The 72,089-nt window shown below is 44.8% G+C and overlaps 1 protein-coding gene across 2 annotated transcripts; it reads right to left on the bottom strand.

Moving 5' to 3' along the window:
* Positions 1–25,919: 25,919 nt before the first annotated feature.
* On the bottom strand, positions 25,920–67,772 carry LOC126544544 (uncharacterized). 2 transcript variants are annotated; one of them, XM_050191889.3, is made up of 14 exons: positions 67,542–67,772; positions 64,316–64,398; positions 62,561–62,787; positions 61,416–61,721; positions 56,037–56,348; positions 55,250–55,543; positions 53,391–53,708; positions 50,374–51,303; positions 47,221–48,165; positions 43,555–44,508; positions 41,979–42,914; positions 37,800–38,732; positions 29,829–30,836; positions 25,920–28,422 (listed from the first exon to the last, which is right to left on the bottom strand). In XM_050191889.3, the coding sequence occupies exons 1-14, from the start codon at positions 67,626–67,628 to the stop codon at positions 28,079–28,081; spliced, it is 7,677 nt and encodes a 2,558-aa protein (XP_050047846.1). In that variant the 5' UTR covers positions 67,629–67,772; the 3' UTR covers positions 25,920–28,078. The 2 variants fall into 2 exon arrangements, with proteins under 2 accessions (XP_050047846.1, XP_050047847.1); XM_050191890.3 differs by lacking the exons at positions 25,920–28,422; positions 29,829–30,836 and adding an exon at positions 35,502–36,657.
* Between the last annotated feature and the right edge of the window lie 4,317 nt (positions 67,773–72,089).

Below are 72,089 nucleotides of genomic sequence, written 5' to 3'. Positions count from 1 at the left end.
TGAAATCAAGAAAAAGAAATGGGCATGGGCAGGACATGTAATGAGGAAGGAAGATAACTGATGGTCATTAAGGGTTACGGACTAGATTCCAAGGGAAGGGAAGCATAGCAGGGGGCGCCTGAAAGTTAGGTGGGCGGATGAGATTAACAAGTTTTCACAGACAACATGGCCACAATGAGAGCATGATTGGGATTGTTGGAGAAGTATGGGAGAGGCCTTTGCCCTGCAGTGGGTGTAACCACTCTAATGATGATGACTATTTGAGCTACTACATGAAGTAGCAGGCGTTTCGCCGGAGTGACACAGTTCCTTTACTTGCTAGTATATCTTATCTCTAGTTTTGTTTAGGCTCTGAAAAGGGGAGAGAACTCTTCTGTAGTAAGAAGAGCAAGAAAGAGCAACAAGACTGCTGAGTATGGCGAAGAGGCGATGAGCTGAATCATATAACGGGCAGGTCGATTCATTGACTAGAGTCCAAGCCCGTACTTTTTTTTAATAAATTCATTCGGGGCCATGATAGCACAAGAAGCAGGCTCAAGGTGACGCCAATCACAACATTTACATTCCTCTGACAAATGTCAGCTCTCGAGTCAGCCATGACGATCAGCCAACCTCTGCCGATATCCGATTTTTATTGAGGGCAAAAAAATAAAACATTATGGGATTTAATGAGCAATAACCACTATCTGATTATGAGGCATGCCGCAATGTGAGACTCCGGAATAATCTAGACTACCTGAGGTTCTTTAATGTTCACCTAAATCTAAGTACATGGACGTTTTCAAATTTCGCTCACATCTAAATGCGCCCTCCGCGGCCGGAATTCGAGTCCGCGACCACCTACATAGCAGCCTCAGACCATTGCCACTAAGCATCCACGGAGGGTTGCATTGTCGACAGTTTTATATACTATGCTGTATAGAACCATGCGAATGGCACAGCTTACTCTCCGGATACTCAGTGCATCGCAATGCGCCCACCTAGCGACTAGCACTTCGACGTTGTACATCTGGTGGTACCCTAAATGTAATTTTAGGGTGCATTCGCTCGGGGCATCAGTGGCAATTTTGCTGAAAGTACTAGTGCTTTTCTGTCGCTTTTAGTACAAGGCTTGTTTGAAGACGGCTCAGTTGTGTCCGCCAAAATCAAATTGTAAGCAGCGACTGTAAGTCGTCGCGACCATTCCTCGAATTTGCATTGGCGCGTTCATTGCCTCGTAAGCCACTACTCCAAGGAGCCCTTGCCGATGACATGGATGAGTGACTTTTCGTTTGCAGATGTAGTTTCGCAATAAAGCGAATGCATTTCGCGTGCTATTTAGTGCATAGCAATCTTCGTTCTCGCTATTCAATGCTACGCATATATATAGTAAACATTGTCATTTTTCAGAATAGTGGCTAGCCGGGCTTGGTACGAACACATTTAGCAAACAGCGCAAATAATGGGACACAGGCAAGAGGCACACGCCACAGCGACGCCTGTGTGGTGTGCTTCTCTTCTGTGTCCCGTTATTCGCACTGTTTACTAAAGAATGGCCATTTTGTTGTAGCCTTGTACACATGCCAGCATGACGTAAGCTTATTTTTTATTGTAGCGGTTGTGCGGAATGATATGTGAAATTAAAAAATGCAATATAGCAGATTGTTACGTATTCGGTGCTGTGCTTAAATGCATGTGATATCTGTGAAGAAATTTCAGTAAAAGAAAGCTAGTCTCCAGCTTTGCCAATCAATTACCGTTCAGTAATGTGTATGCACCAATCGCTAATTTTTATAGGGTGAATCATATTTTACATTGACAGTAATTACGCTGTAAAGCCCTGTCACTACACTTCAGAGTGTTCAACTACACTGAATCGATAAAGCCATAAAAATTACGATCCATGCTCGTTCGTACTCTGCCAGCATTTTTGGATCCTTCAAAAATAGCATCTGTTGCTTCAGCGCATAGGAAAACAGCTCCAAGCATGGCGAGTGTTACGAGGTTCATGGCTATGAGACTTAGGCCCGCACCGCTTGAAAGTGTGTTCTCGAAAAGATATAACGATGTTAATATAAGCGGGTTGCTCTTCCACCGCCCCAAGTTGATGCGTAGAGAATGGACTTTTGCAAACTACATGGCCGCTCTCATGAGAACACGGCGCGATCTTTACACAGCATCGCCAAGGAAGCTCGCGTGCACAAGTAAACAAAAAAAAAAAAAACACGGAGTAGGTTCAATTTTAAAATGTCAGAGCAAAGTTCAGTTCGCATTGAAATCGTATTCCTGGGCAAGTTGGTTGACGAGAAATTTTTCTAAAGGAGCCCGAAATGAAACGTCAGCACAGGAAAGACCCATTTTGATTAAGTTTTTACTTTACTCTGCATAATAAGAGAGGAAGGATTAAGCAGCGTTTGGGGGAACGTGAGTATGAAAGAAATGTAAGGCCCTAATAATTTTTTATCTGCGCAACCAGTATTTAGTTCTAATACCTGTCTAATTGTGCGGTACTTCGTAGAGAATAGTCAGTGTCAACGAAACACTTATTTCTAGTACTTAAAGATTATGAGCTGAATATGTGAGCAAAATATGATTTGCTTCACTTTTCTTAAAGCTTCGGTATTGGTGGTATTTTTTTCTCTTTAGGGTGGGCACATTCTGAAGAAATATTTAAAGGAGCCTAATGAAAGATATCGCGTAGAGAAACAGTGAACTTCTATATAATACTAAGTAAAAAATGCAGGATGCCCTGATTTCCGCGCTCCCACGGATGTTCCCCGAGTTCGTGCAACGGTAGTCACTGAACAAAGAACGCTTAACTCACGAAAGCAGCAGAATATAAAATTTCCAGATAAAGAAAACAACGTATGTCAACAGGGGCACAGCCTATGCTCATTACTTTTTCATTTCGAACACAGCAGACTACGCAATACAAGACGCCAGCACCACCAAGTGTTATCATCACAATAATCTGATATCATTAATGTCCGACTGTTCTTATACGCATTCGCCGGAAGGCGCTTGCCAAGCGTATCACGCGTACGTGAAGCACATTTACGCATATTCACATTCTAATGCGGCGACTACAGATGCGGTGCAACCCTGATCAAAACGGTGCGCTTCTTTCGAATACGTTAAAGACTGACATATTTTTCAGGGCATTGATTGAATTAGATACGTGTTTTTTTTTAGTTTGATTACACTTAAGTTTTGTTGGAAATAGGAGTCTTAGAAAATTGCCAACATTTGACGTTTCCTGCCTCTAGTGTTGACACTAAGCTGACAACTCGCAGGCGGCCAGAGTTGTGTCGACTATAGTGACATTTCCTGTCCGAACACGACGGGGGACACGCACCTAATATAGTACTGCGTAGATGTAACAGAAAGGACATAATCACTCTAAAACTAAGTGTAGACACCTTCTTCCAGGAAGCGCGAAAACGCGTGTTATTTTTTTCGTGCCTTGGGCTGTGAAATTTCCCTACCCACAGTAGGTATGGCCGTGGTTGCGGAACACCAGTCCATCAACCTCCGGGATGGTGACGTCTAGGTCTTAGTATCTCGACGCGAAGCCTTTACGGTTATCACATGGCTCCCAAAAGCGGGCGTCGAGCACCTCAAATGAGGCAATAGACACTACTGTGTAGTGACCCCTTCCGACAGCTTGAGATCGCGAAAATAGAGTAGCGCGTATTTAATTGCAGGAAGAAAATTTCGTAGTTGACAAACCTCTCTTTAAGCGGGCATTGAACCAGAGACCAAGGGCTTTTATTGCGATAGCAAATATACGGACACCACAGGCGTATTTCTGCAGTCGGTGTCGCTGTCGCCGTGAGGTTCCGTATAAAGTACAAGGGCGATAAGATCGCCGCTCGCCGAATGCTTTACGTGCGAATGAAAGCGTGCGAGGCTGAGCCGGCGATCCCTGCACCATCTCGCGCACGCAAGGGAGCCAAGCGGTCAGGAAGCGTGCCTTCTTCCGTCACGCACAAGGCTTCGAGAGAAGGGTAAGTGGGGAGAGCGTTATATTCCGGCCGACCCGGGCTGCCTCGCGCCCCCACCCAGGTCAAAGCCTTGAGAGGCAGAGCGAAGGTAAATTCGCTCGCTGCTTCTGCAGCGCTTCCTCACTACAGCGTTTTCACAGCGCGTTTTCGCGATTATTGAGTGAGAGGCTCTTGTGTGGAACCCCGTTTTCTACTGCTCTCATTTTGCGAGTATTTTTGCGTGTTTTCGGGAGGCGCCGCTTCCGAGACCTTCGGCGATGGAAGCGGAGTCAGCTAGACGTCCGGAGGAGACAGACGTCACAGCGTCGAGCGCTCCGAGGAAGCGCAATCACCTGATGAGCGACACAGGCAGCGAGGACACCTTGCTGTACTACTCTGCTTCAGAAGAAGATCTGTCGGATGACGGTGACTACTTGACAGTTGTGAGGCAGAAAGGAAAGAGGAGAATCGTCACTGCATCCTCGTCTTCAACAAGGACGACGACGGCAGCAAAGGCCCATGACACGGCTCATACCACCCTCTTCTTGCCCGAGACGCCGACCGACAACCTGAATCGGTTAAACAGGCAAGCCATATCTGTAACGCTAGAGGCTCTGGTTCCAAATGAGATCACGGATATGAGAATTAACACCCGTAAGAACATTCTCGCGGTTGATGTCAAGAACAGAGCAACATTGGATATCTTGAGTACAGTGAAAATGCTGGGCAAGATAAATGTTCGCACCATAATACCACAGGATAGCAATACTATATCAGGTGTGATTTATGATGTCGATGAGTCAATCGACGACAACGATCTGCCTATTTTGGTCAAACCCGCCACTGCAGCTGTAACTATTATTGAAATCCGTCGCCTAGGAGATTCACGCAGCGTGAGGATAACTTTCAAGGGAGGTAGCTTGCCGTCCCACGTGAAAGTTGGATTTTTTCGTCATCCAGTGCGACCGTTCGTTCCAAGACCACTTCAGTGCCGCAATTGTTTGAAGATCGGGCATGTCAGCGGCATATGCACAAATTCGACCGTGTGCGCAAGATGTTCTGAGCAGCACAGCGCTGATGCCTGCCGTGCGACTCATTTCAAGTGCGCCAATTGCTCCGGTCCCCATGAAGCATCGTCGAGAGACTGCCCGAGACACAAGACAGAGTGTAAAGTCCTCAAACAAATGGTGAGGGACAACTCAACTCACAGAGAGGCCGCCGCCAAAGTGCGACGGCGTAGTGTCCGCCGTCACCGTAGACGATCGTCATTTACTAGAAATACTGATACCGTCGCAAGACAGACGATACTTCCTGAGGCTGGTGCTCCCAAGGCGCTCACCCACACTAACAACACGGTGTCTGATGACGCAGTGAATACCTCTACTGCAAACGACTGGCCTGCACTTCCGACATTAAGTCCTCCAGCCCAACAAAGGTCGACGGTGGACTACCGACGAACCAATGAGGGCACAGATCACGTGCGAGGTCAAGACAAGCAGGTGATCGCCATAATAAGATCTCTAATGAAAGTCATTCGCGTATTGATAAATGACATGCAGACGCCATCTGCTCGAGGTGCACTACAAGTGCTGGACGGCCTCGATCCGGTTCTTGCGAGCCTCGAGTAGCAAGCGCAATGGCTCTACCGCGTCAGCCGTTCTTCAGACAAGTCAAGGAAGCATCTCTTATGCAATGGAATGCCCGTGGCCTGAAATCCCGCAGTGATTTTCGCCATTACGTTTTCACCAATCGATTCCCCATTGTTGTCGTCTGTGAACCGAAGCTACAGAAACCCGTCCGGATCTCAGGCTATGAACCTCATGTGTCATCGACTTGTACTGACATTAGCAAAGTGATCATCTACATACGGTGTGAACTGACTTACGTTGTTCATCCAGTGCCGCCACATGACACTAATCAGTACGTGTGTTTGACCGTGAAAAAACAAAAACTCGCGTTTACTTTAGTGGGCGCTTACCTTTCTCCATCAAGTCGTTTCGATAGGCAGAGACTGAGTGACATTATAGATGCGACACCTGGTCCATGGATTGTTGTTGGGGACTTCAACGCGCATCATTCACTTTGGGGAAGCAACAAGATAAATTCCAAAGGAAGAAACCTCGTGTCCTTTGCTTGCGATCATGAACTTTCTTGCCTAAATGATGGTAGTCCCACGTTTCTGCGCGGCCGGACGTACAGTAGTTGTTTAGATTTAGCATTTGTTTCGCGATGCCTCACTCGCTGCGTCCATTGGTTCGCAGATATAGAAACCCACGGAAGCGACCACATTCCTACCTACCTGAAGATAAAAGGCCTCACCAAATCCGTTCCATCAAATTTTAAACAAACAATAGATTGGCCCGTGTTTAAATCACTTATGGAAGACGCATGCCACGAAGGCATTTCGTCCACACTAAAATTTGAGATCGCCAAGGCTATGCAGGATGCTATGCGCTCATTTCGGCCATTAGAGAAATACACAGATTTTGATTCAGAAATACAGAGCCTCCGTGCAATCCGCCGGCGAGCAGAGCGACGGTACAGAAGGACTAAATCATTCTACGACCTTAGAGAGGCCAGACGCATTCAAAAGAAAATTCAGCGTCGCCTTACTGTACTGCAAAATCAACGCTGGAAATCGTTTAGTGAGTCTCTCGACCCGCGTAAACCTCTGTCGGTTGTCTGGAGAACAATCCGTGGACTTCGAACAGCTCCTCAACAGCGTCGTCCATTTAAGTCTCTAGCCCTACAGCAAGGACGCCGAGAAGTCGAGGTAGCCGAAGATTACTGCGCAAGGATCGCGGGCCCGGCGCTCACCTATTCACCTTGCACACCTACTCCCATTGTGCCCCCTTGCTCCCGAGATCCTCGTATGGACGCTGTTTTCTCCATCGAAGAACTGGAGGCCGCTCTTGCTGGATGCAGGCGATCTTCGTCACCAGGACACGATGGCATCACGTACTCTGCGCTTGCAAACCTTGGTCAAGAGGCCAGAGATGCCCTTCTTGGCCTATACAACGCATCATGGCGTGACGGCCTGGTCCCTACAACGTGGAAATCCAGTCGGCTTGTTCCACTCCTCAAAGCTGGCAAATCTCCGTTGGAATTGTCATCTTACCGTCCAATAGCACTGGCCAGCTGTGTCGGCAAGGCAATGGAGCGAATGATCCTTACACGGTTAGAATGGTACTTGGAATATTACAACGTCTATCCAGAGGTAATGGCTGGTTTTCGACGTGGCCGCTCGTCAATAGATAGCGTTATCGACCTGGTAACATACGTACAACACCAGAAACATCTGAAACGAATCACTGCGGCCCTATTCCTTGATGTTAAAGGTGCCTACGACAATGTAGATCATCATGCAATTCTGGACGCCTTAGAAGCTGTAGGGATTGGTGGACGCACCTTTCGCTGGATATGCAACTATTTGAATGGAAGATCTTTCTTTATTTTGACTGAAGATGGACCAACGACACCTAGGTATACCAGTCGTGGTGTACCGCAAGGCGGAGTTCTCAGCCCTACCCTTTTCAACCTGGTGCTCGTTGGTCTCGCTGATTCGTTGCCGCAAACCGTTCAGCTCTCCGTATATGCAGACGACATTTGCATATGGGCTTCAGGCGTGACACGTGTACAAGTCCGCGCACGACTTCAGAAAGCCTCAACGGCTGTGGCAAGATACCTAAGAAGACAAGGCCTGGAGCTTTCCGCTGAGAAATGTGCAGTCGTTGCTTTTACTCGCAAATCGATGGTCCCGTATTCTTTGCGGATAAATGACCAAATTACACGATATAGACGAACGCACCGATTTCTTGGCGTCATCATTGATAGAGACTTGTCTTGGAGCCCTCACATCTCGTACATGACGAAGCGTTTGGCCGCCATTGTGGACCTTCTTGCGTTTCTCGGCGGGAAGTCCTGGGGCGCAACAGTACCGTCAATGTTGCAACTATATAAAGCACTGTTTTTGGGCTTCCTGCGGTACAGCTTACCTCTACTAGGAAATACTTGCACTACGAATATTCGCAAACTCGAGAGCGTGCAAGCCCAAGCACTCAGGACTTGTCTCGGTCTTCCTAAAACTACGTCATTGATTGCGACAGTAGCCATAGCCAGAGACGCTCCTTTGACTGTCTACATTGATACAGATGTCCTGAGAGCGCACATCCGACACCTGACTCGGATTCCCTCACACCATCTTGCTTGCTTGCCAGAAAAAAGGCCACTTTCAACTTTTGCCAAAACTATTCTAAGACATCAGTCGTACTTGCCATCTGAATTTACGCCCGCTACACGATTGTCAGATCCATTGTGGTGTCTGCACCGGCCTCAAGTGCAACTGACAATTCCAGGAATCAGAAAGAAAGCTGGAGCGCCATTGCAAGCTTTAAAACAAGCAACTTTGGAGCACATTCACCACGTGCACAGATTCCGGCAACATGTATACACAGATGGTTCAGTAAAACTCAACAGCTCTGCTGCTGCAGTCATCATCCCGGCACAATCTGAGGAAATCAAATTAAGAACTTCACGTGTGACCACATCGACGGGTGCAGAACTCACGGCGCTCCGTGCTGCACTTGATTTCATTAAGCAGCAGCCACCGCAACAATGGACAGTCTTTAGTGACTCCAAGGCAGCCCTTCAGTGCATACGAAGCCCAATGCGCCATGGACCCAATGAACAACTGGCCTCAGAAATTCGACACATATATCATCAAAGCTATGACAAGGGACATAACATAATCTTTCAGTGGCTTCCAGGACATTGTAACATCAGCGGGAATGACCACGCCGACGAAGCCGCCCGATCTGCACATCAAAGTGGTCAACGAGTATTCATTCCGCTTTCGCGAACAGACGCTGCGGCTGAGCTGCGATTGATGTCCCATGAGTGTACTTTGCCCTTGTGGGACTCAAATGTTTTCACCATGTGTCGGTTGCGTTCGTTGTCTCCGGACATACGGATGCACCTCCAACCTGGATTACCACGACGTGAACAAACCATGCTCTACCGTCTGTGGCTAGGCGTTGCCTTTAAAAACTCATATGCTTTCCTCATAGGAATGGCCAACAGCCCCACGTGCGACACATGTAACATCGACGAGACGCTCGCACACATTATATGTGTCTGCCCGCGATACAGTGCTGAGAGACAAGTGATGTGCAGAGTACTGGACCAGTTGGACAATCGCCCACTTTCAGAACTAGAAGCTTTAGGCCAATGCTCCCAAAGAACATCCGCGTTGAAGGCCTTACTCGCGCTATTAAGGTTCTTGCGGTCTACGGGGCTTCACGTCAGACTAAGAATGCCGCCCCCTACCGCTCTGTAGTGTACGCGCTTTGTTCGTGCTTGTCTCCCTTTCTTTCTATCTCCCCCTTCCACTCTGTTTCTCTTTTTATCCCCCTTAACCCTTCCCCCTGCGCAGGGTAGCCAACCGGAACTACCTCTGGTTAACCTCCCTGCCTTTCTCTGCATTATTCTCTCTCTCTCTCTCTTGAGTGAGATGTGTTCATGTTTGCTTGTGTGCGCATGACGCCATTTTTCTTGATGTAGTTAGTATGCCCATGTTTACAAGTTTGTACGCCCGATTATACTACTATCCTTACTTCGTATAGCTGTCCAATAATTTGCTATCCCAATCAATGCTTCGCCTTTCGGGCGAAACCACAAATATTTTGGGGGGCGATCACTATGCCGGCTGATGTTAGGAGGCTCCAGAATGAAAGCGAAAAAATGAGCAACTCGAAACACAAGGGTGCTGAATGCGGCAAATCGGTTCTGCACAAGGCCCGTGCGGGTTCCCGTGCAGATTATTTCGAAAGAAAACTTTAAGATATTTAGTAAAACTTTAGAGTTAAAAAATAAATTTCGTCCCATTTTGTGGAGTTCTAGGTTGTGCAGCCGATCACTATCCGTCGTGTTGCAACCTTCTGGCGTCCTGATTAACTCAAATAATATCTTGAAGACCTCGGTAACGCTTAGGTATGGGGTTTGGTCCCAAGACCCCGACCAATTTTTCGAAGCTCTTTCTGAAAACCTCGAATGGGTTTCCTTTGTAGCTTCGTGCTATAGAAGGAATAATGAGAATTGCTTTCTTTCATGGACCTTCCTTCATATTTCTGGCTTTCGAAGAACCCATTCATTAGGTATACAGAGATAATATCTTACTTTATGGAGCCCTGTAAAAGAACGTGTTCAAGCAAAGGCACATTTCTTTTAACTTTAAAACGGGATGAAGCAAAGTATAATTATCCTAACGAGACTTGATCAGTAATGCTTAACCCATTATTCAGCATGTCCTATATTGGCTCCGTGTTATGACTACCGCAACCTAACGGCGTAAGATTTATCATGGACCGGCACATACTCCTCCCCTGCTACAAAGCATAAGAAATGCCAGAAAAGCACTAAGACAAGTAATTAGTAAGCCTGTACATTACTATGTCAAAGACAACAGCCTACTGTCAGTGTTAATGAAATTAGGGAGCACCTGCCATTCTGTTACTCATCCTTTTGTTGGAACTGTGTGTAGCATGATCTGACGCGAAAGGCGCGAACACGATGACGAACAAAGAGACAAAAACAAACACATGCAGGGCTCCACTTCCACAATGTTTAATGAGCAAAAAACACTATTTCATACAAGGAGCGCTATCTCAGTTCATCTGCGCGCCGTCGTGTTCTGGCAAGGCAACTCTTGGTTGTAATGAGATTGATGCAACACTCGCGCATCTATCACCTTTCTCAATGAACCTTTTGGCCTAACTTAATCTTGTCCATTTATCAGGGATCCTGTTACCACTGCGCAGGCGTCAAAATTTGGTTTCCATTTTCAATGAAGGCAATGAATGGCCAGGTGGCCCTTTCTCCCATTCATATCATGGTTTTTATTGTTTTCAAGTTCTTTCAGTCAATATTTCAGGCATCTCTCGGTTTTGCACAAGAACTTGCTACCAAACGACGAAGAAACTCCATAACCGACTCCTGCTTGTCAATCGAAATGTTTATTTTCGGGATTTGTGACACAGGCCGGTGCCTTCAGGAAGAAAATGGTTGGTTATTCTGCAGCGCCTAGGGAGATGGCACGGGGAAGAAAACACCAGCCTTACGATAGCTCGCTTAGCGATCTCGCACATTATGCTGTATGAAGTATGTTCATGGCATGGTAGCTACCTTTTTCGCTAGGTGGCTCCAGGCCAGTTGGTGGGTGCGTGACTTAACGATTTTTTCTGCATTTTGGGCTCATGAGGGTTTCAGCGGGGAACTTAGGGCGCAGGCTCTTCGGGTTGGTGGGTGCAGTCACGGAGCGCCCAACTGGCTGCGGGAGGGCGTGGGTTCAATTCCCAACGCCGCCGGACACCCACTGGTTCAACTTGGCACAAGTGTGCCCCGACCTGGCGTTCGGCTTCCTTCAGGGGTGATACGCTCGGGAAAGAAGCCTGCGCCCTAAATTCTTCTTCGAAACCCTCGTGAGAAAAAAAAGGGCACCGTAATGCAGTCACTTAATCACGGCTGTGTCTGCTGGTATATCTCCCAGGTAAACTCGAATTGCGTAACGAGCGCAAATTTCTCTCCTTGTGTTTTCTAGGCCATCCTCCGGGATGAAAAAAAAAAAAAAAAACCGACGAAAAACTCAAGCATACGGCCACGGCAAAGGTTTCGTCGACTCACGAGGTGGGAAACGCCACTTCGCTAGTATTCTGCTATGCGAACTACGAACACTCGTCTTTCTCTTCAGGCGCCAACGGAAACCAACACCACTTGCATTTGTTTTTTCAGATTGTTTTCCTCTTTCAGATCATGTTTTCAACACCCTTCGGCTTCCAATTTTCTTGTACTCGCAGAATTTGTCCAACGCATCTGTGTGAAAGCAATTTTTTTTTTCTGTTCAAGGTGCACGAGCGAGCACGCCATAGCGCGGGGCTTATTTCAAGCAAAACATAAGTAGGCAGAAAAATGTTAATTCAGTGTTTTTATAGGCAACCTATTGTACAAGAAGTTATTCAATACACAGCACGACAATGTAGAGCTGAGTATCTCATTATTCAGCACAAATGGGACCATTCTGCACTACGCCCATATATAGATAAAACAACTTCCCAGAATTTGTCATACTCCTAAAAGTGCTACGGAGGCCACGTTTGTTTGCTGTGCACAATACAACCATACCAGAGCAAGCTTTATCGCAACGGCAATTTGTGAATAATAAAAAGATTATCAAGAGCAACACATCTGAATTTTCCGCATATCAGTAAAGAACAACCTCCTTTTTTATTCCACAGAATGGGTATAGCTGCTAATCCAAAAAGCACGCTATACCTAGTAAAGTTTCTTCATAGGTCTCCTTGCGCTAATGTGTCAATACATAGAAAATTATCTTCAAATTGTCTATTTTTTCATATTCGGTTTTGTTTCTCGATGCGACGTGTAAGACCACTAGAGCATCATTCAGACCTGTAAAATTGCGAACAAGGTATCATTACGAAATTCCTCACGAGAATATTGCGGATATTTTAATTTTCAATGCATTTCGTTTGTTGTGTCATCATCTAGCCATAAATCACACAACTGCAAGACAAGTACGAATATATAGCACTGATTGTTTTTGTCGATAAACAGTAAATGCAGGAGAAGAATCTGTCAGTCGGCGGTTGGTCGTCAGTTAAGGTTCGGCAACTACAGATCGATGGACAAATAAATTATTCAGCACGTAGCCTCGAGGCACGGAGAAATATTTTTAAAGGTAACCCTAATGTGCAGCATTAAGTACATCAGGGCAACCGTCTCACAACAATTCTCTTTTAAGTGGTTTTCAACACCTTCCTTTAATATGCTTAGCGTACATAATGCACTTTTAACCGAACTCATAGGCTAAGTTTCGTGTGACCTGTTTCAAGCATAGCACAGGTGCCAATGCTCTCTTAAGGGTTTAGGCAATGGCTTGAGGTTGTCGGTCATCAGAATTTCGGTGTCGACACATTAAGGAGACGAAAGCAGTTCCACTTTACTAAAACACTTGTTTCTGGCACAGCAAGCTTCCTTTGCTTATGAAGATTATTCGCGGCTCTGCCGAAAGGAGTGCTGCTTCCCTCTGCCCACTTTTGCCATATTGATGAAACCACTGAAGTCACTGAGCACGTGCTGGTGGGCGAGTTGGTTATACGTGATTACAACGGAGGCGCCAAATAAAATAACGGACGGAGGAAGGTGACACAGGTTAACCACGTATGCACAGCAACTACTGAGCATTTTATTTCTTGACACAGGAATAAACAGCTGCTGCCAGGGAACAAAACGACAACAACGTGGTTGTCCCGTGTCGCCTTCCTTCGTCCGTTGTTTTATTAGGCGCCTTCGTTGAAACGACTGAAGGAAAGAGTATGGAGCAACATTAATATTTCGATAGCGATATTGAAGTAATCTCAAGAAGATTCTACCATTCCAAGATCAGTATATGGTAGCTACGTAATAATTTTGAAAGAGGAGGGTGCAAGTGTGGGAGCAATGATCGTTTGCATAAAGGGATAGGCTGCGCAATGTTATATTGAAATATGTCGAAATAGTTTGCAAAAACAGGCTAATGAGGAGCCCGCCCTATGAACTATGAGAATCACAAAAAAGAAAAAAATATGAGTAAGAAAATGTTTCCCGATTTTCCAGCTTCTGTAGCTTCCTTTTCGCAGCGGACTTCCTCTGAGGTGGTTTTTCTTGATCCATATTGATGCCATTAACGTGGAGCATAAGCCATGCATAGCAGAACTGGTAAAGCAGGTATGTGCGAAACTTATTTGAGCAAAATATTTTTTAGAGTGGACTGCTGTTTAGCTTAGATTTCTGTAGAGTGGTCACACCCCACAAGTTCGCGACCACACCAACGTGCTCCCAAAAAATGCCTTCATGCCCTTCCGTGTCTCTTGCAGTAAATGGAGTGTCATCTGGCACCCCAAGAGTTGGTATAAGTCTGAGCTCACAAGGTGCATCAACTTCTCTGGTGCTTCCTCCATGGTAATGTTTCGGCAGCTTTTTAAGTTCGTCGACTTGAAATGCCTTTGGGTATCAATTCTCAATCGGTTGATGATGCTTGCGTTTTCTGATGAGCCTGTTTTACGCTTTTGGCCTCGCTGTCGAAGTGTAGAACCTGTAAACACAGATACCTCGTTGAGAACGTCTTGTTGGGTTAGGTGGCCCAACAAGACGTGCAAAGGAACACTAAACAGAGGCACACTGGCCAAGCGCAGCTTCCTATTTATGACTGACTCTCATGTTCCATTGTAAAGCGAATTCCATTGCCGACAAATGCCTGCAATATTACATCGCTTTACATTTATGAAAACATGACGTGAAAAGCCAGTTCATTATGAATTTTTTAGTAGACGCGCCGAAAGATAGAGCTGATTTCGTAAAATAGTACTTTCATTCCGCGTAGCTAAGTTCTAAATTATATTTGGTTGAAGAATTTCAAGTAGATATAGGCCTACAAAATTTAATAAGCAAGAATACAAGTTTTACTTCTGCCACATATTCATGTAAAATGTTAAGCATTGCTACTTTTTCAATAGCTGGCTCAGAATACTAGGCATTAGCTTTTTAGAACTAGTTCTTTTGATCGATGGAAGTTTTTGACGCATCTTGTAAGAATTAGGTAGTTGAACACTTTATTTTCGCTTCATTTTTCAGCAAAATACCCCCTAACAGCAAAACTAATTTCCAATAGTTTAAGGCTGCTGGGCCACTGTACATTGGAAGTCTTGCTCCGGAAGAATTTCTGCTATAAAGCGGAAACCAAACTTAGCGAGGGAGGAGCAGCGCGCGGCAACTGACTTCGCCGTATCGTATGCTGTAGCGGCAATCGGGACACAACTTCTTACGAAGGCGAAGCCGCTCATTGTCAGCGAAAACTGTTCGGCTTTCAGTTTAACCTAAAATCACGAACATCGCGTACCGCAGATAAGCAAGCGATAAAGACAAGCTGATCAGCAGGCGGCTTCTTGGTGCGCGCGGTACAGACTTCACAGCGTAACGTAACATGACACTTGCGCCGTGCTCTGTCAATTGATTTCAGTACGAAAAGAATCAATTACAGAAGGACAGATTCGCAACCATTAATAACTTCTTTTCCTTACCTTCATCAATGAGGGACCACTCTTCCACTCCAAAAGTAGGCATAGCCGATTAAAACAGCCTTGATTTGGCCGTGTCGGCGGAGTCCCTTTTTTGTGAAATGGTCCGAGCAGAGGCGGTCGCCGTTGCGCATCTGCTCCCACATCAGCCGTGCCAGGACTCCCAACTTAGCGTAATTTTGCCATATGTCCCATCTCAAAAATTACCACGTGGAAAATGCCACGTGGTCATGGTTAAAGAACACCTAAATTCAAACCAAAGTTGAGAATGCGTAGAAACGACGAAAAAAAAAATTCCTTCTTGGCAAAGCTCGAAAAGACAAGCGCACCTAGGTTGTCGCGCAGGTAACTCAAACATCGCGTTTTAATTGAAAAGACGAACACTGACTGCAATTTGATTGATTATCTTTTTTTTTGGTTTGTGGCGTGTTTATGGAAATTCAAGAGTGGTAATGTCAGAACAACAAACTGGCCACTAGAGGGTAACCACTTCGGCGTAATCAGCGTAACGATTGTGTGCAGCAAGCATTCAAATACTTTCTGCAAATACAAAATGAAAGTTTTATACTCGTGCAAAAAATCAAGCGCAACACCTATGCTATGTACCGAAGCGATATTTCCGTCTATGCGTTAGCTAGCATGAATCAGTCCATGTGCAAAAAGTCCATGTGCAAAAAGTTCAAGAAACCCATTCAGTTTCTTACAACATCTCAGAAAAATGCACCGCGCCAGACCAAGAAAGTTATTCACTGAAATCAACCAGGGTAGATCATTCGCTTCGTCCTATAGCTGTTTTGATAAAGATAGCTCTTGTTTCTTTAGAACGATTGCAGAAAAATGTTCTTACCTCTCGTCCACTGGGTAACGCGAAAATTTCGCCCTGCTATTGCCCGAGTCGCCACACCACACAGCCTTTCCACAGCTTTTTCGACATTGCCGGAACATTCGCAGGCACAGAAAGTTTTAAACTGCGGAGCACGCGACAAAAACGTCCTCATACATTGAAAGCGGACGAAGCAGTCGAACGAATTGGCAGCCGATACGATAAGAGCGAAAGCGCCGCCCGTTGGTGCAACAAATGAAGCCACAAATAAATACATTAGAGGTCGAAAAAGAACGCACTCAAAACGACCTTTCAATTCTACACATAATTGCATCACTTTATTTTATTCCTATGTACGTTGAAAAGACAGAGCCAGATATGCAAAAGTTATTCAATTTGCCTTTGACTACCAGTGCCATGGTAACGCTTTATTGCCGATACCGTAACTAGCCCCGCTGTCCACTCACTGGCTTAATCCACTTACCTTTGCGATACAGACGGCCGTCCTTGCGAATGCCAGCCTGCTGCTGTTGACCGTGGTAGGCCTGTATACGGGGGCGTCATCGGTTTTCGTACTGCCGGGTGGCGAGAATGAAGTGGGTTTGTGCCACCTGCCGCTCGCATACTGCTCCTTCTCACTGAATATGCAGCCAAGGAAGCTGCGATCACCATAAATCACCGTGCCACTGGTGGCCACGTCATCATGGGCAACAGCACCATTATGTATAAAATAGCTGTATATGCACCACAACGCAGCCACTTAATCCATTTAACTTTGCGATGCAGGTCTGTAAATCGTATGCCTTCTTCGATAAAAAATCAAGTAATTATTTCCTAGTGCAGTTTCCGAGCCCGCACTGCTTTGTTTTTGCCTTTGAATGTGCTCATGTAATTCATTCCTTAGTGATGTTATTGGGTGATGTCGAAATGAACCCGGGTCCTAACATGAGTACTGCTGTACTGGCTCAGCTAAAGAAGCTGTGTTGGCTAGATCCAGTTGTTTACCGAGATACAGGGTTTGAAAAGCCAGTTAAGCACAACGGCTAAAAGGTAAAACCATAACAGATTGAAACAATCAAATAACCGATCTTGAAGCTCATTTTCAAAAACTTTTTCCTCTCAGAAAACATACCGAAATAATGCAGTCCAACACAATCAACATGGATAAAAAGGCTCGTGAGCTAGAAGCACGCCTAGATGAAGCTGGAAACAGGTCGCGCCGGAATAACCTTATTTTCGATGACATCCCTCACCCCACTATACAGCATTGAAACTGGGGCTGAGTCTCAGAAACAAATCATTGATATTTGCCGCAATAACCACGAAATAACAGTGCACCCTAACGACATGTAAAGAGCCCATCGTCCCGGTAATTATTAAGTCATCAAACACGTCCCATAATCGTGAAATACCTATCTTACAAAACCAAAGACACACTTTTATCAAGTGATTGTACATTGAGAAGCACAGACTAAATATTGGAGAGGACTTCTCACGCTCCCTTCAACAAGCGCATAAGCAGCTACTTTCATTTAAAAAATCACGTTCTGACAAGACCTCCTTGCGATTTAAAACATTTCACACCAGGTTGAAACGCTATATATTTGATAAATAATCCGATACCGTTAACGAAATAGCGTAGTAATTGCCCCGTCATCAAGCATCAACAAAATGGCAACCTGCCCACCCTGCAGTGTTCTCTCCTTTTTCGTAATATTCACTAACATCCGTAGCCTCCTTCCAAAGCGTGAACTCATATCGAGCATCATTTCGCCATCGAAGCGCAACGTCGTTAGACTAATAGAAATATGTCTGAACGGGGACGTAACGGACACTGAACTTTATCTGATTTACTCAATTTTCTCGCGTATCGAAACGATCCAAAAGGCTCACGGGGGGGGGGGGATGAGAGAGTTTATGTTGTAATTGATCGGAGTATATCATGTTCTAGTGTTAACACCGCATCCAATATAGAATTGTTGTGGCGCATGTGAGATGCTCCCCCTGTAACAGTGCTCTTGGTGTTTGCTATAGACCCCCACAAACTAATCCAGTCTTCGCACGTCATCTGCATAATACCATTCATAAGCTTCTTTCCACTTACCCAAATGCCAGCATTCTTTCTTTTTGGCGATTTTAACTATCCGGACGTTGATCGGCAAAACATACCTAGTTTCACGTTAACATGTCATGCAGAAGCGAAAGACTTCGTCTAAATTTAACCTCACACAATTAGTCTGTAAACCAAGCCATGTCTCGCGAGGGTCAGGAAACACCTTCGATCTGATATTAACCAATAGCCCCGAGTATCTATAATCCATCATCCATCCACCTCCCTGAAATCAGTGATCACAAAGCCATACATGGTCTCTTTTCATTTACCTCGACTCAAGAACAAACATCCAATAAAACAATACGTATCTACGATGAGAACAACTATAATGCAACAACTAAAAATCCGAAGAGGCCGCCATTGGAATCTGAACCTGGCAACGTTTACCGATAGAACGTTATCTTAGTTAGTGCTACTGGGGCTTAGCGGAGAGACGAGAACTAGGAGTCAGATTCCTGATTAATAAGGATATAGCTGGTAGCATACAGGAATTATATAGCATTAACGAGAGCGTGGCAGGTCTTGCTGTGAAACCTAATAAGAGGTACAAATTGAAGGTCGTACAGGTCCCTACATACAGGCCCCTACATACATATAGGTCCCTATATAGGCCCCTACATACAGTCATGATGAACAGGAAGTCGAAAGCTTTATGAAGACGTGGAATCGGCGATGGGTAAAGTCAAACCAAAATACACCATACTGATGGGCGACTTCAATGCCAAGGTAGGCAGGAAGCAGGCTGGAGACAAGTCAGTGGGGGAACATGGCATAGGCCCTAGGAATAGCAGGGGAGAGTTATTAGTAGAGTTTACAGAACAGAATAATATGCGGATAACAAATACCTTCTTCCGCAAGCGGGATAGCCGAAAGTGGACGTGGAGAAGCCCAAATGGCGAGAGTAGAAACGAAACAGACTATATACTCTGTGCTAACGCTGGCATCATACAAGATGTGGACGTGCCCGGCAAAGTGCGCTGCAGTGACCATAGGATGGTAAGAGTTCGAATTAGCCTAGACTTGAGGAGGCAACGGAAGAAACTGGCACATAAGAAGCCAATCAATGAGTTAGCGGTAAGAGGGAAAATATAGGAATTCTGGATCAAGCTACAGAACAGGTATTGGGCTTTAACTCAGGAAGAGGACCTTAGTGTTGAAGATATGAACGACAATCTTATAGGCATCATTAAGGACTGTGCAATAGAACTCGGTGGTAACTCCGTCAGACAGTATACCAGTAAGCTGTCGCAGGAGACTAAAAATCTGATCAAGAAACGCCAATGTATAAAAGCCTCCAACCCTACAGCTAGAATGGAACAGGCAGAACTTTCCAAGTTAATCAACAAGCGTAAGACTGCTGACGTAAGGAAGTATAATATGGATATAATATAGCATGCTCTCAGGAACGCAGGAAGCCTAAAAGCAGGGAAGAAGAAACTAGGAATAGGCAAGAATCGGATGTATGCGTTAAGAGTCAAAGCCGGCAATATTATTACTAATATGGATGAAATAGTTCAAGCGGCATATGAGTTCTATCGAGATTTCTACAGTACGAGTAGCACCCACGACGATAATGGAAGAGAGCATAGTCTAGAGGAATTTCAAATACCACAAGTAACGCCGGAAGAAACAAAGAAAGCCTTGGGAGCTATGCATAGGGGGAAGGCAGCTGGGGAGGTTCAGGTAACAGCAGATTTGTTGAAGGATGGTGGGCAGATTGTTCTAGAAAAACTGGCCACCCTCCATACGCAATGCCTCATGACTTCGAGCATACCGGTATCTTGGAAGAACTCCAACATAATCCTAATCCATCAGAAATCGGACGCCAAAGATTTCAAAAATTATAGACCGATAACTTTACTGTCCGTTGCCTACAAAGTATTTACTAAGGTAATCGCAAATAGAATCATGAACACTTTAGACTTCTGTCAACTAAAGGACCAGGCAGGATTCCGTAAAGGCTACTCAACAATAGAGCATATTCACACTATCAATCAGGGGATAGAGAAATGTGCGCTATATAACCAACCCTTATATATAGCTTTCATTGATTACGAGAAAGTGTTTGATTCAGTCGAAACCTCAGCAGTCATGGAGGCATTAAGGAATCAGGGTGTAGACTACCCGTATGTAAAAATACTGAAAGGTATCTGTAGCGGCTCCACAGCCACCGTAGTCCTCCATAAAGAAAGCTACAAAATCCCAGTAAAGAAAGGCGTCAGTCAGGGAGATACGATCTCTCCAATGCCATTCAAAGCGTGTTTACAGGAGGTATTCAGAGACCCAGATTGGGAAGAATTGGGGATAAATTTTAATGGAGAATACGTTAGTAACTTGCGATTCGCTGATATTGGCTTGCTTAGTAACTCAGGGGACCGTTTGCAATGCATGCTCACTGACCTGGGGAGGCAAAGCAGAAGGGTGGGTCTAAAAATTAATCTGCAGAAAAATAAAGTAGAGTTTAACAGTCTCGGAAGAGAACAGCAGTTTACTATAGGTAGCAAGGCACTGGAAGTTGTAAGGGAATACATCTACTTAGGACAGGTAGTGACCGCAAATCCGGATCATGAGGCTGAAATAATCAGAAGAATAAGAATGCGCTGGGGTGTGTTTGGCAGGCATTCTCAGATCATGAACAGCAGGTTGCCATTACCCCTCAAGAGAAAAGTGTATAACAGCTGTGTCTTACCAGTACTCACGTGCGGGGCAGAAAGCTATCCTCTTACAAAAAGAGTTCTATTTAAATTGAGGACGACGCAACGAGCTATGAAATGAAGAATGATAGGTGTAACGTTAAGGAATAAGAAAAGAGCAAATTGGGTGAAGGAACAAACGCGAGTTATTGACATCTTAGTTGAAATCAAGGAAAAAATGCGCATGGGCAGGACATGTAATGAGGAGGGAAGGTAACCGATGGCCATTAAGGGTTACAGACTGGATTCCAAGGGAAGGGAAGCGTAGCAGGGGACGGCAGAAAGTTAGGTGGGTGGATGATATTAAGAAGTTTGCAGGGACAACATGGCCACAATTAGTACAAAACCGGGGCAGTTGGAGAAGTATGGGAGAGGCGTTTGCCCTGGAGTGGGCGTAACCAGGGTGATGATGATGATCATGAAAATCTCATCACCTTTTTCTCGACTACAAATCCGCATTTCACACTAGCTCAATTCATGAAAACTCCTTGATATCCGAGAAAAAATTTAACCATTGCACTAATATGTTTATCGCGACAGTTACCTTTCACGCTAATGACAAGAAACCGTGGTTCACTCGTTGCTTAAAAGAACTGTTTCCTGTAGTAGTATTCGAGCGCTCGCCGATGATCGTGTCATTAACCGCACCAACATTTACCGCACGGCAGCTATCAGAGCACTGGCATGGGAAGCGCACCACTGGACGAAGGCGCGCGCGGTGCTTCCAACGATTTCACACTGCGTGTTTTGAGGGATAACGTACGGGAAAACACATTCTCTTGAGTCTGCTTCTGAGAAATGCCACCACTTGTACGAAGCAGATCACATTCATGGCATCAGGCGGTGTATAAAGCAGAAAACGGGTGCAAATTGCGATGCAAATCCACCACGCGAACAGAGCTCATCCAGCCATGCTGAGACGGGGATCTCTAGCAGTTATATTCCAGATGGTATTTTGCTGTGTACGTTAACCTTGTAGCGTATGTAATCATGCATAGGGGAAAAGCACAAAAACTACGGACAAGAAAATGAGGCATACGTCTCCCATTCTCTGTGCCTTGAAATTGTTCTTATCTTTGCAATGCTTCCCCATTCTCATTGTTTTAGAAACTAGCCCAATATTCAGCCAATGTCTATTCCATACAACATACCGCGACGAGAGCCGTCAGTGGTGGCGAATGTGAATACACCACTCCCTTTGCGTTCGCAGTCGACGCACAGCAGTCATGTGCCTTAGTGCAACCGGTGTTAGGAAGGGCGAGGAAGGAAAACGTACCCTAAAGGAAAGACTGATACATTGAAAAGACGGCAAAATGACGACTACAAATCAAAGCGTTCGCCCTAGGTGTCCAAGTTCTGAAGCCTTTACAACTGCGGAGGCGAAGACAGGCAATTCACATTGGACGCGAAGTTGTTGCGGATACGAAAAGCTCCTTTCTTAATGTTATAACAACTACGCCTGGGCAAAGCAGCGTCGGAAAAGTACCTACGTTGCTCAGCGACTGAAACGCTATACTCGAAGCGCGCGGCTGCTGCAATTTTTCAGCGTCACAGGTGAGCTGTAGGGAATCACCGTGAAACCAAACGCAGTCACAACACGTCGCGAAGGTTGTCGCTTTCCCCGTATACTATGGTGCATCGGTTTGGTGTCCCTAGCACTCGCAGTCAGCGCAAAAAGCGCCGCAACCATGCACTTTGATCATGGCGTTTCAGTTGCTGAGCACTGTACTATCGTGAGCAATGCGAGCGGGAACACAGGAGCGCGTGTCAGGTAGCCTCGAACCCTCCTATGGTCGACATGCGGTGGCCGCCGTCGGAAACAAAGTGGAAAGGAGGACGCTGTTCTAATAACCGTTGACCATTCCCACCGTGCGTCTCTCCATACAAGGTGTGGAACTTCGCATCGCCAGCGCACATTAATAAAGCTGTTCGACATTGCGGTTACTGATAACTTCGTGCACCGACGCGTGGCCAATAGCAGCACTATTTTGAAGCGCAAACATTCGAGAGCGACTTCGCTGGGAAATCTGTCCCTCTGTCTGGAACGCGTGATACGATGGGCTCCATAAGGTATAAATCCGGTCCTATGGGGGTACATACGAAAATACGCAGGAACGTATATACGTATATACGCACGAATACATATATATTTACGTATATACGCAGGAATGGGCGCGTAAGAGCGGCGCCCTAAAACATAAAGCATGACTGTAAAAAAAAAAAAAAAAATGTTGACTCGCTGATGTTACTGCGAACGCAACCGTCTTATCGGCTATCGGCGGCCAGCGAAATGCCGTAAGCTGCAGTTTTCGAAAAACGCAGGTGCCGTGGGAGTGCCAACAGTTAGCGGAAGAGCGTCCCCCTCTCCCCTCAGTTTTCTACAGCGCCAGCCAGCTTCGGTCATGTTTCAGTAACTTTTCGCGCACTCAAAAACGCAACATATTTGTTTAGACTTCATTTCACGTGGTATTTCGGCAACGCGGAACAGAAAAGAGAAGTAACGGCAGAACATAAATTAATAAACGTAGCTGGCTGCAGCGAATGTGGCGCTCAGCCCGGCCATAACGTGCCTTTACATTCGCGGCGCCGCCGCATGAAGGCGCCCCCGGTGCAAACTTACCGCGCGCCCGGTGCCTATGCTACTTGACGTACTCGCACCTCATTGGAAGCTTCCTTGTGCAATCTACTCACGGAAAATCTGCAGTTGGGGAAATAAGAAAGTTGTGGCCAACGCTGAAACTTAGTCAACAAAGTGTGCAAGCTTTGACAGCGAACTACGGTGGGCCATGACGAGGTTCTTTCCTACGCTGCCGGCCGATGCTGCATAAACAATAACTGCAACACGAATCTATTAGCTGGAATTGCAGTGTCACGAATAAGATGATGTGTTAGTGGATAAATTGTTTATTGCCTGCTTCAACTGGCTCCTGAGTACCGAAAAGCTATTCGATGCTGTGCACGTGGCAGATGATTCGTACCATTGCTACATTGACAATGTTGTGCTGGTTTCGGTACATGAATATTGATGGCAATTTTGTGCAAAGAGTGTACAGCCTTAAAACGCATATAAAACGTGCAATAAATTTAACTTTTGATGTTTCGTCATACGTCAAAGAACAGTTATCCATGCCACACTGTTCAAGCGGAAGGGTGCTTGTACCGAGCTAAATCAACATTTGCTTGATCTGGCGTTAGTGGGAGGCCACTGCTGACGTTTTGTAAGAAGTACTGACGTAGCCTCCTATGCTGTCATGTAAATTGAAGGACGCAGTGATGCGATGATTTTTTTGTTGTCCTAGTGTTTCTTATTGTTTTAGAAAGAGTACTTGCGTTCATTGCTTTGCAGTTTTTTAGGTACACCAGCATATGAAATTGCCATATCTGTTCCTGGACAACATATAAAGTATTATTATTCGCAGCAACTCACTACTACTACTAATAATAATAATAACTTTTAAAACTTCCTTTATGTATTATTATTATTATTGTTGCTGTTATTATTATTATTGAAATTGGTAATCTGGACATCATTTATCAAAACGCTCGTGGACTTCGCACCAAAGCACGTGTATTTTTCTCCAATGTCATTTGCTCTTTTTTTTCTGTTATTTCCGAAACTTGGCTTTGCCGTGACATTCCTTCATCTGTCTCGTTTCCTCCACGCTGCAACCTTTTCCGTAGTGATTGGGACTTCAGACGATTAAAACAAAAAGCTGGTGGGGTACTGATTGCTGTTGATGGATTACTAATATGTGTTAACCACAACGATATAGAAAGTACTCAGCAGTCTACTTGGTTTGAAATCAGCCTAGAGCGCGAAAAAGTGTTAATCGGAACTTTCTATGTACCGAAGAATAATTGCCTTGTCTTATCTGATGATACCATCTATTCTCATGAAATTGCCTTACCTTCCCACAGCAAGCACAGTATTGGTAACCTTAATAAGCCTGGAATTGATTCGAACAAGCTACGCGTACCTGTAGATCTTTTTGTTACAATCATTACAACGAACAAATGCAGCCTGTTGGAATTTCTGTTCTGTTCATTTCAGCAACATGACTGCATTGTCAATTCTTGTGGCAGCGTCCCGGACCTAATTTTACATAAAATAAAATTCATTGTTCTGCAGCAAAATGGCCCAAATGTTTCCGGCCTATCGCCAACGTACACGCAAACACACACACCGATTCAGCAGAAAGAACTTTAATGCGTGCCGAAAACATCAATCGAAAACATTTCCCCTAAGGGATTATAATGGTTTCGCATTCCCACACGCACGCAGTCTGAAGTGTATCTGCTGAATTTTTATGTTTCTCCGAGGTAGCCATCAAAAAGAAACACTCGGCCAGTTCGCAGGTTTAAAGGGAACAAATCTTTTGCGTTTATTTACATGAACTATTATTACTAAACGTTCAAAAGCACAGAGAGTGTCGGAAACCTGTCGTCTCTTCCGAGTTCCACTTCCTTGCGCCGCTCATTGCCACTCCCAGCGCTTGCCTCGCCGAAGAGGGGGTTTCAGCTCTCTTCCAGCATGCTCCCAGCATATCAGCCAGTAGCGTTGTTGAAAACGTCGGGGGGAGAAGGCGTACATGGCGCGCTGTGCGGCTCGCCCCCGGGAATCGCTATTGGCCATTAGTGAGGAGTTTCCAGGAAATTCGGTTGACCCTGTCCCAGAAAATCCGTGGCTTTTTCTCTGCCGCTCGTGATTAGGTTCTGGGAGGTCACCCGATATCCCAAGCAGCGGTAACCTCCTCAGTGGGGATTTCCGCTGGGGAAGGATCCCCAACCATACACACACGTATACTGACGCATACGTTTCTGACGCATACGCTTCTTGTGCCCAATTCGTTGAGCACAACACTAGCGGACGTTCGAGCCAGGTTTTATGCAAGGTTTCAGACGCCAATTGCTGTCGGTGCACTTGTATCGACCACCTATCTTATTGTTTCCCTGAGTAAATTATTCCACGTTCACACTTATAGGATCTGTGGTTCCATTTTTCGACCACTCACGTTATATGGATGGAAACAAACCCACACTCCGCTGAGAAAACTTTCGCGTTTTCAAAGCAGCGTGAAACGAAGTGTTCTTATGGCTTCAGCCACAGGTTGGAATAGAAAGTTAAATAAGACTTGCACTAGTACACTGCGATCATTGCGTCTGCAGTGGAATTCGATCCCGTGAGAAATAAACAAGGCCATGTGGCGAGGAATGCCAGCATTTATTTAAATTTTCCGCAAAAACATAAGCAGTTTACCATCTAAACAATCTCATCAAATTACACTTTCGCCATTGATCGCTAAAAGCAAATAAGTAACAGGAGTAGACTAACCATTTAAGGTCTGGCAAAATTTGTACCATAGTTTCACTCGTCCTCTGGCTATTAGTCACGGCCGTCCAGCTTTATAGACTGGCACCGTACTATGTAGCCACCACATTCCGACCTATGCATTCGATTGCAGTGTATGACAATGGGACATCTTCTTAACCTACAAAGTAAGATATTAACTCTTAGTTAACAAAAGGAAGTGTACCATAACAGCAGCGCTTGTCAAATGGTGGAGCATCAGCTTCGTATGCTAGAGGTACGGGTTTCAATCCCAGTGCCCCCGGCAATGCGCTGGTTCTCTCTAGTTGCTTTCTAGTCAGTAGACATCTACTACGACCTGGTGCTCAGTTGTAAATATGGGTTCTAATCTCGAAACAGGGCATATAGAGATTTACCAGTGTCTCTGAGTGCCCCTTCACAGCCCGACACCTTTCATGAAATAGCTTGAATATTTCACCAAAGGTGTGGTAGGGTCAAGGTGTGCCCAGATACGCTTTCGAGATGAGAACCCATGCAAATAACTGAGTGCCAATTTGTGGTACATGTGTATGCATTAGAAGAAACCGTCAGAAATGAACATGTCAGCTCCGCTTTCCTCCCCCTCAACTCCATCTCTCTATCTTCCTATTCCCTCTTTACCATCCCCTAGGCTAGGGTAGCCAATCAGACGCATTACTAGTTACCATCCCTGCCTTCTCTATTTATGTCCTCCTTCTCCTCCTCCTCCTCCTCCTTTATGAAGTAGGGGAGCAGTCACCGCTGCTGTGGTGGGCTGACAACTGCTGCCGCAGGGTACCTACCGGTAAAATAGACACAAGCGCGCTCCTGACCAGGTGTTGGGACGGCCCGACGCCGCCTGATAAACGTCTGGCGGTCATGTGCCTCGCACCTACCAACAGGTGAGACAACATCTAAGCGTCTAGAACACCCGTTCTATGCGACCACCAGGCCTGCAGTGCGTTTGTACCTGTTTTGCCGTTAGCTAACCGGCGGCAACTCTAATATGCCTCGTACTGCAACGGCGGAAGCTGGAATATTTCACCAAAGGTGTGGTTGGATTAAGGGGTGCCCAGATACCCTCTAAAATCTCGGTACATACTTCTAGAGATGAGAACCTATGTAAATAACTGTGTGCGAATTCGTGGTACATGTCTATGCATTAGAAGAAACCATCAAAAATGAACATGTACTTATGTTGGAAGTGTTACTGCAATACATTTTACCTGCTGGGGGAACGGTAGGCCAACATAATCCACGTAAATATCATCCTTCTACCATAACACTATGATCACTATATGACTAGAAAAGGCTCGAGAAGCCTGATAGAAATTCCCCACAGGAAGAACTTCAAGGCCTCGATCAACAGCGAATCTTTAGGCGTAAAAATAGAAGCAGCACGGAAAGACATTTTGGTAGAGTTCGTAGCAGTTGATCATAGTATCCCACGCTGTTGAATACGCAACACTAGCGTAAGGATGACGAAGACACGTGCGAAGACGCTGAAAAACCAATGTTGTCAGTAGTCAGTCTACTTTAAGAAAACCCCATGCGAACATTTTAGGCATACGCGATAGCGCTTGAGCCATAGCTGACCTATTGAAAGGTATTCAAAGCACATAATAAAAGGAAGAAATAGACAACACATACCACTCAAATACATAGTACACTGTACGCCTGAAACGACGCCCATACATGTGTTTACTATTATCTAGAATAGACGATAGAAAGAAAGAAGGGGCATAAAGAACAGCGAGGACAAGACAAAGACAGCAGCGGCTGTTAATTTTCTTTCCATGTAAAACGATAGACTGTGCACTTAGAAATGTAGTGCCTAACTTTTTGAATTAGTAAGCGCTCTCCATGCTGTTTCTGCGTTCTTTTATAGATTTGTAGACAACTTTGTTCCGAGCTTATACTCCCTGTCGGTTGCCCCTGCAGTGGTTTTGGCATTTTGTCCCTTGTGACAGCAATACAGTAATGTGAGTGTTCATACAGTTTCCTCACAGTTGCTCCTATAACAAGAGAACCGCTCTCAGTTGATCGTCGGATGATCGAACGCGGCGTAATCCTTTTTGCCGCCGAGAGGTGTAAAGCGGACCCTGACTCTTGCTCCGTCCTGTGATTCGTCCTCGTACAGGTTGTACGCGTTGATGCTCACAGTGCAGGGCACGCCCGGGCTGAGCGTTGGAATACGAAGCGCCATCCTGTCCGCCTCGAGAGAGACGCTGGTGCTGTTGCCCTTGACTTCGCCGTTCATGCAGGTGAAGCTGACTTCGTAGCCGCCCGGCGGTCCGTTCCACGATTCCGGGGGAAGCCATGTCAGTGTGTGCCCTCCGTCTTTTTCCTCCAGGGTCACATTCCTCGGCTTTTCGGGAACTGGAAAGCGGTGCCGTGAAGAGTGTGGATATCAGAGAGGCGAAAGTTGGCATAAGCGAATGGGCAGGCATGAATGACTAGCAGTTACTGTGGCGCGCAGCGTTTTCGAGGTTTTCTTGCAAAGACTATATACTTTTGTTTTTATGAAAAAAAACGACCGCTCCCTAAACCCCGCTGTGGGCAACCATGTAAAAGAATGATTACTGTGTGCGTGAAGCGAGCTCACAATGTCTCACTCTGCTGGTAGTTGGTAATGTGTTAAAAAATAAACGACAATTCACCATGAAATGATCAGAAACGACAGTAAACTTCATTGCCGGCATCTGTTGCGGCACTCAAGCCTAAGTGTAGTTTCCCTAAACTGTGGAAATGCAGGCACTTCCCTGATGCTAGAATAGAGTAAATAGTCTGTGAAAAGAGTTTACATTAAACATTATTTCGTGTCTGTGCCCCTTCAAATACTCAAACTGCAATAGGCGAGCTTGATTGGTCGTAAAAAAAAAAACCTTCACCTACTATAATGAAATACATTGTTGTCAGCAAATTACCGCAACACAGAGAGTGTGATAAGCAATGACAAAAAGCCATCCCATTAATCTGTTCTGCGCCTGCTGCAAAAGTGTTTTTTATAACGGTTCGTATTTTATCTGAAGCAACAGTGGAGTTAAGTAAATGCTGACTAATACAGTCGTTACCAAGGGTTACCATTCAAGCATCAAAGACAGAACTTGCTGCTGAATAAATCCAATAAGCAAAGTTAGGCTTTGCAATTTTATGACTAGCTTTTTAACTAATGTTCGCCTTCCTTCATGAGTAGAGTATAAAATTATTGTCAGAAACTGAATTTCTTGCTTTCTGTGGTAACTCTTCAATACCGGGCAGCATTGCAAACGTGCAATAAGTAATTTCAAATATTCTGCCCTAGCGCGTTGCGAAAACGCAATGATACAAAGTAAATTACCTTACTCACAGTATTTCTTTTTAATAATTCTCAACGTTGGCCCTAATTTCACTTAAGATGTCTCTCCTAATTTGAAGAGCTCGAAGTCTCGTTTCTCTTACATTGGCGTATTGATTTCGTCGGAAAGCGCAAATTTGTGTTTCTAGCGTAGCTAGGCATAAGGCATGTGTCAACACAGCACACCGACTTACTTTGATTTAAGGAATAGTGAAATGTTGCTTGAGCAGCGAACAAATCCAGTCATTTCCAAAGTGTTAGGACGGTACTGGTACACTTCGCACAAACGTACGAAATACATGAGCAATAAAATACTTCAACCTCAGCATAGTGTACCAGCAAAGTGTTACCGTACTACAAAGCCAGCACCAGACTCAAGTTGATTAGTTTCTACTGCTAACGCTGTCTTGACGTGTCTTAAGATGGAGGAAAAGAGCATAGGACTTACCGCCGACGAGAGTTTCGAAGTCCTTCCTCTTCCCTTCTCCCACGAAGACTTTCCCTTCGCCGACGACTGTTGGAGTCACTGTGACAGTATAGTGCCTCCACGCTTTCAGATTTCCCAACTCTATCTCTGTGTCAGCTGTCGTAATGTTCCGCACAATAATTATTTCCTGCTGGCTAACGTTTCCATTCATAGGCGTGTACGAGTCAGTACCTAAAATTGTAGTATTTCCTACAACGTTCTGCGAGGGCTCAACGCTCAGAACCACCCTGTAGTACGCCCCACTTACTTCGTCAAAATCTTGCGCTTTCAACCACGAGACATGCGCGGAGTTTTCGGTTATATCCGCAACGGTCAGCTCGCTCAAGTCCAAAATCTCGGGTGTCCAGCTCACTCCAGTGGTCTTGACTAGTTTTCCTTCGTACAGTTTATTTTCTGTCTTGACGAGCGGCTGGACTTTGGCTACAAGAGCGGCAAAATTCTTAACTCCTGCGAACATTACCTTCGATATTGGAGCGTTTACCGACTTGTCAAAGCAGTTTTGGGAGCCTGCGTTAGACTCTATGCAAAGAATGACGCGGAACATCACCTCAGCGCTGGAATTCTGTATGTTAGTGGTAGTCCAGGAGATGACTACGTCGGAAGACGACATGTTCCTGTTGGTCGTTCCAATGTCGACATTAGCCACGGCGGGAAGCCCATCGGGTTTGGTTGTCGCCGACTGGAGTAGCGGCTTGCCGTGCCACATTACGTTGCTGGCCTCGTAATCTGCAATGACTTCAACCACGTAGGTTGTGTAGGGCTGCAGACGGTCGATAAGTTTGCTCGTGCTGTGTAAAGACACTGTGAATATGTTGTCGTCTACCCTGCGAGTCTGGTTGTGATGATGCAGCCACCAGGATACCCGATAACCTTTCAGAGATTCGGATGCGACTGGAGCGTCCCAAGAAATTCGAAGCGATGTACCACTGACGGCTTCAGCAGTAAGGTTGGTGACGTCTCCCTGAAATCCTAAAAAAAAAAATAGGAAAGAAAGAAGCTTCAGCTAATTACTAAAAGCAGTTTCTTCTTTCGATTAGTTGTTCCTGTTGTTCTTTAAACACCTGACAAATCTTATATCAAAGTCAATTAAAACGCCGCTGGCAGAAACAGTCATCCTAGCTCAGAGCTAATATTGTTTGCATTATGCATGCCTAGCCATGTAACATGATTTTTCCAAACATACAATTTTCATTACTATTAAGAATATTTCTCAATTCAGATAAAATATACCATTAGAAATGCCTTTGTGTTGCCTTTAGTCTGACATATTCTAGTACGTACTTGCCTTTTTCTTCTCGCTTCTGAGAGCATAAATTACTTTAACGAATCGTATTCTTCAGGCGCTCATTAAAAGTATACATTGATAAAACTCCGAGCAGATCCTTGCAGGTACATTTATTAAGGTTGTTAAGGAAGTTTTAAACATTTTTTACTGCTGCCTGCGTATAATTCCACCATCCTAGTTTTGTCGGTGAACCAATTTATAAGCCAAATGAATAAATAAGCTAAATACATGCATAAGTTTGGTAAACGCACATTTATCAATCTTTACTGTAAGTGAACTGACCGGCTTACGCGCGATAACTTGAAGCATGTGAAATTTTCTCGAACTGAAAAAGGCTTTAGCATGTACTGTGTTTCTCACATAGGGTGGAATATTTCAGCCCAATGAGTGTCCACCTACATTTCTCGGTTTCTAGTTCATGACTGCTTATTCATAGTCAGGTATATTCCAGGGACAATGAAACTACACACATTACACAACATTAAACACACACACAACAACATAAACGGCCTGTGGAAATCTACATCACTGGAAGAGCTTCTTGCTCACCACATGGCTTTTCTGATGAGGAGGCTGTTCACAACTGCTAGTCCAGCTGTTGCCGTAGTCACTTAGCAAAAGCGACGACCCTATCCAACAGGCGACCAGCCTTCGGTAGCCACAGCACCTCAAGCAAAACACCAGCCCTGTAGCTTACAAAATATCGGTCGCGTGTGCCATTTTGAGGCTCATTGCGAGTTTGTTGGGTGTCTATCTTCTGTATCAGTACGAGGATGCAGGTGTATAGAGAGCTACGGAGACCGCATAACCAGAATGTCTTCAGGCCGTATCGAGAGGCTGCTTTGGAATGCCAGATAAACACCTCGCCATACGTTTTCAGTCAAATGATACCTACATATAAAGCTTACATCTCGGAGTGATACCATTCTTAAAATCATGTTGCGTGCTTTAACGCGTTTTCCAATCTATATTCGTAACACAATTTTAGTTGTCTACATCGAGCTGCCCTGGGTTAATCATTCCTGCCAGCTTCTGCACCTTCGTTTTTAGTCGCAGACGAAGCCAAAATACAGTCCTGGTCAGATCAAAAAGTCAGTTGAAGACACACGCGCATGATCTTTTACTTCTTTGACCTTTCGATTTGTTTCTGTCCGAGGTCCTGCCTGGTGGTTTTTGATCTAGTGGCGTATGCGTTGTAGAAGCTAGCTGGTGCTTCGTTGCCTCGCTTCGAGGAAAACGCCACCGGAGACTGAAAAATATCCGTATTGCAAAACTAGTTTACCCTCAATTGCTCACTTACATGGCATTCAGACCATTTTTCGCGTTCACAACATTTCAAAGGACCTTGCAAGGCGTAAATTTAAGTTGACCACTTATACGCTCGTAATAGGGGATGGAATTAACGTCTATAAAGGGCTGATGCGTCAGACCATAAAAATAAGACAAATGTTTAACGGAGTCTTTTTATAGAAAGCAACATTTCCCTGTCGCAAAGCGATATGAAAAACATAAGAAAAGTAGCGATTGAGCTCTCGAAGGTTTTTAATTAAGATGAATGCTAGTGTCATAGTAAATTAAATGAATTTAATTCTACGACACTCCTCTAGAACGTGCGCGCTTTCTTTTAGGAATTTATTATAACACTGAGATAAGCCCAATACTGGCAGAAGGACAAGATTGTTAGACAGGCGTATGTGTATAACTTCTGTAATACGTTATACCGCCGAACAAAAATACATTTGTAATGAATGATAAATCTGATTTCGTTCTTACCCAGGACAGTACGTATGCAGCACTGTTGTCTACAACAGTAATGAACTTCCAAACTTTTAGGAAGGCACAATAGTATCAAACGAGGCACTGGTATTGCACATAACGTCTTTTCATCTATCACTGCAGCAGGAGCTGTTCTTCGGCGCAAGTTCCGCATGCCGGAGAACATGAAAGATTTCCAGGTTTTTTTTTTCCTACTTTGAAACAACAGGTAAGACGCATTAAACCTCCACCAATTTCACACACCTCAATTTATTTTGAACACGAAAAATTGTTTTCTACCTCAACGTGCATATTTCCGTGCAATTATTTCTCTCACGCATCCCATAAAGAAGAACGTGCGCTTTACTAAGCTGACAAATTCTTAAGCGGAAAATCAAACGCGTTTATTTGTTGTGTCAGCACTCCCTTCGAAAGCAATACAGGCTTCAATTCCTTTCAGGCGACGTTCCTTACTCCATAAATAGTGCGTTTCACTTACAGGTAAGGAATGCCAAGATGGAATATCATGTGACTGTTTACACCTTTCAGGGCCATGCACGAGTATAACTCTGTTACAATTATTTTTTTAAATAAGTGACAACAACGAGTCTGTCTCGCCCATGTGTTTGGGCTCTCTCTGTGTGTGCCAGCGGCGGGCCTAGCAGATTCAACCCATTTCGACGTTCTGTCGAGTTCCCTCTTTGGCCGCTAGAGGGCCAAAGTTGTTGGTCTACGTTCGTCTGGTAAACACATTAAGAATAGCGGTAGCCAATTGTGTACTGCCGCGCCCGTCATGAAAGCGCAGCTGTCACTTAATCCAGTGGTCATGCTCGAAGGATGATTTCCTTCTGCATGAAATTACTAAGAGTGATGGCAGTGTTTTTAGTGCTATAGATACATTCTATGACTTGATTGCCGCCGACTACGACGGTATTTATGATACAGAATGACAGTGAAAGAAGTTAGATGGAGGGAAGCTTCCGCCAAAGCCTCCTCGTTCTATATTTCGTGTATTTGCAGACATTATAGGACATTTGCTGCCCCTATGTAAAATATAAATTGTATCCGCAAAGAAATAAGATGTTATGCAGATCTACAATAAAAGATGTCATGCTCTGAACATACTTTCGGATTTATTGCGGCCACTTAGAGGGTGTAAAAAACCGCATATCATTAGCTTCAGCCACGAAGCTGTGAATAACTGATCGAATACAGGTAAAAACGTAGATGAGAGTCCACTCTTCCAGCCTGTTTTATGGTGCGGGGAGCTATACACGAACACCATGAATGCCGCGAAGATCATTAAATAATGAAATACGAGGCCATGGCAGTTTTGTGCGGTTGAAAATAAATAATGCGACTAATAAATTTATTAGTACCAATTTTCGTTTCGACATTAATAATTCGCAGGGGTGATAGCACAAGTAAAGAATACTGAAGACGAATCAAGAACATTTTAAATTGCTGAAGGAGGAAGAGGAGGAAGAAGAAAACCAAGGCAGGAACGTAAAGCCATGCACGTGTCCGGCTTGCTACCCTACGTAGGGGCAACGAGGCTGAAGGATGAAACGAAAGTAAATCGAGGGTAGGAAGAAGGCACTGGAAGCAAAAACAGGTACGGCTGTCCACCAGGCCTACAATAGGTCAATGAGACCAGTCGATTTCACAAACTGTAACAATGCCCGCTTCGCCTTCCAAGTGTGCGGCGCGTGGGGCGATGGTTCAAGGATCTTAGTCTCTGAAAATTCTTTGTGATCTTGTCGGTTCAACAAACTCCGAAGAATAGCGCGTTCGATGTTAAGGCGATGACAAAATGACGTGTTCTATCGTCTCTTCACAGCTGCAGGAGTCAGAGATGGGTGTGTCTGACATTCCAACAAGGAATGAGTCGGTTTTCATAAAAGCCACCGCTATCCATATGCACCACAGTAAAGTTGCATCATGGCGGGAGAAGTGGGATGGAATTTGCAGCTGCAACGAAGGGCAAAGTCTACAGCTATGACAGTTCGAGACACTGGAGGTGCTCCACGAAGTTTACGTTCTCGTGTGACCAAACAAAGACCTCTCGCCACTTCTGCTCTTCACAAAGGTGTGGGAACTGTCTGGGTTTTCTTGTGGGCTGAGTGGGCGGCATCACCAACAAGGTTATTCTGAAGGGCTGCTTTGCAATCGCAAGAACGAACTACGCACGCACATTCCAGGTGGTGCTTGCACTATGTAATTAACATCATCACGTAGGGCAAGTTCAACGGCCATAGGCGTTGTCATGTGGTACACTTGGAACTTGATTGTGACTTCTAAGGCCGGCATGAGCGTTCGACAGAGACCGATATAATGGTGTAAATGTGTGCTCGTTGTCCATGCTCCTCGTTCAGAATGAACAGCGTTATCTGTCGTAGGGTCAGTTGAATGACGGGACTTCGTAATTCCAGGAATCTTGAGGCGTACTTGCGACTGCCATAGCGCCTTCAGGTTTTCCTATATTCACAACGTTATCCGGCTTTGGTATCAAAAGAGTAGGCACAGCGTTCGCATATAGCAGCTTATCGAACAGTGCTTAACGTAGGACGAAATAAAGTCGACAAACACGTCGCTGACTAACAAGCAGTGTTTATTGCATTTGAAAGGCAATACATACACTAACGAGGATCTGCGCAGGCAACAAACGACAAAAATAATCTCAGGTCACTGTTGTCGGCAGGTAGTTGTGCGTTGTCTGTAGTCATTACTTCGACCTGTCTGAAGGGCTGTGCGATTGCCTTCTAAGAATGGCCCAACCAGCCCCCAGTTGAGCACTCTTGCAGTTAATTTCCTATATAGGCTATCTTTGGGGTCTCTAAGAAGCTTTCTATGCGAACTATGCAAATGCTAGATGCTCCCGTTACAATGTATGTCGATTAGGATAAGCCCATGATTGACGTATGTTACACCTGCAGGACCTATGTAATCTCCGCGTACTCCTGTTGTTTTGCTGTTGTCTCCCATGTGTGCTAAAGCTTCTTGATTTGAAATATTTAGCAATTCCATTTGCCTATGCATTGCGATTTTTTTCCATAACAGCTCGCGTTATCATTAAGAAAAGTTGAGTTCACTTCGCGTGAGCTATAGCTATCGCCACCTGTCCTTCAATGGTATGGCAATCGTGCTCAACAAACGCTCTAACTTCCACCACGTAATCTTTTCTTGCCGACGCAGGCAGCAAGAATATACTTTCTTTCACATCCGATGTCGTCTTCCGGCTTTGGCAAGCTGGTTTTGAACTGGAAACAGAAACAGCTGAAGCATCGTTCAGGGGGCACAAAACCACTAAATATCCGGTTACCGGTGCACCACCCGCATCACTGGGAGGTTTCCATGTTACCAAAGCCTTTGCTGAGGTGTCACTTGCTGCGAGAACATCTAGTGTCACATGCGCAGGTGCGCTGCTGGGCAGTGGATTTGTGGTTCCTTCGCCAGTAGTTTGCACTATAACAGAGCGGTCTTGACGGGCTTCAGTCAAGGAAACCACATAAACGGTGTATGCCGTGTAGGGTTCAAGATCGGTGATGACAACCTCCCGTCCGTGCTCCTCTGGGGCAAATGAGACGTCTCTGGCTTTGACTTCACTGGCGAGGGTGTCCCGCTTTGGTCTCCAGGAGACGGTATATTCCTCCGGTGTCCTTGCATCGATGCTACGCCGTAGCCATCTAACCTCAAGGGCGCTGGCATTAAGGGCTTTCACTGAGACTTCAGGCGTGTAGTCCCTTGTGTCTGTTGTGGCGAGGTGGTGGGAAAAAGCCAGATAAAAAAAAGTGGCAAGCTCATGCAAATTCTTCATCTAGTAATGCCTATGAATATATATATTGTGTAATCACCCCTCACACAATACTCCTACTGGGGCCTGTGAGGTTTCTGAATAATAATAATAATAAATAATAATAATATGTTTTCCGGGAACAGATATGTGGGAAAGTGAAGACAGTGTTAATGATATTGTCAGTGCGACGATGACTGCGTCGGAATTTGTTGATCGTGCTATAAGGAATCATATTCTTTGCAAAGGAAAAAAAGCTAGCTATTTTGCCTTATACTAGAATGAGTAGCTATAGCATTGATCATACCATAACACCAGCAGATATCCGTGAGAACGTTAACATTCTGTACATACTTTTCCAAATTGTATTTTACGTGGTATCAGAGATATTCTCCGCAGTTAAAGGCCTTCGTAGTTGCCACAAACGAAGCGAAATTAAAGTCTAGTAGAATGAAGTCGTAGTGCATTACCAAGAAGCCTGATAACGTTTTTGTCATTTCTGTATGACTGCTCCTTAAGAGTGCCCTCGTGGCTCGTTCCAGAAGTTCTCGCACTCTACGAGCTCTTAGTGGGGCTTAGTCAGCGCGTAGAATTTGAAAAAGGTGGTAGAGTGCCTTGGTTATTTGCGTTCTGTCCGCAAATCGTACTAAAATATTGTTAGTTCACGTTACTCGAGATATTGTCACATGCACTCAAAGATGGATCAATACACAACGAATACGTTCGCTTGCGTTTAATTTGAATGCTCTTCCGCCTTCAAATCTGATCATTTGTCAGAGATCTTTTAGCGGTAGGATACTCACTTTCTTACTTTTGCGTGAACGGATCTTATTTTATGCATTTAGATGCCACATGAATACTTTTTCAACAAACAACTAATTCTGATGTGGTTAGATCATTTTTATCCGTAATTTGATGTACAGTACTTAAAGTATCGATTATTCAGGGATAGGTGAAATGAAAACAAATTAAATCAGAAAGGTAGTTCACTGAACAAAATTTTACGCCTATATCGCTAAATATTCTTCTGAGCTGCCAGCATGCGAATGTCAGTCTTGAGAACACATGGTTTCGTTCTTTACAAATGCAGACCACTTACCGATTGGGAGAGTCTTGAACTCGATGGTGGTGTTGCCTGCACAGTGCCGCCGCTGTCTTCCGACGAGGCACGTAGCAACGTCCGCAGAATAGTTCGTGCTCGGCTCCAAGCCGTCGAATGTCAGCTCCGTCAGATTGGTTGTCCTTTCCATCTCAGACTTCGTTGAAGCGCTGGAGATATTGACGTAGTAGAGAATTTCGTAGTCATTAACTCCCGCCGGCTCACTCCAGTGGAGTGTCACGCGTGTAGCGTTGAGGTCGGCGCGAAGCTTGTGTCGTAGATCAGGCACAGGAGGCGCTGGAGTGTCGAAATATTCAACAGCTGGTTCTCCTTCGTCAGTCGTGTTGTCGCCTCGGCTTACTATAGCTCTTACTTCAACTCGGTAATCAGCGAGGCTGCTTATTCCGGTGAAGACTGCTTTCTCTACGCCTGCGGATATTTCTTTGCGTTCGCAGTTCGGATGTTCTTGATCTGGGTTTACGACATTTACCAAGCACAGTTTCACAACATACTGGCGCACGGGCGAGTTCTCAAGCCGCACTGGAAAGCCCTCCCACGTGACAGTCACCTCAGAAGAGTTAGTATTGTACTCGACGTGTAAACCGTTCGGTTTCACGTAAGGGTCTGGCTGCGTACTCGCCGATATCTGCTCAGAGTCTGTTCTGTCCATCTCATTGCCTTGGTATATTCTTGAGACGTTTACGTGGTAGGTACTGTTAGCTTCTAAATTATCAATGACGAACCTCGTCGAATCTGCCGGCAAGGACTCGTTGTGCACCGACGCTTCTTCTGTAATTGCTTCCTGCTCTTTCCACCAAGTAAGCCGGTAGCTCTCGAAGGGTGTTGCATTTGTCAACGGCAAGGGCCATGTGATGACAAGAGCAGAGCTGTTGATGGCTTTGATGTGCAGGTGAATTGGTTCCTTGGGGACATCTGAAATGAATAATTAAATGGTCAGAGAGCAAGAACAAAAATGATTCCACAATGGTAGTGGTAATAATTGATACCTAAAATGAATAATAAAGTGCTATAAGTTCCGATAAACATCCTCCCACCTAAATTCTAGTTGAAAGTCCTTGTACCCTAGTTCACTTTCAGATCCTCGCACAAGCTTGGGTAGCGCGGTGCAGTAGCCCACTGTAGTCCACAGACCCTTCAGGGGTCCTCAACACAAATTCGATAAGCCCATGGGAATGGCAAGTTTTCGTAACACCGACAAGCAGAGCCGTTCGAAACACGGAGTCAATCGTGGGGTGAGGCATTGGCTATAGGTTGTATTATCAGCTGAGGCTCCATCTTCATCGGTACTAAACATGTAAACTTGGTGATACGAAAAATTGCAACTTTTATTGCGAAAGGAATTATGTGAATACTCTAAACGAAATTGTTGCCGTTGCCGCCAGTGTATTGTTCTGCATATAGTCAACTATATAAATTTTATATCTTTATATATGCCCTCTATACATGGGAGTAGCTGTGCTATTCTACCGCCGTAGTTGTTCAGGACATGTCCTATGCTCTTGACCACGGACCGATAATTTTTCAGTAGGTGAAACAGCACTCGCTGCGGCGTCCCAATGAAGTCACGGTGGAGGCCACGGCACCCATTCGCCCTCTGTCGGTCTAAGTTAGCTCGCGGAGCACTACAGGATGCCACCGCGCGGTCACCGTAGAGGCTCCCTAGTTCAAGGCAACCTGGGACCATCCGCCACTACAAAAGTTCGGGAGTAATTTCGAAACTTTGAAACAGTGACACAAACAAGTCTGCGGACTCGTGACAAAAGTGCGGGACAGCATTATGCCCCACCTCATCTTGCTCAGCGTCGCATGCAGCGCGCTTACTGGTATCTCGACCCACTAAAGTATCCGCCTTAGCATTCTTGATGTTTTTCACGTTGCATTCAATTGATTTCCGTTTTTTTTCGCGAGCAGAATACAAGTAGCTGGGACAGTCCGAAAATAATGACGGCATGACGTTTAGCAGCAAAAGAGGCCATTTCGGTTCTCTAGGACTTCGTCATCCTTCACTGTCACTCCGAGAAATCCATCTCGCGAACTTGGTCGCGATGCGTCAGCTCTCGATCTTTCCTCGGTATTGCACGAGCCCACACTTGCGATTGTACCTTGCTATGAACCCTCATGTTAATTACGTTTTCTTCGAAAGTTATGTAGCCTCTGTAGCAGTTAAGCACGAGACATTTTCGCCACGTTCTCAAATGGCAAGGATGAATAGCACTCGCCTTTGTATAAACGTGGAACGCGCGCGAACATGTCTGAGAAACTGGCGCCGCCGGCTCAATGCGGAAGCCATCGAGAACAAGAGAGACAGAAACCCTACAAACCACGAAGAAAATCACGTCAGTTGCTTTAGCGGAGCAACTCATACCCTAAATGATCCTCACGTTGCTTCACAAGGTCACCAACACACGCATGCATACACGAACGTACACCGAATGTGAGCGTGTGCATTGGTGGGGCCAAAAGACATTGTCTGCTCAGGCATACTGTTGTTAGCTCGTTTTAAAGACAACGCGGCGTCTAACTTGAGCAGTACTAAGCAAATACTGTTACTTAAATGTCAGTCACTTCTGTTTCTTTAATGACTGAAACCTCGGAAGAATGACAACATATAGGACAATATTGCAATTTTTGTGCGTCAGCTACATAGGATAGCATGTAAAAGATGGGAACACGCCTGCAGCGTCATCTGTCGTGCGGCGACGAAAACGGCATTTCCTCCTCACCACACCGTAACGCTATCGCTAGCTATTACGCCATCGGCACACGTTGTCGCAGCCGGATTCCCCTCCCAAAATGCTTCTTTCTTCGTGTTCTTTACAAAATTAGTCCTCAGAATTTTTGAGAACAGCTGCTCACAAAAATCTGATTGTACATTTTAGTCACAGCGAATGCTTCTTACCTTTAATCTTCTAAAGGTGTTAAGATGTGCAACAAGTTAGTGCTTACTATTTGAATGTGATGCAATTTTAATGACACCGCTCAGTAAAGGCACCGCAGTGGCACCTTGGCGACGGCATCATGCCATACACGGCGTGGTCAAGGTTTTAAGGGTGCCAGAAGTTTTGATGCGCCTGCGCATGCTCGCACCTGCGTATATTAGGACACTGTCCAAGCAGTTCAAGCACGGCGCTCACCCTTGCTGTCACTGTCACTGTTTCGTCGTTCTGGCGAAACTGCGAACTTTTTTTACCCCCCGACTATAAAGTAAGGGTTACAAGGTTGCGTGTAATAGGTTAGGTTATATACACGGGGCCATTGTTGGACTAGGAGCGAATTAAATCATATGCGTCGTGTAAACGTTTTTAAGCTAGCGTATCAGTGAAACAGAAGGAATTCTTTCATGGTATTCAATCTCATCACGCAACCCGTCGGTAATTAGGAACTCCGTAGCGATGGGGCAATAAATCACGATACATGAGCGTATATGCGTTTAGCGGGACCGAAATTTGCAGCCGAGGGCGGGTGCTCGGAGGCAGAAGGCCTTATCCACTGAGCAATGTGGCGACTCCCAACTCCAATGATTACTAGTGAAACGTAGATAAGGGATAAAGGAAGTGATTGAATCTCTAGGCTTGGATGTAATACTAACGCAAGACAGTGTAAATTTCCGTACACTCGCAGATAATCTAGTTCTGAAGCAGAGAGCAAGTTGGGTGATCACGAGAACTTGTAGCATAATTCCAAAACTTCCTAGCGAAGGATGAATACAAGCCCTGCACTCATTGTGTCATCGCGAACAGATTGCCTTCAAAAAACATTATTAAAGAAACAAGAAAGGACCCAGATTTCAGTCAGAGTGCTGCGTGAATATGCAAGGCAGTCAGGGGAGGAGAAATGATCTCTACTTCTACGATTCCTTCATGCAATGGGAGTATACGAAAGCTTATAGAGCATTACATGCTTGATAACTTTTTGTATATATATAAAAGTGGGAAGAATGTTCGCTACAAGAATTTCAGACTATAGGACGCTATAAATACGGAACGGGCTTATTTCTTAACTTGGAATGAGCTTCGAGCTCATTTGGTGTATCCAGCTATAACTTCGAGCTGTAGAAATGTAGAAAAAAAACGTATAGAGATTGATAATAAAGCAAATTACTGATTAACTTGAGCTGCATATGCCTATAATTATTTTTATCTCAATGTTGGAACTCACCTTTCGAAGCCGTCTTGAATAAAGTGGCACTGGAATTTCCACACTTTCTTCGAGCCCCACTCACGAGGCATACGGTGATGGAAACAGTGTAATCTGTAGAAGTCTCAAGATTTTGGAGGGTCGTTTCTGAAGTGTTCAGTTCTCCTTTAAAGAGAATAAGTCCAGAAGCTTCTTCTGTCAGCACAACTTCGTAAACCACATCATAATCTGTAAGTGCCGGAGGGGGCATCCAGGATATGTTGACGGTTGTTCCTTCAAATGCTTTTGACAAAACTGGACTTTCAATTGCTGGTATTGGTGGCGGACTTGTCTCTGCAACAATCCTCACTATGTTTCCTTTGATCACCCGGCCATTGCTGGTCGCATACGCCGTTATCTCGACCACATACTCACTGAAGCTTCTGAGCCCCGAGACCTCAATTAGGAGCGACGACTCAGACGTATTGAACGTCTGACAGCCGCCTGTTTTTTTCAGTATTTCTTCACGAGGACAGATTGACACAATGTATCCTTCAATTGAAGGGCCAGAAGAGATGTTCGGTGCGTTCCAGTTGACTATGAGTGAAGATGTGTTGCCAGAGGAGCTGGATTGGTAGGCCACTTCCGTCGGTTTTGGCAGCGGCTTTGGGTCAGTGACCGCTTCGCTCTTAGCGACAACTGTTTCCCATTGTGAGGTTCCATCGATAAAAACTTTTGCAACCTCGATATTGTAAATCTCGAAAGAACCTAGATCAGTGATGACGAAGCTGGTTGTGTTAATGGGCAGAAACACTGTGTTTCTTTTTCCAGGCAGCGTGTCATTCGGAAAGCGTTTGGGCGTTGACCAAGAAATCCTAACTCCGGCCAGAGAAGTTTCCATTTGCGCTTGGTGGCTCAGAATTATTGCAACGGCCGAACTGTTGACCGTCTCAATCTTCACTAGCTGCTCGTCCTGTACTGTAAAAGCAAAAGGAAGCAAAGAAAACAAAAAATTACAACGAAGGCAGCAGATTCTGACGTTTGTGCCATAGAGACCAACAATCACAGTACTCGAAATTAAATATATTCAGGCTTTTTTGATGCGCTCAAGTTGGCCGTAATTGTTTGGTCCAAAAACATATGACGTCAAATTTGACGACTAGAAATGTCGCCTTTGTAGTGCCTAAATAACTGCCTTAGAAACACAAGCCACATCAGCTAAAATTTAAAATATGAACAACTGATTGACGTAGTTGTTATGCAGAAACCCGCAGAACTGCTACTAATTAACTCATGGTCATTAGTAAATGAACATGGGAGCCGTAGAGACTGCTTATATATGCGTGCACTTGGAGAGGTGATCATCAAATAATTTCCAGAATGCTCCACGATTATGAGGCTTTATTGCATTTCAGGGAGATAAATCCGTGGTCATCAGCCATTCCCGCCTGTCATAATGATCAATAAATTTAAAGGGACGCTCTAAGGAATTCACGAAAAACAAGAACTATTTGGCGCTCCTGGAGCTCTTGTTCTAGCATAAAAATACGAATTTAATTTTTTTTCCGTATCCACAGCAAGTACCCCGATTGTGACCTGCTTATCATTCTTGACTTACCAACGCCAGATGGCTGGACGCTAGCTGCATTCGGTTTTCCACAGTGCTTCACACCACCTCTTACAATGCATGCCTCCACGTGTATTGTATACTCCTCTTCGTTGAGTTGCGGGAAAATTACTTCTGTGCTAGTGACCTCTTTTTCAAAAACTTGGTCGCCTGTGCTTTTCCGAATAGCCTTGACTGTGTAAACAGCGCTCCATCTTGAAGCCGATAGGTCAACTCCAGTCCATGATATCCGCAAACTATCGTTACCAACCGCTTCAAATTTGAGGCCTTCAACCTTGAGCTGGGGCGTGGGATCTATGGTGACGAACGTTTCTTTCGGGTTTCCGATGATCACAACACCTTGGTGTATGGCGTAGGCACTTACGAACACCGTGTACGCTTCAAACTTGTTCAAGCCTTCAAGCACTGCGACGAAAGTTGTGGATGTCGTGTTGTGCCTCTTGCAAACAACACCATGCTGCGACTTGCTGGATGTGACAATGGGACATACGTCGACATAGTAACCTTCTATTGAAGGTCCTGTCAGGTGGGTTGGTGGTTGCCAGGCGATGTTTACGCGCGTCAAGTTGTCAAGGCCGCCGGAAATGTCGAAGGTCACTCTGACAGGTGGCGCAAATGCTTTTGGTGCTGTTTTACTTCTCGAGATGAGAGATACGTTCTTGATCATGGTGCCTTCTACGTAGAAAACGACTATTTCGACATCGTAGTTCTTGTAGGCTTCGAGGCCGCTGATGATAAATGTGCTTTCGTTCCAGTTTGCAACATGAATTCCGGTGTGCCCATTCTCAGCGGACGCAGATGTATCGTTTGCGATGGAAGGCCACCACAAAATGCGGTATTCAGTGACGTCCACTCCGTGAGAAAGCTCTGGCATCTGCCATGTAACCTTCAGAGCCGTCGAGTTCACAGCAACGACAGTGAAGTCTGTTGGCCGGGGCGTGATATCTGAAACAATACAATTTTGTAGCAGTTACAATTCTTTTTTCAGTGATGCTCATCTTTGTTTAGGCACTAGAAGGCGTAAAGCAACCACTTGTGTGAGTGGACGTGTTATACAGTTGCTTAGGAGGTCTGCGTGAAACTACCATTAATGTTGAGTGCTCAGTGTGACAATGTCCTTGAGTTCCAGAGCGCCAAGCCTACAGCAGTAGCATTGTAAACCGGAGCGGGGACTGATCTTTTCGCCCAGTTACTTACTCAAGGACTGAAGTTGCTTTTTTTTGGAGCTTTTGTTCGGTGATTAGTACATATTGCTTAACTTTTTACTGACAAGGAGCACAAAACGAAATCATGTGCTTATCATTTATTTCTGATGTTCTTGTTCGCGAACAATCACCTTATATGTGCTAATGGTTTGAGACTTCAGCTAATACGGCACCTACAAATCTGGTTGAGTCCTGCGCAATAATTCAGGAACACCGGCTATAGTGGTCATGGTGGAACAGTGGTCTGCTGCTGGACACGAAGTCATGGTTCCATGTGCCGACCACTAGGATCGCATTATTTGATAATGCATCAAGAACCGATTTATTATTGAAGTTAATGTGCAGGTTAATTAGTGCCACGTGACCAAAATTAGAGACTTGCTCTTACTGTGGCGTCTACCATAGGCTAAAACGTTCATCTGGTACATTAGACTCGATCACTTCATTGTTTCCTAATTTTATTTTACAAAACTAACTTAAGAAAATCGTCTCCAGAAGCTCGAAGATCAAGCTTTGCTCATTGAAGTGCAAAGGTCAATGTCGGCTTGGGCGTGGTTAAAGTTTCTTTGAGTGAAAAAAGTTTCGTTCTTGGAAACCTGTTGCACAGCAGTCGATAGAGAGTGTAACAGCACTCGCACTCAGAGTTCGAGATTGTTCCTTCTTTCCTCCTTTATTGTTTCCTCGCCCTTTATACCTGCTTTCATAACCCTAGAACTGAATAGCGACTCTTGATACATTGTGGTTAACCTCCGTGTTATAGTAATAATTTCTGTCCCTATTTGCCTCATTAAAAGCTTCATTCAAACTCCTTATTACTATCATGAAATAACATTATCTATTGCAGTTTGTGTGGACAATTTGTACCAAGTAAGAAAAAACAATTTTAAAACAGATAATAATAAGGTGGGACTCGCAATTTTTCTCACGCCCACACAAGTCTGTTCGAAATTTATATTGCGAATTCTTGCCGCAGCTGTTGCCATGTGCAACCAAACGCAATGACGAAAGTTTTGCGTAGATTTTCGCAAAAATAATTTTAAATTGATCGGTGCAAAACAGAGACACTGGCCCTTGAAATAGTGACTTATGCTAGCAGCCTTGAGATGGCCGCTCACGATATCAACGCCCGAATATATGCATGAGTGACGACGTTTTACCTATGGGTCTTCAAAAAACGTTTGTGTAACTTTTTTTCCAATGGGGGCTTATCCTTAACCAACGTACTCCTTTAAATATTTAGCGAGCAGCGCGATATTCAGAAAACAATCCTTTCTTTTCACTGAGAGCTTGGCAACGCGTAAAGTTTACACTTAGTTGCAGCTGAAAACTTGAGGTGGTCGCAACAGGCTCTCTTCTTTCGGGTGCTTGCCTGTTAAACCGTCACAATCGTTGTCACTGAAAACCATTGGCAGCAGCGTGAGCTGAAGATGTCGAACGTGCCTGGCCCGTATTACATCCAGTATAGTGCATATAAAAATGAACTTTCTAATAGTGAAATGTTCTGTGTCAAGAAAGGATCAAATATATATAAAGAAAGAAAAGAAACACGGCCCTGGGGGAAACGACGACCGGGTTTTCCTATTTGAAGTAAACGCGTCAATTTCGCTGCATGGGTGGGGTGAATGTGCAGCAGCTGCTTGGAAGCATTTCTGATTTGATTGGCGTTGACGGAAGTTACGTTCAGGTTCTTTTGTCTGCAAGACTGCTCTCCTGAAAACATTCTGTTATCAGCGTTCTGTTTATAAACACACCGTAAAAGAGAACCGCGACAAGATATACTTCTTGAGAGCCGCTTAACAAGTGTCACTGCACTCAAATTCTTAGTTGGTGCTCAAGTGAACTCTTTAGTTCCTTCGGATAGTACATCAGTACAGGTTGTTTTGTCTTCTATTGGGACAAGAGAAAGAAAATTAAGGTTCACGGTAAAGCAATTGCTATAGTTTATGACCAGTGTAATATTCCGCTCTGTCATCCTTAAACACAATGGCAAGAAATGAGGAAATGTGAAAGTTGATAATACCGCGTATTCCAGAAATTTAGATTCCGTCTCAGAAGTGAAGCACATTCGCTTTGCTAAAACTTCACTGGAGTAATAATATATTTGCTCTATATTGGGCTGGGCAGAACGCGATATGCCATTACGATTAGAAATAAATACACCATGAAATATGGAAATGAAAAATCGCCATTCGCGATATAGCAGCACTAAGCCATAGTATGGAAGTCCCTTTCCATCAGTTCTGGGTTTGATCCCCGAAAGAAGAACACATTTTTCTTCAACTGCCAAGCTTCTTTCTGAGAAATTTGCATGTGGTTCTCTGTTGACTTCGTGCCACTCCGAGGTGCATGACGTTTTTTCGCTTTCATTCCTCATAAAACTTTCGTCAACTCGCGAATTTCTGGAGAACAGATTTGTGATAAATACTGTATTTGTCACGTAAGATAGACTAACCTTCTTTCGGTGTCCGGAACCTCGCCTCGCTCACATCGCCGCACTTGCGAACGTGACCCCTCACGTCGCAGGCCTTCACCCGCGCCGTGTAGTTGGTGCGAAGCTTCAGACCTGTGAAAGTTGCTTGAAGGGAGCTCACGACGGTGCCTTCGATTTCCTCTCCGGTTTCTGTGGAAATCAGCCTAACCTCGTACGTTGCGTTGCTGGATGCGACATCGACTCCCAAGCTCGACTTCCAGCTCACCACTGCCACACCATTGGCCGAGCTGTTCACTTCGACGTCAGACACGACAAGAAGAAATCTGGCGTCAGCAGTGACGCGCACTTCCGCAGCTTCACCTTTGACTACGGTGTTTCCGAACCTCGCGTACGTTCTGATCTGAACTACGTACTCAACGAACGGGTTCATATTGGCCACCTCGAAGATATATTCAGTGGTGACAGGGTTGGCCGTGAAGACGACTGAAGGCTTGCCTTCTTCGATGCGTTGGACGAAGACTTCATACCTTTCCAGTTCAGCGCCTTTTGCCGATGAGTGCGGCGGGTTCCATGTTATGTTAATGGCAAAATGTGTTGCGTTTATTTTCTGAATGGTAAAGTTAGCATCCTCCGGTTTCGAATATGTGTCAGGAGCGGTTGAAGCTTCAACTCGGGCTGCAGCGCCTTTCAAGGTGGAGTTCTCTCCGTTAACTCGGCGTATTTCGATCACATAGGTGGCCGCCGATTTCAACTCGGTTATGATGTGCGAAAAAACGGCACCTTCCAGAAAGACGGTTCTTTTATGTATTTGAGCTGAGTCGTCGCTCTCGTTCTGTGTAGCGTTGTTTAACCACCACGCAACGTCGTACCCCAGTAGCGGTCCATTGGGGTGTAAAGGTTCTTCCCACGTTACGTGTATGGCTGTGCTGTTCGTACTAGTCCGGACCGTTGTTGGCTTGCTCGATCCTGCAACATAAGGAGCAAGAATAAATGATAAAATAGGTTTTATACAGCTGGCAGTGTAAGATAGCCTCTATTAAAACTCTGCAGTTATATATGATGTTCGCGATATTGTGAACTTTACTTCGGCTTCGTCATCGGCTTGCTTTATGCGAATATATAAGCAATTCATGCGTATCTTTTTTCAGTACATTCCCGCATTCACATAATGCGATATATTGAGATACATATTGAATCCAAGGTGCATAGTAGCATATACTGCACGTATGATCACAAATATGTAATGGTATTAAGCGATCTTTTACAATAATATATCATGCGATTTCTATTGATTGATAACCAACTTACTCTAATGAAAGATCTTATGTTGCGAAAACCTAAAAATAGTTACCCAGCAGACAGATATTCATAACACGTGCTACCATGTAATCCTGAGGCACACAATGATCATCAGTGTGTGTTAACTCGCAAAAAAGCAGAAGTTGGGCAATTCACATTCGAAAGCATTTGCTCACCTTTAAAATCAATGGTGACCACTGTGCTGTCTCGGGGAGCCTTGTATTATCTATTATCGGGAAAGTTAACATGCACTGAAGATTGCTTGGTTAAGTTTGGGCCGTCGTAACTACCAGCTTGCAATGCATGCAGCAGCTGCGTCTTCCTGCACCTGAAGTGCAGGGTGTGATGTTACTTCCCTATCTGCAAAGATTCTTCAGCTGTTTTTGCATTGGGTGAAGGCGAAACTCTCAGCAGTATTGGTTTCTTCTGCTGACAGGTTTCTTGCCGTCCGTCAAAGTTTCGCCATCTGATTATTCAGCATATAAGCGTGAGTGCTAGGGGAGGAGGGGAGGAAGCTGTTGGAATAATGAAAGCTGGAAGCGACTTCTGGCCCAGCTGATGCAAGGCATTGAAAATGTACATCAAAGTCTCAGTAGTGACAGAATTATAATAAGCAAATAATCTTGCGCTGCACTGGGTATCCTTTCGTCTTGCATTGCATCATCGTTCATACTTGGCTGCAGCAAAGAAACACAATACACCTAATGGTACAACAGTATGAAGTTTATTTTTCTGTTAATGGTTCGGGCCGTAGGCTCATGAAGACGCATACGTAGCATGTATAAAAATATATAGATTTGAACATAGACTTGGTATCTTCGTCTGCTTAGGCAATGAATAGTGTTCTCGTGCATTTGTCTCTGTCCACTCGTATTAGTAGTGTTTAAGAGATATTTCATTAGAGAAACACGCTTGCAATTTTTTGTAGGGACAGCGAAATGTCGCCCGAGACAATTAGACGTATTAAACGTTTATGTAAGAAAAAAGTTTCAGAGAATTCGCTATCAGGTATGTTTTTGAACACAAACTCGCATGCACTCCAATAAATGCATCCCAACGACAACATGACATGAGAAGGTTCTGCGCTTGGCAGTGAGTGCAATTTTTCTCAGCTCGTTGATATCTACCTACGTCGCTATGCGGCTCTACCAGACATGTTGCATTAACAAATGTTACAACATTCAGTGTTGAACTTGACGTCACTTTACGACCAAGATTGCGTATCTCCTCCTGTAAATTACTGTTGGCAACGTGCTCAACATGAAATAATCTAGGCCATTATGTGCGAAGGCATACTACTGGCACGATCTGCTCACTCTGTAGGATTAGAATGCTTGAGGAAATATACGCATATAATTTATGTGCATCTACGCAACGTTCCCACAATATATATTTTTTTCTCGCACGAAGCTCTATCTTTCTGGATTGGGCGATTTTAGTTGACTATACGTATTATATAGTTGCTCTTTTGCTTTAACACAGGTCCGAAGCTATATGGCAAAGATGTGCAACCATGTACATTGTGCTTTCTTGGGAGTAAAATTGAATTCAGAATTAAATCCCCTGTAGCTCCCTTCTGTTTACACGATATAGACCCTTCTTTCAGAACGTTCTTGCTGTTCTTCTGTCGAGAAATATTAAGAAATCAGCGTTCCACTATTTCCTACGCAGTGGTTAAAATGGATTCGGGAAACAATGGCTATCAAATATTCCCAGCTATACTTCTTCGACTGCGGAATAAAACGCAATAATAACTAGACGGGAATTCGAGTGTTCTTCTATATATTGCAATGGTTCTAAATGCCATCTGCCTTCTCTGTGATCCCCGTTATTACGTGGCCAATGCAGTAGACGGCACACCAGTAGTCGACTGACCTGACGGCGACGTCCGAGCGTCAGCAGCCCTGGCGGTTCCACACTGGCGCTTCGATCCCCGCGCCACGCATGCCGAGACCTGAACGCTATAGCTTGTCCATGCTTGAAGCCCTGCGAACGCCGCTGTGGGATCGCTAACAAACACCTGGCTCACTTCCGCCCCGTTTAGGCTCACTAGAGTGACATTGTACAGTATTGATAGTTCATTGACTGAGGCCACCGGTTTCCACTCGACATATATGGATGTCGAGTTGACTGCTGTTGCGTTGATGTTTGTGACGGCAGGTATCTTCGGAGCAGCCGTGCTCGCGCTAGTGGTGGCTGATTCACCCACAACCACACGACCATGATTCAGTACGTAAGCGTTCACAGCGACAATGTAGTCCTCGAAGTTCGGCACCGCTTCTATCGCGTAGGACCGTTGCTCCGCTGTCGTGTTGGCGTCCCAGCAGGTAGATGCGTTCTCCACGCGGCACACGTGAATCTGATATCCTTCCACGGGCGGATTCACGGTGGCGTTCGGAGGAGACCAGCTGAAGGTAAGCTTGGACGTTGTGGCATTGATCTCCACCGCCACGACTGTGACGTCGGTGGGTGGCGGACATGGTTCGGGATCGGTGATACCTTCGGCGTGCGCCGCAGCCCCTTCCAACGTCGTGTTGCCGTCCACGTTCACTCTCGCGACTCGAACGGCATACGTGGTGTATGGGAGAAGGTTCGATATCCTCAGGGATGTCGCTTCGCCCGCGACAAAGTTACTCTGGCCAGTGGACAGGTCCTCCACGTCGTGTGTTGAAGCGCCTTCACTCTTCCACCAGCTGACGTTGTAGCCCTTAATTGGCCCATTCTTGTGACTTGGAGGCTGCCACGTGACTAAAAGAACTGTGCTGCTGATTGTTTTGACGGCCAGGCTTGTTGGCTCGCTTGGTTCTGCCGAAAAAGAAATGACAAGAATAGTGTATCCTTTAAGCAGTTTTAGATTCCATAACATCTTGTAAGTACATGTAGTTACCACTACTGCCCCACTCAGCACACAATATATGTATAAGGCATTTAGTAAGAAGAATAACTTATATGATAGCCCTTCACGGGCAAGGCATAAGGGGAGAGAACGCAAACAGTAGAATATAGAAGAATATGTATGCAAGAAAGCATTACGCAAGATATGACCGAACGTTCCATCATGGCCAAACTGTTTTTTTTTCGATATTCGATTTCTGTATACTGAATATGCCCACCAGCGGCGCTATCAACGTAGTGGCATCCTTCAAATAAATATGGTGCTGTACAGAAGAAGCACCCGCGTGCTTCTTTTGTTGGTGTTTATCGTTCTACGAATACTCAATATTTTTTAATAACCTCTAGGGCACATAAAAGTGATTACTGACAATAAATACGCACAAAACCGTACTCTTATAGCCTTATCTATTTCCAGTGTATTAGGCACGTATAGCTTAAGATAATGAATTATGGGTGCACAAATCAAGTTCTCGCTTTCCCAGCATTAGAAATACTAATAGCTATGTATATATACTCCATGATTATAGACCACTGAACACAAGAGCTTCCCTATACCTGCTTCATGAATCCCGCTTCAATCATCATGGCGCGTTAATTTTTTCTTTCCCTTTGTGGCCGCTAAGCATGCGATTCGACGCGAGAGTATTCTCCGTCCCTTTGTTGTTCCACGTCGAAACCAACTACGTCACAGAGACGTGTTTTCCGACACACGTGGCCGCTAAAAGAGCGCTTCTATGACAAAGAAACGGTCGTTCTCTTTCCCTTCGTGTTTTTTTCGTGCCTTCACTCTTGGTTTTGCGCTCACTCGCTCGCCTTGTGAAGGCATGGTTTCTGCTCGCTAACAAACGGTTTTCCCTGGCCATAGACAGTTCCGCTGTGAACAAATCACCGACTATTACGATACACACTAATGCGAAATTTGAGCGCAGCTCTATGCGTGTTTTCGCGATACATTGGCTGACGCGGGCAATCTCTCTCATGCAGCCCGTTGCAAACGGAGAGAAGCGTTGCGAAACAATTAACACTCAAACGCAACGATAGCGGCGAGCAGAGTCGGCAATCATGGAAAATCTGATCTGCGGGTCAAGCGCGTAGGCTTCGATACATGACTCGTCGATGATTCCAGAGTAATCGCAAGGGCTCACGTGGCTTTCAGATAGAAATACTACACAATTCATGTTGCGCATGCAAACCGATCACAATTACTATGGGCCACCTCGTAATCTCCTGCGGCACTCTGCTTTTCTCTTTGCCCTTTCGCCATGCTCTCCTTCTCCGCGTTCCACCTCATGCTTTCATTGTGGCCTCATCCTCAGCTTTCCTCCTCGCGTACTCTGCTTTAATCTCCCGCTGCGCTCTGCGTTCGCTTTCATCTTTCGCGGTGCTCCTTCGCTCGGTTACGCCGACGCACACTGACTGTCAACGCAGGAACGGACGCCTAGGAGCTGCGCTCTAAAACTGTGGTGGTAGTGAGTATCGGACCTATTAGCCCACGTTCAGAAACCGAGTGACGTACCCACTAGGCTAAACCAGTGCCTCCTAGATAGCAGGCATGTACGCTCCGCTTTATGATATCATGCTACTTGGGCGAAATCGCACTGCCAAGCCCGCCGTGTCGAAAACGGTGACGTCACAATCACCGCGGCTTACTCGGCCGCGTCCTCATTAGATTCTGTGCCAGTTGGCCAAGGTAGCATGACGTCACGGAACGAATGCTATCTAGAGGACTTTGGCCAAGCATCTCAGTGGTCTGACTTGCCCGCGACGGGTTCATAACTTGAAGGACAACTCAGCGGCGTTCAATTGGACATTAACGGTTTCGCATTCCCAACTCGTAAGAAGTGGTTAGTTGACCTGGGATTTTCTTTTTATATCTACTTCGGTATACAAATTCGGTGTTTATGCCAGCGGAATAACTTCCTATTTTTGTTAGGTATTGCTCTGAAAGGTTGCGTAAAAGAAACGACCTCCGTTCAGAATATCACAACTGTACTCACCACTTGGTGTCGTGGACACAGCAAGGGCAGCCACGTCCCCCTCAGCTGTCTTTCCGTCCGGAAGGCTGTTGAAGGCCCTGACTTGCACCTGGTACTTCGCATACGGTTCCAGGCCGTAGAATGAGTGGTTCGTTGTGTTCTTGTTGAGCGTCTTGTGGCGGCTGATGAGTCCAATGGCGGGGCATGTTCCAAGCTCAGGGCATATGCGCACGCGGAATCCGGCCAATGGACCAGCCGGATCAAGCGGCGCCTTCCAAGAGACGTCTACCGCCGTCGCCTTTGTTCTTACCACTTTGAGTTCGATGGGTCTGCTGGGATCTGCAAAGGTTACGTGGAACTTCCTGATCAACCACTAATCGTTCCAACAATAATCAAAACGGTACAGTTCTTAACGTGCAGTTATATCCCTACGATAACAAGGAGAGTCATTATTGGCGCTTATTTATTAGCGCACGAGAAAGACGGCTGCCGGCTGTCTCTAACGCGACACATCGTCACTGAATTATCTACCGCTGCCTCGTTGAAATTTAATAAATTTCTTATAACAGCAGGTAGGTTGGACATTTGCGCATGTTTCTAGACCAATTGTAAGTGACAAATTAGTAGCTCGCCTTTGCAATGTCGTCGTTACGAGGACATGTAAGCATGTCGGTACGCGCTATCCGCTAAATCACTTGTCTTTGTTTTGAAGGGTTCGACATTTATGCAAACATTCAAGCAAGCCCTCACCTGTAACATGAAATTCATTCTTTGCGTTGCGGAAGAAACATATGACGAAAGGAAAGTACTAGACGACAATAGCGCAATATTTAAGTACGCATCACTCCTTCCGTACAATTGTGCGTTTATTTCGTTACGAGCCGAAAGCATGACTACTAAATGGTACCATCTCACCCATTTCAATTATTCTGATACCTAAAAGCGGCGACCTGGACATTCTAATGAAAAACAATAAAGAGTTGTGCATTTTTGCATTCCTGGAAATTTCTAAACTTTGTATAAATATGTACAATTATTGGTCCGATGATGTAACCACCTCAATAGAATAATCTTATTTCAACTAATCAAGAGTGTTGACGAATGGAACAATGATATTATCACTAACAGCTGAATTTGGACTTTACCACTGCCCAAACCTCAATGTTTTTCTAATCGTTCCTCAGCGTGTTCTGTTAAGTATTTTTTAACAAGCATTGCGACTACACATGCCAGTACCTTTGCAATACTCCCTTAAACAAATATGGTCTAGTTAAACCTACAGCACATTGAGTGTAAAATTAAGCTACTGTTGCCCTTTACACTTATGCATTTCATTAGTGACTTGAGATTCCTTCCCGAAAATAAATATTACAGCCATTTTTCCCACTGAATATTTGCTCGACAAAGAAATAATCTGAGATCTAGTGGCAGAAGCTTACTTTAGAACGAAGGTAAACACACTGCCCTAAGAGCGCCGCAGTTATGGCTCTCCCAAGCTTTGTCATTGCTTCTACAGTATCCGGAGTGGAACGTTGGTCCGTTCCGGTGATGTCGCAGGCCCCTCATACGACTCTGAGTAGGCAAGCAGTCACCCTGTTGCCCCCCCCCTCCCCCCCCCCCATGGCACACACCTTGTGAACATAAGTCACGCCCAGCTTTGACAACAATGCTAAACATATAACGACCGAGCATAAAGACGACGAAGTCGGCGCTACCATTCGTTGCCACAACTTGTACGTTAACTACTCAAATTAGAACATACGAAGCCGCACCCACCCATACTCAAACAAGTAGGACCAGTGGATGAATTTTTTGTTTAGTCTGTGCAATTTCTTGAATGTTTCAGCAGATCACGAATTTTTTTTTTAAATTTTACTTACCACTTGGCCATGTCCTCACGCTGGTGCTTGATACAGCGCTGTTTAGCCAGGGTGACGAAAACTGCACGAGTGCTTTGATCATAAAGCGGTACTCGGTGTATGGAGCCAGCGGGGAGATTACCGCCTCCCGCACATTCCCAACGTCGAGGTTGAAGCAGTTCCTGTATCCTCCAGTGCACCAGAACAGCCGGAAGTGCGTAGGAGTGACGTCAAAACGCGGTGGCAGGTCCCACGTCAGCCTCATTGAAGTTGAACTCAGGGGAGTCGCTTTGAAGTTCTGTGGACCACTGGGAGCTGCGCAGAATGGAAGGTAAAATGATTATCCGCATCACACTGTTGGGAGGAGATACTGAAGATAATTACCAAGCTTGTCGCTTATTTTGTGTTTCAGTTTGTTTGTCCATACACTAAACTTGAAATATATTAGGCAACCAAACCTGTAGTACAAATAACAGGAAAAAGTGTTTAGAAATGCAAAGAGTTTGTGATGACGCAGGGCTTTCTTGCGTATACGATTTTCTACGCTACTGTATTGCTTTGCCAAAAAAATGTATTTGTGCACACCAAATCAAAATGTTGGAGCACGAAACCTCCAAATACGCTTTTCAGCAGCAATAGACTTTGAGAAATGGGCTGCAGGGGCCTTATTATACTTTGCAGGAGTGATTGATCAGCTTAATGTGTTTATACATAGCATGGAATAAAGTAGTATTTACGAAGTTTCATTGTCTGCAAGCATGTTTATATAGCGCAAGCGAGCCACTGAAATCACCAACCCGTGACTTACAGAAGGGCATGGGCACGACGGTCCCCTTCACTTCTTCGCTGTACGCTCGCTCGCTGTCTGTAGGGACAATGTTGAAGGCTCTCACGGTGACCTCGTACTCCGTCCATGGCTGCAGTCCGGTAATCGACTGCGTGCCCGCGTTGGCCTGCAACACCTCACGCGTGCCCACATTGTCACCGTAGCAGCGGAGTTTGGGGCACCACGTCAGCACGTATCCGTTGATGGGGCCGTTCGTGTACTTAGGTACGCCCACAACGACGTTCACTTGGGACGTCGACACTTTGGTGAAGGACAGCGAAGGTTCGGAGGGGTCTGTAATAAAGTAGCAGACGAATTCGTGCGCTAGTTTACTAGGTTACTAGGGATGTCAAATATCGTGATAGCCACAGACTTGGAGGTGGAACACCAATGAGAGGTAAGCTCGTCATTCAGACTAGAGCTTTGCCGCGTCGCAAATGTACAGCTCGCCCTGAGCATATTCTCCACACACACACAAACACACACACACACACACACACACACAGATATATATATATATATATATATATATATATATATATATATATATATATATATATATATATATGTATGTATGTATGTATGTATGTGTGTGTGTGTGTGTGTGTGTGTGTGTGCAGCGTGTATTCGCAAATGCTTTCATTTATTTTAATTGCTCGTGGCAAACAGCACAATTCACACACATGAGGTGGTCTACTCGAAGAGGCAGACATTACGTGCAAAAAGAATCAATGCATAATTGACTAATTAACAAAAACACTAATTCAGTTTTTAACAAAGTAACTGAAAGCTCATATTGCAATTTACAAATTCTAGCGAGTCTGTAGGGTATATCTACTTGAAGATATTACGTGCATGACACAATATACTAGATATGCGCCGTCAAACTTGCGGTAAAAATGCACTGTCGTTCCATACTTTCTTAACGAAATGTCGTTTTATGCATTCGAGCAGAAAAGTAACTGGAACGCCTATGAATTTCTCGGTACAGTTTTACCTAGTCTATCTATTATTATCTCGAAACTGATACCATCCCCGCAATTGGTTCCAAGTGCACTCGCCTTGGGAACTGCCCGGCTAGAATGTATAAATTGCAACATGTGACGTAAAGCAATTAGTTCAAAACTTATTAGTGCATTTTTCTTAATTAGTTGATTAGGCATTTCATGTTTGTGCAAGTAATGTCCGCATCTTTGAGTAGACCCGCTCATGGATTAGAATCGTGTTATATGTAACTGGCAACCTAAAAAAAAATTGAAAGTGTTTAGTAAAGCAATAAAGGGGGCTAGTTGGTGAACGTTCATGATTATGTTGCGCTTAGTCTTACACTGACTATTTTAAGTGAAGGACAGGACGTGGACGTTCGTAGCGCAAACTACCAACTGTTTAATACTGTTAAAGAACGCGCTTATATACAAAGGAGATATGGCGTGGGGGTGGGGAGATATAAAAAGATATGACAGGGTGACGACATGTGGTGATCATACTTTCCGCCAGGCATACATCGTTCACTTGCACCCGTTGGCCCTGGCAAACTCGACCTCTGCTTCGCTAAGCGCGATGGACATTGCGCTATGTCAAAGTGCTGCTGAGGAAAATTCGTAGTCGGTAAAATAGTGCCTACAGTTGAAAAGAAGTGTTGTGCGACAAAGCTAGAGTGCAGTAATATTGGTGTTTACTAAAAAGGACAAATAGCCAAACTTAAGCATTCCATTGTCACAACATACAAAGAAAGCCAATTATTTATTTACCTTGTGACTCCTGTGTATATTTATTACTACTTCTGGCTAGATTTATCATCATGCTATTGGTTTATGTTAATACGAAAAGTTGGCAACGCAACATTAGAGACCTTGCTCAAGTTTATAAAATTTCTTTGCTCGACTTGTACATCTAAATACGAAGCCTGAACAAGAGCTCCCATTTGCTCCGTTATGCTGTTGTTAGTACGGCTTGAATCCACCTTTCACGATGAGGCGGCAAGTGTGCCTTTGTCATCGATTTATTTAATTCAACTGGCACAGTTGTATGCTACATTTGTCAGTACCGCTTCGTCTTGTCCCTTCCTTCAAGTCTCGCGCTTAGCTTGCAGTAAGTTTCCAAAACCATGAATAACCAACTGGCCCACACCCGCACTCTGCTATGCATGCTACCATTCCATGCCTAAATGCGCCGGGACGCCGAACCTAGTAAACTGCTGGGCTTGCACGTGATATTTTCTGCATCTAATTATTGGCCAATCTAACACTTCTCTTTTTAAGTATACTCTAATGTTACGTTCCTAGCAATCCTTTTTGTGCCGTCGTTCTACGGCGATTACTACAGTTATCACAATTATGCCACCGACCAGAGAAGCACGGTAATGTGCTCAAAAACACTGCACAATAAGATGTTTGCGATCGCCACTAGCTGAATTCAGAGCATCTCCTTGAGGTGACACGATCTCATTTTAGAACAGTGTCACTGCGCAGTGAAGTGGTCCCTGAGCTGTTTGTCATGTAAGGCGATGGTATTAACACGTGTCGCGAAGTATTACATAGACATACCGTGTGGTATAAAATAAAATAACGTGTAGTATTATAACGAGAAATATTTAAATAGGCTGTGCTACGTTCTCTTTAGAGTTTGACTGCAGTGAATTGGCAAGTTCTGTCTCGAATTGCTGGAGCTTAGTTATTTGTTGGCTTGCATTCATATCAACAGCTTATGTGGAAGTCAGTCGATTGCTGCCGCCCACGTGTGAGATAAGAATAGTATTTGCATTTGTCTTATCTCTTTGAAGCCGTTACAGGCACCACGGGAATACCTAGAATGACATTGCCCTAGGTTATTGAATGAACAATTGGTGCGATTCTATTGTCAAATTATTTGAGAAGAAAGACCGAGACAGCGCCATAGATCATTGTCTTCATGTCATTTGTTCTGGCTGGCAGGTCAAGATAACGCACACAATGATTATATCATTGTCTCAGTTTTCATCAGGTGCCTCAGATCCCCGATTGCACTAGGCTCACATCTGCACTTATCATAACATGCGCAGGCTTCAAAGAAAACACGAAAAGACCACACTCTCGTTCATACGTTATCGGTCTCTATGCCTCAGCGTGTTGAGCGCGATCTCCAGAAAGTATGCTACCTCCGCTTTACCACTATAAGAGTTGCTTAATGACTTAGCTCACAAAGTTGCCCATGAACTTTTCTAGCTCAATGTACGATTGCCCAGCAATATAAGGTTGAATAAAAGAAAGTTGAAACAGATAGTGCAGCGAACACTGACATCGCATATCCATTGGGGTGATTTTTACCCAATCGTGATCAAAACCATTTTGTCAATATAGAAGGCACGTAATTGACTTGTTATCCCAATTGTGCCACCGACTAGAGAAGCACGGGAATGTGCTCAGAAACACTGCACAATAAGATGTTTGCGATCGCCACTTGTTGAATTCAGGGCATCTCCTTGAGGGGACAAGATCTCATTTTTTAACGATGTTGCTTGAAGACGAGCTCTACTATGCGCATGTACAGAAACCCCTAATCTGAAACACGAACGCTGCCGAGGGGCAAAATGTTTATAAACTTAAAGCGCGGTTGGTTTTAAAATATTTTAGCGAGAGAGGAGCAATTGCACACATTTATGAGAGCATGATAATTTATACGTCTTGAGGTCAGCGGCTTCTACTAGGATGCCGGTGATTAGAGTGGAGAGGGTGGTATAAGGGGGGATAGCAGTACTGGGTTGTTCGCTAAACTTCATGTAAAGTCAGAAGCTTTGGCTTTGGATCACCGCAACGTTGTACTGTGACATTTATTTAACAATAACGACTTAGACAGAGACCACCGGGATGTGAGATGTAGTGGATGAAGTTACCAGCTATGGAACGGTCCATCAATTAGCGAAATAAAAGTTAAGCACCAGTGTGCCTTCCATGCTAAGGTTTTCAAACTCATAGAACCAGGTCACCGGCTGATTTCGTGACTCCGATTTCATATTCTTACAGAAAAAAAGGCGGCGTGACCGCGATACGCCTATTTTAGCGCACGGAAATAAGCCCCAGGTTGATTAAGTTGGTCACCAAACCTATTTCCTGTAGCAGGACATTTTACTAATGATTACATTGCAATTGAACTTAGCCATTATTTTGGCACACAAATAGCCTGCTCGAATACAAGACGGACGTCTATGCGTGTCAGATCACGTGCGCTGCTGCAATATTATGGCTGACCAACTAGTCAATCAGTATATTTTAAGGCCATAGCTCAACAACCGTCTAATTTTTGTAACCAACTGCAGCCTCGTAAGCCTTTATATGCCTATGTGCGTAGGTTTTAGTTTAATGGAATATAACTTCTATGGCTGAGGTGAATGCCCTCAAATGCGACAGCTCCGGCCCGGATCCACAAAAGTACTGCCGAGTTGTGTCTCTCTGAACGCCGAGCGAGAGGTTAAATTTAGCTCCGCTTGTGCCAGGCGCGACGCAACAACGATGCCACCTCTGCACGTGACCCACTATTGAGTGATGCATTTCATTAATCTACACAACGATCTTAAGTTAATGTGCGAAGGAAGTACCGTTGCAAAGATTAGCGATCAGTAGTGTTAGATGTATTCACTAAATGCGGCTTTGACAAGCTACCCCGTATGCTGAACGAACCGAAATACATTTAACGTAATGAAAAACGCAACTCTCATCGCTTGTATCTGCCACTGAACGAGAAATTAAACCGTTCTCCTGCATGCCGCATTAGTGACGCTCTTGTTCTTGCTCATCTATCGCCGCTTTATATGTTCGATGAGAAACTTCCGCTGGAAGGAACAGATACTAGTGGCGTAGTCTAAAGAGTTGCTTGAAAGTGGGATGACGCGATCTGGACTCCACTCATTCAATGACGACTACTTTCCCTGTGTCGGTGGAGAAAAGTGCATTTTTTCCACCTCTGCTGTTTTTCTTTGGTTTAGGCGCCATTAAATATACGCCACACAAACAACTTCGCACGACATGACAAAAACTAATGCTAACACTAGGCATTATTTTCTATCGCAGGCAAAACTGATTCATTACCTACTTCGTAGGCTCATATGACAGACAGGAGGATTTTAGAATCGGTGCAAATACTATATTTTAGTTTATATAGGAAGTAAAATATGAGCGCAGAGTTTACCGGCATTTAAAGTTTTCCAACTCGGGAGCCACACGAGTATCAGTAGAAGGTCACAGTTACGAACTAAAACGTGCATTTACGCATTACGTTACTGGAACATACTCGTGTGTGTACTGCTAGTGACCTGAATATCACACCCAGTAACATGCTACAAGATGCGAACCCCCAGTCATAGCTCGATTGTCTTTGGTAACTCACATGTGGGCAGGGTGTACTCGCTGAGCGACGCCTCGGTTCCGAAGAGGGTTTGCCCGGTGTAGGGATCCACGTTGAAGCCGCACACGTAGACATTGTATTGGCGGAATGGTAGCAGTCCTGCGAGTCGAAAATTACGGACTTCGTTCCCGCGAAGTATCTGCTGGCTGGGCACACAGTTGGACGTCTGGCACCAGCGGATACGGTAGCCGTCCAGCGGCCCGTTCAGTGCCGTTGGGAATCGCCAACTGACGTCGATGGAAGAAGGGCTGTGCTTAGTAGCGAAGATTTGGTACGGCTGGCTGGGCGCTGGAAGGCAACGAGGAATTACACAGTCAGAGTGCGCCGCTGCACAGAATTGAAGCTCGAACAAAATGAACACTCCACAAGAGCGTAGCGAATACTTTGTTGAATACTTCAGCAATACATGTTGCAGGCATGTTAAGAATGTTGGCTGAAACGCGTGACATTATTGCACGTTTCCGGGCAGATGCAGTATAACGAACGATGGGAAATAAAGCTTGGTATTTTAAGCGAGTAAAGAGTTCAAACTTTAGGCAATGAACATCAAAAGTTTGGTTCCGATTGGATAAATTATTCACCAAGAGCAGTCGCTCATATTTGAGGAAACATGAAGAAATAAACGCACGCGAATGGCAAGAAATGTCAGCATTTGTGACGCGAAAGACGAGGGACCTATTACAAAGAGACCTCAATATTTCAGCAAAGGGCACTTAATGTGACACCTTCAAGTTTTGGTATTGCTTGCATAGTACACCTCGGCATGAAAAATTAGTATAGCTGCTATGAAAATTACCTACAAATCCGGCAAGTATCTTAGCATGTTGCTGCTGAAGAGAGCATAAACGCTTCTTTATTCTGTTAAATAATCATTCGAACTCTCTTTTTCCCGCGAGTTTCTCATGCGAAACAATGATATTTATCGGGCCCCTCAGACTGGAGACATTTAGCCAACAAACTGACACTGCGGTTTGGGAACTCCCTTGGGTGCATGACATGCCTCCATTTTTGGCCTGTAGTATTTTTATATTAACACTATCGGACAACCGAATTTCACAGCGTTTACGGAAAGCATTGGTGTTGAGGCCAACCTGAGCTTTTTGGTATGAGCAAGGATCCCATCTTACCAGTAGGCGACGTCCTGAAGGTCCTGCAAACGGCAGTGGAGAAGTTCGAACCGGAGCACTGTGTCTGTACGCACATCGTGTAGTTGGTGTAGATGCTGAGGCTCGATTGTGCCCTTGTGTAACCGGCCACTCCTGTAGTGCAGACTTTCGGCGTGTTGCTGGCCGAACACGTCTCACCATAATTTCCCAACGACATGCATGTGCAGTGCACAGGGTTTGGTATGTACCTGCGTGGTTTAAGGTGCTTATGGTGTAAACGTCGTGAAATTGGTGTAAAAATGGCGCGTGGGCAACGTACAAGCACCGCAGACGCGCCCTTTTTTCGCGCCAAATAGAAAACATCTCTAGCACGTCGTCGTTGCCTTGTTCTTTCGTACCACATTAACGCCGTGACAATTTATGTTGAAGGTAATGCAAGCATTATCGCTCTCATCACATGTACCAACAACTCATTGTCCAAACAAGTTTCAAGAGCGTCTATTTTTCAAACAGTTCAGTATGTTCCCAGCTCACTACGACGTTCTGAAGCAAAAGCTGTCTTCTACGATTGAAATATTGAACAAAGACATTGTGCCTCGATAACATGGCGAATGCTCATCGAGAATATTTTGCGTCTGTGTTTCTCCCCAATGACAAAACTCCTCTCTTACAATAAAACATGCTTGAAACAGTGCTATAACTTGGTTGGACGAAAAACAACACGCAAATATACTTTTGGCCCATGCCTATTATTATTCTTGCCGTGTCATTTTGACACTGTTTGATATCATACGTTCGAATTAGTGGTAACCAAGAAGGTCACTTCGCAACTTACGACATTTCCTCTGTCGTCAGCTCTGGACTGAACACCGACCCGCTTATGAAGCAGAGAAACACTACCCATCCATCTGTTTCACAAAGAGCAGGTGACTGCTGTTAGCTTTGAAACTGTTTATTGGCTGCTAATGCCTAAAATTAAGTCTTCAGAAATGCACATTTATGATATTGAACATTGACATGAGTACATAGGAGTTTAAAAACATTTCTTCGCTATTATAACCTCATATTACAGAACCTTAAAAATAACAAGATGAAAAAGGGATTATTCCTCACATTAGAGCTTACTGTTCTAGTCGGCACGCAAGCGTTACGAGCGTAAATAAAAACGGTCTGTTATCACCGTTTGGCCCAGCTGTCCTCAGCGAGTTCATCCTCTCTGTACAAGAACGTCTTGAAGCCTCAGATCTTCAAGAGTCGTGTGTTTGGCGCACTACTATTAGTTGAAAACAACCTGATCGATGTTCACTATGATACACGATGATACACGTTCACTGCGAAAGCCTTGGGTGCTTGCGAATTCAAGCATGTTGGTGTACGTATGTTTTATGGTGCCACCAGACTTTCACCAGGCGACAGCTTACATTCTCACAGCATACTCGGTACTTATCACTACCTTGCCAAAGGCAGGCTTCATTATTACGAAAGTTGCTGTGTGCCATCCCCCCGCCCTCTCCAACCGTTGCTAGCAAAAAATGGCACATAACTACACATGTACGTACACATGCACATGTACGTGATTAGTTTTTCTTTCAGAGTGAATTTCGTATTCTAAATATCAAACGCATTCTTCGCCATTCACATTAATATACATTGACAGCGTCATTTATTCACTGTTCATGAAACGTCAGTGCTATTTGTAAAGACAACACGTAGTTTTGATTATGAATAAGTAGTTTTGCTCATAATGGATTGACACTCTACGATACACTAACTTACTTTGTTACATCCCAACGGAACGTGATAGCGTTGTACACAACATTTGATGCTTCAAGGTTCGATGGCTCCGGGCAAGTAGGGCCCTGTCAAGAGAAATCAGTGAAAGAAAATGAAGACTCCCTGTCCACCGCTGAGAAAATTTTAAATGTCTATTGTAAAATCGTCACTCTGCTTTTTAGAGGTAAGCCTGATTTTTATTAAGCTGTACGCATCTCTCTACCTGAAACGCGTGCTTTTTCAGGGTATTGCAATAATATATGCTTGAGACATGATTCTGTGTATGTGGCTATGCATTGGACAAGACAAGTAGCAAATCCGTAATACTCACGGAGCAAGCGGAGTATTCGGTTACTAAAAGCAAACAGTCTGTCTACACTGTCCGTACTAAAACATACATGCAAGCATTTGCAGCTGTCGATAGCGCACATCTGGGCTGATCATGCATGTATTGGTATATTTAAGGGTTACGTAGTATACATGTTGTGCTCATTTCTTCTGTAGACCGACAAAAGTGCGCTATGCGTGGCAGGGTACTTCAAACACCACTACAATATACACGCGTGTGAGTCAAATGACCTGGAAATAAGATAGCATCAAGCACACTTGAAGATGACTATCGAAGCAGCCAGCTGTCAAAAAAAATATCAACGAACATCGCAAAAAGAAATATAAAGCTAAGCACTGAACACAAGCAAAATGTAATAATAATAATAATAATAATAATATTAATAATAATATGTGAAAATAGAACACCCGAAATATACACGTGATGAAAGAAAAGCTGAGTTTATAGTTTTCAGCAATGATGAGAGGACTACACTTTGAAGCGATATTTCGTGAAAATTGTTTCGTAGACGAATTGCGCGTCAAATTGGTATGGAGTGAAAATGCAGTGTGATGTCATAATTTGGTGCAGATGCGGTGGCATTCACCAGGCTACCGTAAAATAGAATGATATTTTTGAAATGAGAAGTTTGCACTGAAGAAAATAAAATATTTCCAAACTAACAATCAAACAGTATTGTTTTCATGTAGCTATTGTGGGCATAGAAAACTTCACTGTCGTCTTTTCGACAGTGTTGTCATTTTAGCGATTTCGTCCGTAGATTTCACGAATCTCTCGTCTGCTTAGTCACAAATCTTTCTATGTAGTGGGCGGCGACATTCTAGCAACATGATAACAAACGGCGGTATTTTAGCGATTTCAAAGTTAGGAAAGTTGGTTTGAAGATGAACTTCTGCAGCGCACTTCAGTAATAAAAAGCTACATTTAGGGCTAAGCGGCAGAAATTCGCTATACTACGAATGGGCTGTGGGACCATGTTGAAAGAACGATTGCATTATTATTTGTTGTCTTCAACCTGCTTCACTGCATGGTGGTCTTCACAGGATTTAAAGTGAGCTCTCAAAATGCATTTGTTTATTCTTTACGAAAACAAATTCAATGTGTCTTAACGTTGATGGTTCTGCCCTTTCAATAATACGTTCCAGTGGTGGACGTTTGCAAGAGTTGCAGTGAAGAAATATTAACAAGACCTGTTGCACCAAGTTTCATAGCAAGATTTAGAACGCAGCAGGTGAATAATAAGACAGGTCGACTATATAAAGCCGCAGATATTGGAGCGGCTGGACTTTCTCAGGCAAATCTCACGACCTTTGGAAAAACTACATCCTGTGCGGCGGTTTCGGGGAGATCAAGGGGCGGAAGTCAAACATCTTACTATCATAAAAAGTCACGTGACTATGCCACTGTGTTGGCATATTAAACCCCATAGCACACATAACGTACTAAATTGTTGTGTACTTATGTAAGGGCCACCGAGATCTCGTCAGGCATTGTGCGACTCTTGTGTCGGCCACCTCTTAAACTATGTCTGATAATATAAATGAAAAGAAATATAAACAAATAACGCGCTACCAAGTGCATGCCTCTCAGTTCAGCTTTTCATTCAACCGCAACGAAACCTAGAAAACATGCACGGATGATGCGAAACATATGCCATTGCGTATTTGGAAGATCAGATCACGCATGTTTCGTTCGAATTATGCTGAATTTGTAACCTGACAATATGAAAGTAAAAGCCTACATTCAGCGATAATCGCCCATGGTTACAAAAGTACATCAGAAAAGTAAAAGTCTACTACAGACTGAAAATTTGCTGTCTACTTCAAACGACATGGACCTATGAGAAACATGAAACGTTTCGCTAAACGATTTACGCCATGTTAGCTTGTACGTTGGTGTTAGAAAACGCCTCCGTTTTTTAAAATTTTCTCAAAGATTTCACCGATAATTTTAGCGACATTACAGAAAGATTTACCGGAAATTTGGCAACTTTTGTGTCTAACTTTAGCGAAAAACGTCAAAAAGTTATGGCAACACTACTTTCCGACAACTCGTCCCCATGGGCAAATTTATGTTCACTGGTTCGTCAAAGTAATCATATACCAACTCGTTCGTTCGTTACCTTGTCTGTGATTTTCGAATCCATAAATCACAACATGCAGGCTTCTTCACCTTCCTTAGTATAACATAGTAAACGTGGCGTTTATTTTTCTTGGCACATTAACCGACGCCTGTAGAATATGCCGAACCGATTTTTCACTCATAGTATCAAGGACAGTAAAGGCTTTTTTGGCGTACAACTTGGCACTACGCCGAGATTTCCGCATCCCTTTGTCCACTGCGAGGTCTTTTCAATCACCTTCAGTGTGCGGAAACGCATTTAGATAAGAGCAGTGGACACATTGTTTAAGTTCTTTAAGGTTCTGAACCTAAAATTGCACGAACATTGAGTAAGGGCACCTTTTCTTCTCACATTTAACATTCGGAGTTGTTACCATAAATTAGAATTTTAAAGGGAGACAACCACATTAGAACCAATTAGATGCAACCAAGTAGCGTTTTAAAGAGATACACCCGCCTCTCAAGTGAAAAAGTAAAACGTCCATGGCTGATAACATGTATAGATTACGAATCAAATTTCTCATACTGGGCCACATTTTACGTACCTAGATTTGTCTTCATAGTTATCCTGCACCAGGGAGGGGCCCATAATTATAGTACAAAAACGTGACAGCTTCTCATTGCTCATTGGTCCATGCTTTTGATGATAAACGCAGTGCTTCGTTAAAAGAAATGTAATAATTTAATTTTACAACGTCAGAATAGACGACCAGCTCAATCGCTCAAATATAAGGGTGCGGAAACGAAGAACAGACTTACCTGCGCGTTACTCGTCACTATTACCAACAATGTAACAGTCGCCAGGACAAGCAGGTTCCTCTTCACCATTTCAAAGCCCACGGCCATTGTCAATAGGTGCGAGCCTCACACTGCCGACACCACAGCGGCGGCTGCAAATTTGCCAAACTTTCCTCAACTACCACGCTCGGGGCAACATGCAGCCAACTACGCCTGATCGGCCACGACCCCACCTGATCTTCCGAATAGCGCGGCTTTGCATATATACGGCCACTGAGAGAAGGGTGCCAAGCATGCCTTCCCTCTCGCCGTGCCGTCGCCGCGCGTACAGGGAGATAAAGTTTCGAGCGCGTGCGCTTGCGCGCGCGGTGGCTGCCACCGGGGGTGACGCGACGCCGGAGCTGTTGGGCCAGTACCCCCGACACCCCCCCCCCCCTCCGGTTGCGTGGCGCACCGGCAACGCACGTTCTACAATCTCTCCGCTAAGGGGTGCGGAAGCCGCAGCGGAGGAGGCAGCATTACTCTCCCGCCCTGACTGGGTCTCGCGCGGGGGGCTCTTGGCGACCGATACGCGGCCGCTGCAGGATCTGACAGGGATGGAGGGAGTGTTGCCAACTTCTCATTGTTTCGCGTCGACCCCCGGGGAAGTCCACATTGTCGAGCATGTTTGTGCCCGCGTGGCCGCGGGTGGTATGTGGAATGTGGATAACCGAGGGTCGGTGTTCAGCGTACAAAACAGGCGTGTGGAAGTGCTAGGGTACTCTTTAACACTCTGGTGCACCAGCCTTTATTTTGCTTTTAAATTTTAGATCGCCGGCGCTTTCTTTTTTTCGAAGCTAAGTTTTGCCAAGTTTCATAAAGGTATATCACGAAATGTGTTTCTTTCTTTTCTTCCAACGAAGACAGTATTAAAAAGAATGTTCATGCACTTACATTTCGGGCAGGAATCAACAACGCGAAGCGGGCGAAATCGATTCCGAGCCCACCTCTTCCCACTTTTGCGCCAAACTACGCGCACCACGTGGCTATCATCGAGGCCACGGGAGCTGTCATACCACGTGCACTACGTGCACTTGAGCGAGGCAACGGGACGTCCCCCTTCTCCGCGATGAATAAAGAATTCAACAAGGGAGGCGGTTTCAAGAAGCGTCCAGCCATCTCCGCGAGGAATCAAGAATTCGACGCTGGCGACGTCATCACCCTGCCCCGCCTGGTTCCTGCCGACGAGAGGTCGGCAAACTGGTTCCTGCCGACCAGGGTCGCCAAAGGGACTTAAGGGAGAACCGGCCCATTGTGAGCAGACAGAGTCGATTCCAGCGGCCCCATCGGTCTGATGTGCTCCTGCAGCTACATGTACGCTATCATCCACTACCTGTAAATACTGTATAACGTTTTCCGCTTCTTCTTCGTCTGCGGAAAGAGTCCGTCTTTCGTCCTCCTCCTTGAAGGCACAACACCTCTATACGTCCCTTATGGTTAGCGCGTTCTTTTCGGACGTTACGCTCCCTAATTTAATTTCATACTGAATTTCAAAGAACAATTGATTTATTTCTTTTCAGAACACGCATTATCTACGCAACAAAGCTAAGGAATGCGTTTTGGGCATCATTTCAGCTTGCTACAGGCAAATTTTGAGTGTTTCGGTAAATTCTTGCAATGCTTCCCGGATGTTCCTGAGAGTAGAGCCCAAGCTAACGATGGTCTATAGAGAAACCCGCGTGTCTGCATTCATCATTAGCTTCAGGTATGGACTTGGGGCATTTTTGGAACACGGTAGTGACTGCTTCTGGCTCTTTATTTTTTTTTTATTCGTTGTCGGTCTACGCTCGTCGTCATGCTCATGAATTGCCAATGGCGTTTCCCTGATGACCACCGGCGAAATTTATAGTATTTTTAGTTTCTCCAAAAACAACTATGGCCACCCAACCGTTAATGAATGCCGACTACCACGTAATACCTGGGAGCTGGCTTCTGCACGAAGTTTCCTGTTTATGAGTGTGGTTTTCTGGGTCAGTTGGTGGATGCTGACAGTATAGTGCGTCCCTGCTGGAACCACATGCACTGTTACCGATTATCATTACCGCCAATTTTGAGCAGCGTGTCCAATTTTGAGTGGTGCCTCTATTTACGATAGCTTCTAGGCAAAAAGGTGTCGGTGACGTGGCTGGCCATCGCACAGTGGCGAAGTTATTTATCATCTGCCTCTGGCACCGTTTTTTTTCCTGCTGCTGTCGAAGAGATCGACTAGGGGAAGCTGCTTGCTGATAATTTGGAACAGAACAATCGTCCTACATTTGCGAGAGCCGTTCCTTACACCCACAACCGTTATCGGGTCAGGGAGGGGATTGTAATACTTATCTTTCAGCACATGTGTCTGCAATACCATGTGCACTCCATCAAAATGCACGGAAGTATCCTGAATACACTAGATAGTATTCATTCTTGGAAACCAGGTGAGCGAATTAGCGCACCATTGCACAATTATGCAACAAGAAATGAAAATTTTGTGGTATAATCTCTCAAAACAGCAGATTTGGGTTTGACGTAACAGTTCTGCGGAAACGCGCAAGCTGGAGAGAAATAAGCTATTAATGGAAAAAGGAACATCCATCCATTTGTAGCAATATCTACAAAAGGAACCCATACCGGTTCTTCGAATGAACAGCCTCGCAGTTGAAGAAAAGTTCGTCCTAGTCCGGGACATTAACCCAGGACCACCGCCTTTCTTGGGCAGTCACTCAACCACCTGAGCTAACCAACCGGCTAGCAGATGGCAGTGCAAAGTCGAATATGTCAACGGCTCGAAGCAAAGGCAATAGTTTGACGTAACAGTTCTGCGGAAACCCGCAAGGTGGAGAAAAATAGATTTGCTTTTGATGAACACCCTATACTGGAGGGATGAGCATTAATTTTGAACACTTGTGTTTCCTTATCTTCCACCTAAAGCGCGGTAGGCGAGCGTCTTTGCGTTCCGCCGCCGTGGAATCTGAACCACTTCGGCCAGAAATGCCACCCGCTGCCTCGCGCCTAGAAGAAAAACGCCACGGCTACTCATCCACCGCAATGGCTAGCCCTAAGTTGCTGGCTCTCCACTTTGCAAAATCGCACCTCTCTGCACTTCTCGTATACACAAACCCTTTTTTTCTCTTAGATTCTGTTTCGGACAGCTTGGTCTCAACGAGTCCTTTTCATGTCCTCAAAAGCGTTTGTTTGATTCCGCACACGGCTACGAAGCCTTACGGCGCAATTTTCCCCTTGATCTGTAAACGAGTGACGTGTATATACTAGCAGTATCTGGAACGTTTCCCCTATCGGCTTCTTAGATTTAGTAACGGTGGTTCCTGTTAACGTAACTTGGTCAGCCATCCGTATGATGCGAACCTGTAGGTTCATTGGCAAGGCTTCGTAAAAAACAAAACGTAGTTCTTATTCATTGCCCTCGATCTGTAAAGAACATGGCCTAGCGAGTGCGTCTCGCGCAATTTCTTTTTTTCTGTACAGTCGGACGCTAGAAAGTACAATTGAGACCAGTTATTCGCCGCGACATCAAGCTGTAGGTATACAGCACTATCGTCGTGTTAGTGTGTATAGGCGGTCGACGGCGCGAATTGTAATGTACACGGCGGCGCTTCGCTGTAAGGGTTTCGGGCAAATTATCTCAAAATGAAATGTGCTGACTCCAGTGAACTGATATTATGTTGCCCTCCAATGCGCAACGTTTTTATGATAAGTTAAAGACGTGCAATTTATCATTTCCCGGGGGAGTGGCACTTGGCCACACGCGTTCTGTGTTCTCGTTCTTCGTTTTTTTTTTTTTTTTTTGTGCACGTTCGGCATGTTTAAGGCCTATTCCTTCGACCGTTGCGGTAGCACAGCTCCCCTAAACTACAGTTTTCTGCTAATCTTCGACTGGCTATAAGAAAGCCCTTATTTGCGTACAATAAATGCTACATCACTGTGCTCTACATGGTTGCATGTAGAGATACATTTCCGTTTTTCTGTATTTTTGAATTCATAGTTAAATGAAATAAAATTACGAAGTTTGCTTAAACAAACTACGTCCCTGCGAATGAAAGCACATTAGCAGTAACTTCATTTAGGCAGAGCACTGTCTTTCCATGAACACGTGCCCGACAGTAGAATGAAACAGTCCAATTATTCTAAGACGAAAATGATTACGTGGTTTTCTTTATGCCAGGAAATCATGGCCGCTACCTTCCGTCCAGCTAAAAACGCCACCTTCAAGAAAGAAATATATAAGCCTCCAACAACTCGCTAATAAGCCGCTTAACCTCTGATGACTCCCCTGTCAGTAGTGACCCTCGCGTTATTCACATTTCGCACTTTTGTTATGCAGCAGAAAATCTTAGTATTGATGTGCCAATAATTCATCTGCTAGGCAGAGTACTTTCTCAGCATTGCGATCAGATACATATAATATGAAGGACACCTTGGGTGAGGCTAGTCGCGTAAGCGTAAGTCACGCAGTTATAAGTTTAAGAACACGTGTACTTCACTATATGACCTAAATGCTGCCGTCTTTTTTTTTCTGCCATATTCTGATGCTCG

This window comes from Dermacentor andersoni, chromosome 10 (genome assembly GCF_023375885.2).
Source record: "Dermacentor andersoni chromosome 10, qqDerAnde1_hic_scaffold, whole genome shotgun sequence".
In the NCBI taxonomy this organism is placed as follows: Eukaryota; Metazoa; Arthropoda; class Arachnida; order Ixodida; family Ixodidae; genus Dermacentor; species Dermacentor andersoni.
This window is presented reverse-complemented; position numbering and strand designations above follow the sequence as displayed.

What these genes read in the sequence shown, in the direction of transcription:
- LOC126544544 (XM_050191889.3), bottom strand. Translation starts at nt 67,628, where the DNA reads ATGGCCGTGGGCTTTGAAATGGTGAAGAGGAACCTGCTTGTCCTGGCG. An exon ending in CTTCAGGACGTCGCCTACTG is followed by an intron (nt 61,722 to 62,560) that starts GTAAGATGGGAT and finishes GTTGCCTTCCAG; the next exon opens with CGCCCAGCCAGCCGTACCAA. An exon ending in CGAGTACACCCTGCCCACAT is followed by an intron (nt 56,349 to 61,415) that starts GTGAGTTACCAA and finishes ACTTTATTACAG; the next exon opens with ACCCCTCCGAACCTTCGCTG.